The 72,089-nt window shown below is 38.8% G+C and overlaps 1 protein-coding gene across 3 annotated transcripts; it reads right to left on the reverse strand.

The window, feature by feature from the left end:
• Nucleotides 1–4,523: 4,523 nt before the first annotated feature.
• Nucleotides 4,524–38,167, reverse strand: LOC126161497 (H/ACA ribonucleoprotein complex non-core subunit NAF1). 3 transcript variants are annotated; one of them, XM_049917394.1, is made up of 6 exons: nt 38,012–38,167; nt 30,636–31,202; nt 30,380–30,531; nt 19,587–19,833; nt 12,582–12,702; nt 4,524–6,451 (listed from the first exon to the last, which is right to left on the reverse strand). In XM_049917394.1, the coding sequence occupies exons 2-6, from the start codon at nt 31,169–31,171 to the stop codon at nt 5,444–5,446; spliced, it is 2,064 nt and encodes a 687-aa protein (XP_049773351.1). In that variant the 5' UTR covers nt 31,172–31,202; nt 38,012–38,167; the 3' UTR covers nt 4,524–5,443. The 3 variants fall into 3 exon arrangements, with proteins under 3 accessions (XP_049773351.1, XP_049773353.1, XP_049773352.1); XM_049917396.1 differs by having other exon boundaries at nt 38,005–38,167; XM_049917395.1 differs by having other exon boundaries at nt 37,999–38,167.
• Nucleotides 38,168–72,089: the final 33,922 nt, after the last annotated feature.

The following is a 72,089-nucleotide window of genomic DNA, read 5'->3' on the forward strand; positions in this document are numbered from 1 at the left end:
TGTGGAATATACCAAGGGGACTCATTAAGTCCTTTCTGGTTCTGCCTTACTCTGAACCCACTATCCAACATGCTAAATAATACAAATTATGGATACAATATTACTGGAACATACCAACACAAAATTACACATTTGCTATACATGGAAGACCTAAAACTACTGGCAGCATCAAATCAACAACCCAACCAATTACTAAAGATAACAGAAGTATTCAGCAATGATATAAATATGGCTTTTGGAACAGACAAATGTAAGAAAAATAGCATAGTCAAGGGAAAACACACTAAACAGGAAGATTACATATTGGATAACCACAGCGACTGCATAGAAGCGATGGAAAAAAACAGATGCCTATAAATATCTAGGATACAGACAAAAAATAGGAATAGATAATACAAATATTATAGAAGAACTAAAAGAAGAATATAGACAAAGACTAACAAAAATACTGAAAACAGAATTGACAGCAAGAAACAAGACAATAGCTATAAATACTTATGCTATACCAATATTGACCTACTCATTTGGAATAGCGAAATGGAGTAACACAGACCTAGAAGCACTCAATACACTTACACGATCACAATGCCACAAATATAGAATACATCACATACATTCAGTAACAGAAAGATTCACATTAAGCAGAAAGGAAGGAGGAAGGGGATTTATCGACATAAAAAACCTACATTATGGACAGGTAGACAATTTAAGAAAATTCTTTTTAGAACGAGCAGAAACTAGCAAAATACACAAAGCAATCACTCATATAAATACATCGGCTACACCTCTGCAATTTCATAACCACTTCTACAACCCTTTAGATCACATAACATCAACAGATACGAAGAAAATAAATTGGAAGAAGAAAACACTACATGGCAAGCACCCGTATCATCTAACACAGCCACACATCGATCAAGACGCATCCAACACATGGCTAACAAAAGGCAATATATACAGTGAGACGGAAGGATTCATGATTGCAATACAGGATCAAACAATAAACACCAGATATTACAGCAAGCATATTATTAAATATCCCAATACCACAACAGATAAATGCAGACTTTGCAAACAACAAATAGAAATAGTAGATCACATAACAAGCGGATGTACAATACTAGCAAATACAGAATACCCCAGAAGACATGACAATGTAGCAAAAATAATACATCAACAACTTGCCATACAACATAAACTAATAAAACAACACGTTCCCACATACAAGTATGCACCACAAAATGTACTGGAGAATGATACAAATTATACTGGAAGAGAACCATTATAACAGATAAAACAACACCACATAACAAACCTGACATCATACTCACCAATAAAAAGAAGAAATCAACACAACTAATCGAAATACCCAACACAACAAATATACAGAAGAAAACAGGAGAAAAAATTGAAAAATACATCCAACTGGCTGAGGAAGTCAAGGACATGTGGCATCAGGATAAAGTTGACATTATACCAATTATACTATCAACTACAGGAGTCATACCACACAATATCCACCAGTACATCAACGCAATACAGCTCCATCCAAACGTATATATACATCTACGGAAATCTGTAATTATTGATACACGTTCAATTACCTGTAAGTTCCAAAATGCAATGTAACATATACCGCACAGTTAAAAGGAAGTCACGTTTGATCCAGGTCCGCGTCACTTTCCTTTTTTAACCGGACCTAAGGTCTGTGAAAGGAAAGAAGATAATAATAACACTCTTCCACCAAATTAGGATGGTAGCTACTTGCATGCAGGTATTTCAGTGAAATGTGCTGCAAAACATTCAGTGAAGATGATGGGATCAGAGCAATGTTACCCATTGAGGGAGACGCCAGGAGCTACTGTGTATAGTTGGTGGATGTATATGCAGCAGAGTCAAGTCCATACTTGAGACGATGGAGGTAAGCTCTCATAGACGATCCATATTATTTCCAACACTCCTGATTTCTCCTTTTTATTAAAAGCTGTGCCTTCCCTTACGTCTCTTGAATGCTATTAAATGTTCCATTGAAGGAGGGTATTGTGCCATTGAAGTGCCCTTCTATGCGCTCTGACAGCTGCAGATATTTTTTGAAATCACCATGGCACAGGTTTCTGGCACACGGGGGGAGGGGGGGAAGGAGTAGGGTAAAGCAACACCCTATTCTTTCTGTACCATTCATAATTGAGTCAATAACATCTTGAACCACTCCTTCAATATCCTTCTCTTGACTGGCTTCAAAAGAGGTTTTGGAAATGAAGGAAGCTTGTCAACTGTCTATACTGGACTGAAAACAGATGGGCAGGACAATGAAACAAGGCATGTCAATTACTATCAGAGAAACAACACATCTTTTTTATGTGCTAGGTCGAGTTTCGCTGGCTTGTATCACATTTGAAATATACATCGGTATGAAATGAAGTCACAAATAACATAGGTAATTTGAAGTGGATGACAATGAATCTTAAGACAACCGTATTTACTCGAATCTAAGCCGCACTTTTTTTCCGGTTTTTGTAATCCAAAAAACCGCCTGCGGCTTAGAATAGAGTGCAAAGCAAGCGGAAATTCTGAAAAATGTTGGTAGGTGCCACTACAACTAACTTCTGCCGTCTAATATATGTAGCGCTACACAGGCATGCATTGTAGGCACAAAGATAAATACTGGCGCCAAAACCTCTGCGTCAGTAAATAAATTTAAAAAAGAAGGTGGAAGACGAGCTTTTTTTTTCTCCGCCCCGAGTTTCGACCACAGCATTTTCGTACATTATGCAACGAAGTTAATACAAATTCCGTATTGTTCATCTTCGAATGTAGCGGAATTTCAATGTACTACGAAAATCCGACTGGCGAGACTGTTTGGGATGTTTGTCAATATGACCAACTCTACATTCTGAATTTTTTCCTACCTGTGAGAAGAGATGGTTGCTAATAGGAACCTGATGAAATGTGAATCACATGCAGTATTCTCTTCACCATAAGAATAATACGAATATAAACATTCTTTCATGTATTCTTTCGTGTTTGCTGCTATCTCATTTAAATCCTGTCAGCCTAATAAACTACGAAACTAGAGTGAGACAACAGCAAATGCAGAAGAATATACATATCGTGTCATGTTTATATTCGTATTATTCTTATGCCTAATAGTGATACAGTCAGAAACGAAGCACGGCAACTGACTAGATTTTTAAATCTAAGATTATGACTAATTTCTGTGCAGAATTTGATGTACTAAAGAAGCGGCCGCAAAGATTTTCAAACGGAGAAAAATTTTCGCCTAACTCTCGTTCAGACCATGTTCTATCATACGCAGTCAATTATTTGGTTCTTGTTGATCATTATCAAAGAAAGCAGCAGTGTAAGTAACAGCAAATAGCAGTCTCTTGTCATTGTTTTGCTAGTGAGAAGATTCCTCTTTTTTTTTTTTAATTGTAAGCGGCGGTAGTGCGCACAAAAGCAAGCCATGCCGCGAGCGGCAACAGGCTGTAAACACTCACTATTAGAATGCGACAAACAATGCATGACACAGTACAGTAATGCATTTTCAGCTTAGAGTGACGTAAACACCTATAACAAAGAAGACAGCACTTACCAGATCAAAGCAAAATAAGCAATCGATTCAAACCAGACGAAGCACGTGATAGAGGAAGGGTACCCATATAAATACGGACGGAGCACCTGACGCATAGCAATGGCTGCCTGGTAAAGCTTAACTGCTAAGCTTACGACTCGAACCAAACTACTGTAGCTGTATCGTCATTCATTCGACCTAAATTGTGTCTCATATTACAATAGACCACCTTTGTTTCGATTTGGAGGTGCGGCCTAAAACTTTTCTCTCCCCTTTAATTTCGAGTCTCAAATTTCAGGTGCGGCTTAGATTTGGGAATTTTTTTTCCTTTATTTCGAGTCTCATTTTTCAGGTGCGGCTTAGATTCGAGTGCGGTTTAGATTCGAGTAAATACGGAAATTTATCTCTCCAAGCCCTGTGCAACCTGTTTCGGAACAGAAGATAGTTTGTAAATTTCAAGCTATCAGTTCAATTTCTTCAAGCAGATAGATATCCACAATGCAGATGTTGATGAATAGTACTGAAAATCGTTCACTTCAACACCAATTTTTCTTGCTGCCACAACAACCTGATACAATATACAAGTTTTACTCTACGAAATGCAGTCAGAACTGTCTTCCATTAATAAATGTCTAATGTAATATCTATCAATTAAGACATTTTTATTACTGTAAATAATGGAAGCTAAAGACTGTGCTGCAGGAAAAACAGCCTCAACCGAGTAATTCCAGGGATCGACTTTACTTGGTAAAAGTGCCTGGAAAGTTCCTAGAAAGGTTATTATGCGAAATTAACTATTGTTTAAATTTAAACTTCTTTGAAATTTATCCTTTTTTTTTCATGGCCTAACTTATATATTTAACTAGTGTGAGAAACTATGGAAAATCCAGTGAGACAATGATACTCTAGTATGGACAGAGGAAAGGACTCAGTTTTTAAACACTGTAAATTGAGTTGCAAGTAATCTTCTTTAATAAAGCTTCTGCATATTACATACATATTTACAACCAAATATGTCCACAGTTACGTATTTTTGATACAATCCATGAACCTTATAATGATAACATGAAATGTAACTGCATGGGTAAGACCAGTGCCTTCAACATTTACAAGAAATCAACATGATTAATTTTTCAGTCTTTCATCAGCAGCCAGGAAGATAAAAGCTCATTTTACTGACACACAATAGTTAGTTTGTACTATCTGTACAATTAAAGTACATTTGTTTTAAATAGATCCTGAAAAATATATGACCGCAAAGTTACAATCTAAATTTTGATAATTTAATGTGATTTTTTTAATTAGGAACAAATGCATTTGGCTATCTTAACAGGTACTTAGAATTAACAGTGTACAATACATGAGAAAATAATGACTGTTTCAATCTCATGAAATGAATTCTGCTATTTATAATATTTCCCTTATTTTCTGTTACACAAAACAAAGACTGCAGAGCCAGTTAGAATGCCACAGTATATTATGAATGAGAGACAGCAAACTGACTACCAAATTGCAGATGTGGTTCTTCATTAAACTACTACTGGTTCGAACGAAACAGACGAATGACACTTCTGATATCTTGTATAAATTTATCTGTTAATATTAATGAACATGGTGCATAATATTTCATCAGATAAACAGTTAAATTGACATCTTCACAACAACAAAAAAACATGCAAGACTAACAGATAAAAAAGTCTGGAATAAAGACTCCAAATACTTCAGCTTACTGATAAGCTGAAAATTCACACAATTATGCAGATAACAGCACAACAAAAATCTCTACACAATATAAACTAAATTCAAAATAAAAATACCTTGTTACTTGGCACTTTGTGTGGAAATAAACCAATACTTAATAATAGGAAACTACATTCCATAACTGTAATTAGTTTGGTTTTGTTGTATCTGTTGAGGAGGGTACTGAGAAACAGCTTCTGCTGCTGCTGCTGGTGGTGGTGGGGGTGGTGGTGGCAGCAGCCAAGGGGAAAGTGCTGGAGGGGGTGTTTGGTACATAGGCCTTGTAGGGCAAGCTTGTGTATTTGAGAACGCAACTGGATTTCCGAATGTTGTACTGCCAAACCGGTATGACAGGGGGCTGTTCACAGGGGGTGGTGGTTTTGTTGTGTCTGGTCTTACAAAAGCATTTGGTGGTTGCAATGTAGGAAAAACCGAGGGCATTGATTCACTTCTGTTCAGAGGTGGAGGTGTAGGAGGTGTGTGAGTGCTACCCTGATGGACACCACTTGCAGCTGTTAAGTGCAAACCTTGTGGAACAGATCCACAACGACCGAGATTGGACTGAGCCATATGACTGGGCTCAGGAAATAAACGAATACCAGTATCGACATTACAAGGGGACTGTGGAACTGGTGGTGGTGGCATGCTACTATCAAAAATGGGCTGTTGGTTCTGGGAATTCTGGATAAGGGTTGTTGGGAATGGAACGAAAGGTGGTGGAGGACTTTGCATGTACTTTGGCATGCTAAAAGTTGGTGGCCTAACAAAACTAGATGGATGTGGTTGGATATTTGGTGACTGCAGATGCAGGTGAATATTTGGAGACTGCATAGGAGCATGATGATGTGCATTGCCCCAGGTCTTGCACTGGGGCTTCACCTGACCAGGACCTGGCCCCCATGGCCTAAAGTTATTTTGAAATCCTGGACGAACCCCATCCACTGATCCTTGGAACTTTCCAGGCCTCTGTATTTGATGATGTGCTGCTGAAGCTTGTGAAATGGAAGCTGTTGTAGGTTGTTGTGTCTTGAAGGGACGATTCCAATGCTTCTCAGACATCCTTAGATTACGAGCATTCATTCTTTGTTCGTATGTTTGATGTTTCCTATTAAGTCTCTCATCTGGTTCACCTTTCTCCTGTATAAAAAATGTATTATTAACACAGTATAAGTGTACCTGTATTAAGCCTGTAACTGAGAACACCTGAATTAATATAATTTGGAAAACAGAAACATACAGGTTCTTCTGCCAATCAATATGTTTATTTACAGCCATTAAAGCACATGTAGGAAACTAATGCTCTTCATTAATAGCAGATCAACATTTTTTGCTGAACTAACACTAACAACATACACAGGAAATCACTGTATCCATGTATACAACTTTACTTTTTTACTTGTTACAAATATCAATTTTTTCCTCTATAAGGGGACTTATGAAATGGTGATCTCCTTTCTGATTCTTAAATTATGAACTAAACTTATGTGACCCAGGAGCTGCTTCCTGAATTGTGATAATGTTACCCCTGACTGGAATGTGACAATATGGGTGTGATTTGGTGAAGTCAAGAATATGAATGCAAAATAAATGTTATCATAAAAGACTGACGTGTAGCACAGTCCAAGGTTTATGTTTGCCCCATACTTGAGGCACTCTGTTATGAATAATTAAAACTATAAGGTAAAGTCAGAAAGACTTTTCTAAATCACAGTGCACTAATGTACAGTAAATATTTGGGTGCAAATTATCTGTATAAAATGTGTATCAATTACAGAATTTGCAGCCTGCGGGATGGGCGATAGCTATTATATATAGCTCACTAGCTTCCTTTACAGCCGTTTAGAAGACATCACTTTAAACAGATTTAATTGCCAAACATCTCTCTAATTAGAAACCTCTGCTAACTTTCACTCACATACTCAAACTGATATTCCAACTCCCTTTTGTAGCAATCAGACCATTGCCATTTCAACATATTTCTCCACTGCTTTCTGTAGAAAATTTAAAACAAGTAGCTCAATGCTTTTCTATGCCTCACACTACATTTCCTTGTTTTCTTGTAACACTCTTTTAAGATGTTCTTAGTCATCACATATAATTAATTACAGCCATCACACAGGTGAAAAACACTTCTGCCAAAATAGTGGTTACAAAAAATGTTTCAAAAATATAAAGAAAGTTATCAAACACTAAAATTTGCTTTAAAAATATCAAGGAAGGAATGAAAAAAGAAAGATGAACTACTGCAAGTAATGTACTTTGAAAAATTAAGATTATTGCTGGTTTCAATTTCCCTTTTCATAAACACATTAAGAAAAAGGGATTAAAAAACACCTCTTAATTCTGGCAAACAGTGATCTTCACACAATAACAGAAAAATAACTAACTCAGTCCAAATACAACCATATCAAAACACAGCCTCGGGAAGTCAACCATGGATTCAAGAATCTCTTTAGGTCATCTTATTTGCATTATTCAGACAAAGTACACATTAGGCATTCAGTTTTCTTGCTGGCCATAACCTACAATCAGTCTATTCATTTATGCAGAGACTGATCTTCACACGTCCATACATGCTAAGCCTCTAAATGAGCACTGGCATCCACACAACTAACAATATGGGACCAAACTTCTGAGGCTATCAGTCCCTAAGCTTACATATTACTTAAGCTAACTTAAGTTAACTTACACTAAGGTCAACACACACACCCATGCCCGAGGGAGAATTCAAACCTCTGATAGGGGAAGCCGTGCGGACCGTGACAAGACGCCTCAGACCGCTCGGCTACCTCGCACGGACAAGTTTCATTTGTTCGCATCATTATACTACAGATCTTGAGTGCTTACACATATAGAAATTACTTTGCAAAAGCATTCAAAATTTAAGTATCTAAAGCTACCTTAATCATCCATGTTTGACAAACACACACACCTTTCAGTCTTTATGAAAAGTCTATGACAAGGTTGTTTCCTTAACGAACAGAAAACATTTCTTCGTCTGATACTCAGTTAACATTATCTATCACTCACTTCCTTACGTTTCATATTATATCCGATTATACTGCAGATTACACAGCTACATAAGAAATTACAGCAACTACCATCTTCATTCTTGGAAACTAATGACAGTTCTCAGAAAGTGAGTTCAAGAGGACTCCACCTTAACAACATTGCCATGCACTCACAGTGAGAAATCTTAGCAACTATTTCAGTATACTACACAGCCTCTTCACGCTACACAGCAGTCATGCAATTACACATCATAATGATGACAGATATCATCTTCAAATGGAAATAATTAGGTAGTAAACACATTAATTCAAAGGTGACTGGTTTAGATCATTACACGATCATCTTCAGACCTAGCCATTTTGATGGACAATAGTTGTGTATGGAACAGGAACCTCAGAATGACGGGGTAGCAGTTGACTAACATCATTATGAGGTTCCTGCTACATGCACAGTCATTGTCCATCAAAATGGCTAGGTCTGAAGATTATCATGTAACGAATGAAACTGGTCACTCTGAATAAGTGTGGTTGTGATCTAGACTGCTGTTATTTTTGAAGATAATGGGATTGCTGACAACTTCAATAAAGTTTTCAAAAACACATTAAATTGCCCAAAATCTTAAGAGATTCAGAGAAGTTTGTGTATGGGCACTGTCCTATTGAAAGAGCACTTTTCCATCTCTTAAGAAAAGCAACATAATGGGCCAGATGATTGCCCAGATTAATTCTGCACTGTTTGGTACACCCTAAACACAATAAATATAAAATCATGTTAGCCCCACAACATTATTCCCAGAGTCAGTCTTGCATACCACAGCTTGATGTGATCTTTTAGTTTGCATTCTCCTGTTCGAAATATCACTATCAAATGACCATCACCAAGCCCAACATGGCAACTGCACTCTGTTCTATACAAAACTTTATAGCACCAATTATTTCAGAAGCATCTTGTTACAGCATTGGAAGAGCACTGTAAGGTGATGGTCCTTTTGTAGTCAGTGTGTGTGGCAGCTTTGCGGAGGATTGGATTCCACTCCTGGTACTGTTTGGGATTTTTTCCTTTCCTGGAATGAGGTGCAATGTGCCCCCTAGAGCCAGTGCTCTGGCATTCAACATCATCATAATTACAATCAGCAGCAGAATCCTCTACACTCTCCAGTTTTGTTGCTGCTTATTCCACTCAATATCACCTTCATTTCAAGGTGGCAATAACACCAGTAACTTTTTTGACCACAACTTTTCTCGAATCTTTAAGCCTTCTGCAAAAGATGTGTACTGAGCACTGAAAAATATGAACTTTTATCACAGTGTCTTCCACTGAATTGACCTAATTCACCATGCTGGTGCAGAAGTGTGCGAGGTAGCAGTGCAAAATTCAATGCAATTAAACAATTGTTAAAGAGTATATAACAGCACAAGAACTAGATGGAGAAAGATATCACACTTGTCCTTTTCAAGGTAATCATCCAAGCATTTGCCTTTAAATTGTTAGGGAAACCACAGAAAACAATGTGGATAGCCATTGTCTAAATCCAGGTTTGGTGTCTTACCACTACGAAACCACACAAAAGGAAACTTAAAGGGTTAAACAGAGGCACTGTCCGGTTGAAAAAATATCTTTAACAGTAACTTTTTAATAATTTACTATAAAATTAATGGAATTAAAAAGAAACAATTCTGATCTACAATAATATTCCTGCACTTCTAGGTAGTCTAAATATCACACAAAATCAATCAAAAAATGACTCCAGCTGATGGAACAGTATCCCCTTTCTCAGGTAGATGTTCACAATGACAAATTGTCTGTTCTGACTGTTCTTGCTCTCAGGTTACAAGTAATACAACCAAATTTCGTTAAACACAGTTCATTGAAATTGCCTTCAATATGTCTAAATGATACCACAAATCTGATTGGTTGGTTGGTTGATTGATTCAGGGAAGGGGTCCAAACAGCAAGGTCATCAGTCTCATTGGATTAGGGAAGGATGAGGAAGGAAGTCTGCTGTGGCCTGGCAAAGGAACTATCCCCGACATTTGCCTGATGCGATTTAGGGAAATCGCGGGAAACCTAAATCAGGACGGCCAGACACAGGTTCGAATTTCACCACATAATTATAGTTTCAGTCACTATTGTGCACTATGGCACCCCTTTAATCAACATGTCCTCATACTAAGAGGTCCTCTGTTTCTGAGAGGAGAGAGTGAAAAATATATGCTGCACCCATGTCCTCCAACTAATGTGTTCTAAATATGACTGAACACTGACACCTGACTCGTACTAATCACTAGGTAACATTAACAACACCATTCTCCAATACCATTGATTGGATGGCCATAGAGAACAAACTGCGTTCAGACACATTCCTGGGCAAAGCAAAATGTCAAATTCCATCTGACATACCAAATAGTTCCTTGGAACACACTATGTCGAAACAGCAATGTCTTGAAATAATTCAAAAGTACAACTGAAATAATTCAAAAGTACAACTACCAAACATTCAAGTCAAATGTACAGTTCCACAGAAATTATAGTTTCAATAATAGCTAGCCCCATCTTTTTTCCAAATAATACATTCTGCGATTAGCTATTACATCATCAATGTTGTTACCAAACATGGCTGAACTATACTAAAACCAAACTCTCCTTCAAAAACCAGACTAGGCAATAGCATTTATCAGCCATTAAAGGGAACCTTAGCATGATTTCCTTCAGTTGACCCTTAGGTATCACAACTTCACCCAAAAAAATTACAACTGAAAAAAATCTTCATTCAATATTCTACAGGTCACAAATCAGTCATGCACACGCCACTTTTTTGTCATACACATCAAATATTGATAGCTGCAGCACTGCTTTGCATATCTTTGGCCATTGCCTAGGAACGGGACCACACTATCTACGAGGTGGCAGGCTGTTAATTGGTCATGCTGTGATTTAAGGCTGTGCGCTCACTGGTTTGGGAAGGCTTTTGAACTGTCTGACTAGAGGCACTCAGTACTGCTGGTGAGTCATGTTAGCTGCAGTGGTTTTTCCTTGGCTGTGCACAGCTGAGTGTGAAGGAAGTGATTGGCCTGCCTCGTGTTTGTTGCAGTCAGCACCTTACATTTTAGCGGCACTAATCACAGCATAGAATTATTTTCTCAAAGTAGTGCAAATGTTACCTAGGAGCATCAAGTTTGGCATTATCTGAAGATTTCTGTCAATTCCCCAAAGTGTCTTGCTTTCTAGCTTCTTTGTAATGTGTGTCTTGCACTATCAGGCCATATGTGGAGCTGCTTAAGCTGTTAAATATTTTTCTGCTATACCTGTTGGAACCACACACAGCAAGTCAGTGTGGCTGTGTAAGAAATTAAATGTCCGGTTAAGCACACCAAATGATCAGCTATCATGATTTATGCGACATCTGATGCTTATTTGTGTGATGTGTCCATCTAGTAGCCACTTGCATTTAATTTTTATGCTTAAATCTTCTGTAAAGTGCACCATGCCTACAATCATTATACCTTACAGTAGGTTTGTTGCTTGATGTGTAGCATATGTCTTTTTCTTAGTGTCTTGTTCTGTTATTTAATGTCTATCAGCAGTAACCTAGTGGGCAGCTGCCACTTTGTATTTCAGGAACACTGCCAAGCTGCTTTCAGCCTGATTCAAGAATTAATTTCCAACTGGGTCACGTATTACAACTCTCATTTTTAATTCTTTGCTTCTATCGTGTTTGTTCTTGGATTCTTCCTTTCCTTCTTTTAAGGTTTCTTATTATATTATTTACATAATTCTAAGTTCCTTGACTTACTTTGACTCATTCGTTTCTGTAAATCCAATCTCTTTCTTGTGCTTTTTTCCTGTAATAATAAGCTACTAAATTCCTGAACATGTATGACTCGTGCAGTACTATGTTTTACCTTACCTGATAACTATTTTTACAAACTTTTCCTTTATCACTTCTAGAAATTTTTATCTTTTACCTCTAACACATTTATTTTTCATAAGACAATATACACTGTTCAACAAACGGGAAATTCAGCACTTAATTATGGATACTGATAATGTAGCAAACACTCTTAGATTTAGTGTGTGGAACTTCATGAAGCAAAATCATAATTTGTACCTCTGATGCTTATTATGACTATCACTATTTCAATTTGCAATCAATTACCTTGTTATCCTAATATATAGAAAAAAGTATTTTCCACATCAGAGCAAAGTTTACCACACAAATATTTCCAACTATGCAACAATCAACTTTTTTACGTACCTGGTTCCTTTGCTCTTTTGCCATTCTTCTAGCCTTCCTTTCCTCTTCATCATCTGAATACTCCATAACATTTGGAGGTGGTTCATTGTTATGTTCCCATGAAGCGTCACAACCCTTTTGCCTGTAAATTTTATGTTCACTGTTACTTCACTACATGAACTATATAATTGTGACAATAGAAATTTGAATGTGTAAACAGTAACTGAAGGTAAGCAACCACTTACCTGTGTGTGCCACTCATCATTCACCTGCAGACAAGTGCTTGCCTGTCCTCAATTTTTACAAATTATGCAACTTATGGATAAAAATGCAAAGCTTTCATGTTGTCTAACAAACATTAACCAAAAAAATCCAAAGTTGTATAAATGATGGTGTCAATACAGAACTGCCTTGTAAATCTGTATGTCATTTTATTTCTTTTGATCTAATTACCATTTGAAGCGGTTGTAGATATGACAATGTACTTAGCAAAAGATACATACAAAAAACATCTAGAGTCTAAATTTGTGAAATGGTGTCACACTGTGCAACTTCAACTGTGCTACCTCAACAGCATGCAAGGGAAACTACACCAAAACGGTAAGTTTTAGGCTACAAATCAGATAGTAGGCCAGTGTTACTTTAACAGGTATGAAAGCGAAGTTCATAATTTGACAATTCTGATTACAGCACATGAAAAGTTAGGGAATATGTTCTTATGTGCATATTTCCTTAAATACTTGTTAATTCACTGATAACGAAATTAAGAAGTCTTTCCATTTGTTGTTTCAAGTAAAATAGCTTCTCAGCCAAACTTAGTAAGAAAACTTAGTGTTTTATGTCATTGAATTACATACCCACATTCTATGGTGTACCTTTTATTGCTGTGAAATATAATGAAGTAACTATTTTGTAAGTGTTTAAGTTGTTATAACTATTAGCACTGTAATAATAAAACCAGTAATTTTAAGATTTTCTGTGAAGGTACTCTTCAACAGAATAGGAGTAGTTAACCAAAAGGGAGTTCTTTCATTCTGGCAAACCATATTACCTACAGGACACTTAGTACATTTTAGCAGGCTACTGACATACAGGGTGTTCCTTTTATCAGATGACCCCTGCCTGGGCATTGCAGGCCAGCCATGGAAGCCGCACCTGCCGGTCGAATGGGTCCCATGGGACCACACTGTGACCTTTTTGTGGCTTTTAGCCTGAACGCCATATAGGCATATGCGCCTTGTCGGCCAGTATCATTCAACCGGTGAAACAGGCATCAAAAGTGTAACAGTGAAATTCGCGAACACAATAATGGCACGAGCAAATTATTCAACTCCACAACGAGTGCTCATTTATGATTCGTATGTGCATACTGAGTCCGCTCGTACTATACGGAGATTGTTTGAACAGAAGTTTCCAGGTGTTGAAGTTAAGAGTCATGAGGCAGTTCATAAACTAGTGAATAAATTGTGTGGAACTGGAAGTGTTCAAGACAAGAAGCATAAATGATGACATAGTGCTCACAGAATCTCATCTTGATGAAATTGCATACTGCCTGGAAAATTCCCCTATAAAGTCTCTAAGACATTTTTCGCAGCAAACAAATACTGTGCACCTCTATACAAAGAGATGCTAAGCTGCTTGGGCTAAGGCCCTATGAAGTATCATTAATACAATAACTTTGACCTGGTGATCCTGCACACACAGTTATGTGTCTTCCTGCACCATTTTTTGGAGGCTGCCAGCAGCTGTACAAGGGAATTACCGTCCCATGTGTAGGAAGCTCAGACTGCTGATGAATGGCACCCCTGTGTTCAGTGTCTAATTGCTGTTTCTCAGAACCCCAGATGACCACTGTCATCGGGTACAGCAGTGAACTGGGAGATGTCCCATTCTCCCGATGTTTTAGAGAGGCACAGCAGTGTTACTCCTGGGCGTCATGGTATGGGGAGCCATTGGGTAAAAGTTCAGGTCAGCTGTAATTGAGGAAAATAATGGCACAACTGTATACCACTAACATTCTGTGTCCTCATGTGTTACCTCTCATGTGGCAGTATTATGGTGCTGTTTTTCAACAGGACAATACTCATTCACACACAACACTTCTTTGTGAAGTGCCAGAGAGATGGATATTCCCATGGCCAGCAAGATCCCCAGATCTGTCCCCAAAAGAACAAGTGTGGGACCAGCTCGGATGTCAACTCTGTGTCAGTGCCAGTACACAGGATATCATGAACCAGTTACAAGAGTTGTGGGCCAGTTTTCAGCAGGAGGGGATACAATAACTATATGACGTCCTTCCCAATCGGACCAGTGCATGTGTACAGATCAGAGAGGGTGCAACATTATACTGACAAGTAGGCCGGTACTGCCAAGTTCGTTGTAAATTTCGCTATTCTATAATCACTGAAATACCATCACCTACCCTTTTAACCAGTGAAGTTTAATTTCATTTCTTCTTCCCCTTCTGGGTTGTCCACTTTTTTTGTCTGGGTGCTTTACTTTTTTGTCATACAGTGTTTATGCGGACTTGTGCATTAGATTACATTCTGTTTCAATGTTAAACCCACGAAGTCTTGGCAAACGTTTTGGTCCTCGTATTATATTCATAGTTTTCATTACTTTTTGAAGAAAGGGAAATACAGCTAATGACAAATGACATTAACAAATACAGCTATTATGCAACAGTTATCAAACTCTGAAATTTCTTGAAGTGGTTGTCCTAGAAGTAATGCCATGCGTAATTCTTGTAACATGTATTCTAAATATATTATCCCTGTAAGCCTTATCTCTTCATATGACTATAACTCATCAAGCACTGGATAAAGACAGAACAACTAATTTTATTTATTTATTTTTATATCATCTATTAACCTTAAACAAGCATACTGTTAATGTAACTGAACAAAGGTTAGCTAAAGCTGAAACTCGGCACCAACCGGCCGAAGCATTGTCCTCTGCCTGAAATCATTTAGATGTGGTATGAACACAGATACTTCATTACTTCTGGGCTAAAACGAATTAAGGGTTTTGGCTACCTATAATCCCAAAATCTAGCCACTGCTACTAGTAGTTCATAGTACAAGTAAACTGTTTGTACTACATTTGGAATTTGTATGAGGTACAGAATTGTATGTACTAATTCTTACCAAAATTTATTAATAATACATTAGTCTATAAATCATCTGTTGATATTTTCTAATTTTTCAATAGCCATCTATTCAGTAAAAAAGACCAGTATTATTTTGCATCCATAGGTATTGTTTTGTATCCACATACTCTTCTCTGCAATAACAACAAAACACATCTTCTGACAACACATGTGGAAGTTCATTTATACCTTTCAGAAATGAAAAAATGAAATATAACTATGCCCTATACCATACAAGACGGCTTTAAATTACGAGTGCATGTTGCTATGTGATTGACATGGAACAAATACACTGCTATCCACCATGCAAAAGAAATATTATGGAGTAGTAAATACAGCAGGTACGTAGTTTAATTTTATCTTCCTTACTGTGAAACGGCTCGCCAACAGCATACTGAAGTCAGCCAGGGACACTTTCACACTGACAATTTTCATTATATAACTGTCCTGTTGCTGTAATTACTACACTGTGCAAGTTGCCATTCTGTTAATGAAAAAACAGACACACACACACACACACACACACACACACACACACACACACACACACACACACACACACACACACACACAATTCATCAATATTAATTCTTGACTATATTCTGAGTTCAAATATCATAAATTTCTTTGAGATCCAAAAGCTTCTGACCCCCAATAAGCACTGTTGTAGAAAGCACTGCTTGTGCAAAACTTGGCTCTTGTCCTTTTCGCATGTGATACTCTGCCAACTATGGATGGAGGGCAACAGGCAGATTCTTTGTGCCTAGATTTTCAAAAACCATTTGATATGGAGCTCCACTGCAGACCATTAACATAGGTACAAGCATATGGAATATGTTCCCAGGTATGCGAGTAGTTCGAGGAATTCTTAAGTAATACAACACAGCATGTTGTCCTCAATGACAAGTGTTCACCAGAGACAAGGGTATCATCAAGTGTGCCCCAAGGAAGTTTGATGGAACAATTATTGTTTCCTATAAACACAGACGATCCGCTGGGTGGGGAGGGCAGCAATCTGCAGTTGTTTGCCAAGGATGCTGGGGCATCAGGGAGAACATTATCCAGTGACTGTGGGAGGAGACAAGATGACTTCCAAGGGAATGGTCAGACTTGCCATGCTGAAATCTGTGTTGCTTTTTTTTAACCACTGAGTTAATGTTGAAAAAAATAAGTACACAATATTTTAGCTGCAGACATAACCTGGAAGTAAAACACACACACACACACACACACACACACACACACACACACACACACACACACACACCTTTATGAAGTAAGACATTTGTTGCACGTTTTCCATGCTTTTAACTGCCTACTGTACAGCCATGACCTCCCTTGCTTTGTTATGCCAATGACGTCTAGGGTCAAGGTGGAGTTAACTATGTGCTGCTCTTTTGCCACAGCAATGTGATAGATGATTCGCCCGGTGAAAGCAATTACACAATAATTAAACATTCATTAACAAGTACAACTGATATGTTGTCTACAAAAATATTTCCAAATTGCTATGGAGTAAAAAAATACATGGTTCAGTACATGTCAACATTAATTTCATTCCTTGTAACTACTGCAAACATGTCAGATATTGATGCAATATTCCCAACAAACATTTTTTTATGCACGAAGAACGTGCAAAGATGACATATAATAGCCCTGTGAGTCATAGACATTATTAGATGTCATTGGACAAAACTGGGCCAGTGTTAGAAATGAATCAGGCCTAACATCAGTATATTTTGAGAAGTGTCACACTTATTTAATCAAATTTTGAAACCGTGGTGGGAAAAACTGCTAATTTACAACTAATTGCAACTTGAGAATATCATCACTGTGGTAGATTGGAAACCGTAGTGATCTGCACACAATTTTCTCTTTTAGTTTCCTGTAAAATGCCTTCCACTGACGGAGAAATCCTCTCTCTAATGGTTGAATTACATTTGTTGTCTAGGTTAGAATTTGAATTACCTCTACTTCTTTGTCAGGGTGAGAGCTCAAAATACAGCTTTTAAAGACTCAGAACTTGCATGACCTGATCACAACCCTAGAAGAGAGTTGTTCCCACAGAACAGAAGAAAGGATGATGCACGAAAACTGTAATATTTTGATTTCCCACTTTTCTCAACTTCAATGGGTCTAACACAAAATTGTTTGCATAGAACATTGTTCTTTTGACATGCGGTCCAAAATGTCCAGTTGATTCTTGAAGACATACATGTAATTTAGGCAGCAATGAACCATCCAGACTAATTATGGGCATTATAGTGTATGAATGTGTGAGTGTAGTTGTGGACTGTGCAGTTGCCTCTATGTTTTTTCCCCGTTGAATGATAGTGTTCTTTTAGCATGTATTTCTTCTTGAAAACTGGACTTGTTTGCACTGAAAATGTAAGATTCAGTGAAAGTAATTATCTTATGCTTTGTATTCGTAATAAAAGCTATCATTTCGGTTTGAATCATTTCATCCTCTGATCAGTTTCTCCTTACAAATGTTGTTATTTTTCTTGCCACAATTTTATGTGATCTTTGGAAGTGACTAATCCAACTATGAGAAGCTGTAAATTCTTTGACCCCTATTGTGTTGGCCATCTCTAACAATCGTGTGAAGTTGTATACATCCTACAGCACTTTTGGAATATGTATGAGGGTTGGAACTTGAATAGTGGCAACTATTTACTCACAACAGATACAAAAGAGTTACATGTTTGCACCTGTTACTGTCCTTCAAAGTAGTCATCACCACTGTGTAGAACCCATTGCCAGCGATGTGGAAGGCGTAGCATACCGTCAGCAGAGCCCGTTCTGTTGATGGTGGTCTACTGCCTATTGTATCTCTGGAACAATTCTGAAGCGAATGCCACAAAGTGGTGCCTTCATCTTCGGAATCAAATCGAAGTCACAAGGACTTAAGTCCGGGTAGTATGGTGGAGGTTCCAGTCCCATGGACCGAACAGAGCAGCCACAGCTTGCGCTGTATGCGGTCGCTCACTGCCGTGCAAAATGATGGGTGGGTTGCACAGAAAGTGTCGCTGCTTCTTTCGCAAAGCTGATCACAGGTTATGCTCCAAAAATGAACAGTAATACTGTGCACTGACAGTCTGCTGTGGAGGAACATAAGGATAACCCCATCACAGTCGTACAAGAGAATCACCATAACTTTAGACCGCTCTATTCGGACCATCAGCAGAACAGGCTCTGCTAACGGTATACTACACCTTCCACATCGCTGGCAATGGATTCTACACAATGCTGGTGACTACTTTAAACGACAGTAACAGGTGCAAACATGTGACTCTTTTGTATCAGCTCTGAATAAACAGTTGCCACTAAGTTCCAACCCTCTTATGTGGATGTAGAGGATGATTTGTTGCTACTCTTGATGAAATAATGATATGTTCTCGTAGAGATCTGTACCTTCTCCATTGCATCACACAGTTATGCTTCTGTGGGTGAACTGGATCAATGTTGCTTCCTTACAATTTTGTAAATTTTTGTTTTTGTTCACAACTGTGTTTGTACTTTCTCACCAGGCAGTGATTGCCCCATACACATCATCATTTTAATACTGGCAATGAATTACCTTCAGTGGATAACCACTCACCATTTTAATTTACACACACTTCCATTTTATCACTGTATTCTATACATACAATCATCACAGTGAAAATTCAATTGCACCACACATTCTGCAGACTACTTGCACGAGTACCATATACAAATTATGTTATCATGAAGATACCCGCTCTTATCGTACACCACAAGGATACATAAATCAAAGAACAAAATTATGATAGAATTCGAGATTACCAATCAAAGTTAATGAATTGAGCTACCAAGCTGTGATTGATTGATAGGTTCTCAATAAACATTCTACATACCGCAACAGTTCAGTGAGGAATACAAAGCGGGAGTGTTCTTGCCTACTTGGGGCACAATACACTTTCATGCCAACTTTCACACCATGATCTATAATGTGCTGTGGAGAATTGAATCTCACACAGTAACATGGTTCCTTCACTGGGCCAAAGACATCAAAAATGTGGCCCAACATCAGGTCTCCTTCCTTCAGAAATAGCACACTGTCCAGATCTAGGGCAGGGGTGTCCTTGTATGCCTGTATAACAACTATTAAAAAAGCAAAATCAATAAAATGCAGCAATATTTTTAAATAAATAAATTATGTATGTCATGTAAATCTCTAATGTCATACCCAATGTAGAAGGTAAAGCGATACAAGAACGGTGTGTGCCAACAGATATATGACAAAATAAACTAGTATATCAACTTATGAAAAACTACTTGACAATCAAAGCATAAAAATTAACATTAGATACTGTTAAAATTTTGTCATTTCTAGAGACGTGCAGAGTAGCAAGTGAGCCCATGTATCCTCAAGAAGAACTGAGAAGCAAAAAAGTTTTACATCATCAAGTTGCTCATGTAGTATTTTTAACAACATATTGATAGTAAGCAATGAAAGACCTCTTAACTCCCATCTGTCTGAAAACTCAATTACCGTAACCATTAACTCTATAATCAAAGAGAGATTTGTATGTGCATGCATTTCCCTTATCTATCTATAACTAGGCTTCTACTACTCAGTTACACATGTAGCAACTTTCTGTATCACTTTGCATTATTTTTTAAGAAACTGATTTTGATTCACCTGCACAATTTCACAAAATGGAGTTACAAGGTTTTCATTGCCAACCACTGATATGATGCTTCCATTGAGCTTCATTAGTCCTCGCCACAAAAGAATATTCCTAACTGCAGTACAATAAACAACACACAGCATAACAGCTGTACAGTTGCTGCTACTGTGCTACAGTACTGATGATAGCAGACCACAGTCTTCGTACTGCTACCAATACAATACTACCTAATGAAGGTATATAAAATAGGCAGATACCAGTAGGAAAAAGTTACAGCACACATCTCATCAATATTGAAACAGTCCTACCTGCATGATGAAAAATGAATATGTATTTGCAAATATGATAAAACAATGTTTCCACACAACAACATCAGATTCGAAATGTAAAAAAATGCACTACTGAAGAGCAGATGTTCTAGTTAATGCCAGTTTTCTCATTTTAATTTTTTTACATCCTGATTATTTTCAGTTATACTAAAATTATCGAAATCAAAAATCACGCAGTATGCCTAACACACTGTCTTTATGGTTAAAGAATATCTTTGTAGCAACCATGTTTACTGTGTCATCAGATCTGTTGAATATTTATTTGATAGGACTTTCGTCATAATGTATAGCATATTATTATTTCATGTCTTGATCGCGCATTCCTAATTACCCTTAATTTTATGACAGACAGCTTGGATGAGTTGTTTTTACACCAAGCTCTTATGTAATACATGAATCTTGTTGATCACCACCCACGGGCATATTGATATCACCCCATGCACATCATAACAATGAAATTGCAAGATTCCACCTGATGCTGGTAGTACTCGTGCAGGACCTGGTGGACCCAATTGTGCATGCCCACCGAGCCACGCCTCCATACTTAGAGGAGCCTCTGCTGCCACAATATAGGACAGCTGGCAGCAGTGACTTGTACCACTCATGCTCAGAACCACTTCTCTATGGAATGCCATGCAGACGCTGTTCTGTCACTTCACTGTTGCTGTTGGAATAGCTGGATTCTGTTTCTTGCTGCACTATTTGTATTGAGTCTTCATATGTTTGGAGAAATACAAATTAAGTTGATCTTCTGTTTGTTGTGTTAACTTGTTCACTCATTATTTCTTCTCCTATTGAGCTTCCCTACAACGACAGTTGCCACGAAGTCTTACGCAACACATGTGATGCAGAAAAAATTTGGCATTTGCAAGAAACCACATGAAAGCATCTGGAAAACCACACTTGCTTACAAGTAGCCCCCTTAGAGTCTTCTTACCCTGGGGTCAGAGTGACCTGCCTTCCCACTATTCCCCTCTTCTCCCCAAGGAAGGAACTAATAGTTCTGAAAGCTAGGATAATGTCATCACTTTTACCTTTGTGTGTGGATTGGCAGCACTAAACATTTTGCCATCTGAAGATAACAATTGGCTGAAATTCTGTCTCATATTTATCAGTTATTTTACACTATCTTTTCTATCATATGTAGATGAAATTTATGACAGCAAACTGTTGTTATTTACTGATGCAATTATTTGATGATAGCACTGTACACTACACCAGCCATAAAAAAAAATAGTTCTTTGGGTCTCTGTGGCAGGCATACAATGCATCAATATTTCTACACTACACACTTAGTTCTTAGAAGTTAATAGTTACATCAGAAAGCACAATTCTTCAACAAGTGTACTGTGAGTACATTACTGCCATGGCAACACTAATAAAACTTCACTAATTTTTGAAGCACCTAAACACTAACATAAAATGCACACAAATCTGAAGTCACAGAGCACAGCCTAGAATATAATCATGAAATATGACAAGAGACCAGAATTACGATGTAGACTCCAAATTCCTGCAAAATAAGTTTGTTGGTAAACAAAGTAAACAGAAAAGGAGAATTTAATTAAGTTAAGGTTTGGATACCTTAAGTAAGATCCTGGCATCAATATTACCAGTCAGAGATGGGAAACACCAGAGTGGATCTACATTTCACAGAACTAAGGACCAGTGGGATAAAATGATACACACATAAAAATGTAATGGCAGGTGCTAGACATTTAAATCTCCAATAAGTAGGTTCATGATACCGGCAATACCTCAGTCTGGTTGCACTCCACATGAAAGCACACACAATACTGCACACAGCACCTGAAAACTACATCAGTAATTAAGTATTTGAAGTAAAACTGGAACTGACTTGTCAGGAGACCCAAGAATATTATTTGTAGAAGATAAAAAGAAAACTTAAGATTCATATCAGTAATTATCTAATAAAGCAAATAATGTGCCTGATAGGAATTAGTCCCTCATTCACAGCTGGCAAATTCACAACCAGAATACAACAATACATTTAATTGTTAAAACGAATGCAGCAAATAAATATGCTAGTCTATTACAGTGGGGCAACATAATGGAAGCGGAAAATTTTGTAACTGAGGATAGGTGGGAAGCTCTAACTAAACATGCATATTTGTGTCACTTACAGAAGTTAAATACAGCTACCCTAACCATTCACAATATTTTTCCACTGTTAACGACGGTAGACTCTGGCAGGTTACTATGCTTACCTTCACTCCCCAATTTCATATGACATAATACTTTGCAACAAATTGCTCCATACACATATTTTTGTCAAACATTCAATTTGGATGATATGTGGTGTTACTCACAGAAAACTAGTTTGAAAAATGGGGATTCTTACAGTGATATTCTATATCTGCTCCCTAACGAGACTGTAAATGCAGGGAGAGAAAGAGTGGCACTGTGTGTGGGTTACTGGGAGCTACATAGCAAATACACCAAATGTACCTCACATACATTACTCTCCTGTGAATACTGTCTCCCTCTAGGAAATACAGGACCTATCACCACTCGACGATTCTAATGTGGGCAGCACGCCAATGTTAGGCCAAGAAACCATGTGCGTGGGAGGCAGGGGCCAGAGAAGACTCTGGGTACTACACCCCATCCCCTAGACCAAGTTTGAAGTATAGCCTCCCACTGAAACTGAGTTAGTGCACCCAACTTCATCTGTTACGAAACCTGATTTATACTGGGAAAGGGATAGTGGAACTTATTTGTCAGCAGTTCAGACATGGTGAATAGTACCCCTTAAGGAAATGGCATAAACAGATACAGAGTCCCTTGTGCACTTATTGTGTATGCAGGGAGGCCGCAATTAACTTTTTGAAGAAACTGTGCCAACCACCAGAGAGAATAGGTTGCAACCAACTGCTGATTGCGAATCATGTTGCAATCTGTGGTGCTTATCTGGGCTCTGCTGCCATACTTCGATCATTCCATGGAGGAAGTCTAGAAGATCCACCTTGCTCTCAATTTCAATGAAGTTCACAATTTGTAGTCTCCTCATTACTGATGGTAGCTTTTCTGGTTTTGAGCTCAGCTGAAATCTTGAACCCAAGACTCTGAAGAATCCATAATGTGGTAGACTGCAACTTCCCAGACTTGGAGCATAAGTTGTAAACTGCACTATTATGCTAAATGGTTTTGGGATGTACTAACATCAGAGGCTGCTACCCAGATAGCTGTTAAGTGTGTGGTGCACATGAGATTTCTTTTTAGGTTAGGTGACTCCATACAGTCCATACAATTACCATTGTATTAGTGTAAGACTGAGGCATCAAGGGATCACCAATTTAGCATTGGAGAGCAGTGTGGAGGGTAAAAACCATAGAGGGAGACCAACATATGAATAAACTAAGCAGATTCAGAAGGATGTATATTGCAATAGTTACTTGGAGATGATGAAGCTTGCACAGGATAGAGCAGCAGGGAAGGTTGCAACAAACCAGTCTCTGGACTGAAGACCAAAACAACAATACTGACAGAAACCATCATCAAAATCCTAGTGATCAACCGCCAAAGCATTCTCTTACTACACGTGGACCATGAAAGGTCACAATACCTTGTGGTTGTCAGCTGGTGTCAACACTACAATCTGAACTGCCAATGTTGGCCCCCTAGGCATAGTTGATGTTGCTGCTAGGACTTCACTACTTGAGCTGCACATGAGCACACGATACTTTCCTCTTATGTCACTCGCCACTGACAGCAGACACCTTGTGGTACGATTAGAGTAAAATGTAGTGGAAATAACATAATACTGGCTACAGATAGCTGGTTAAAACCAAATCCAAACAGCAGTGAGATTTTTGGGGTGAATTTAAGTGTATATAGAAACAACAAACTCATAGGAGAGGCAGCAGTACAACTGTTGCAGTGGACAAGAACTGCAAATCCAATGAAACAGAAATTTAAATGGCACATAAAATTGCTTGGGCAAGAATCCTACCAATCAGCAGAATAACACTAATGCAGTGAGGAGGAAGATAATTTGAAGTAGGAGACTATAAAATAATATTAAAAAAGAAAATAGGAAAAAGCACACAAAGTTTGATTGATATGCAAGAGAAATATGATAATAACAACATGAAAGTTACACCATTGTTAGCAATACAAATGCTGAGTGGCCCTGTGCATATTTTGATCATTGATGGGAGACTGGAATAGCACAGCAGAGAAAGGTAAACAGAAGAATGTCATTGGGGAATATGGACTTGGCAACATAAATGGTAAGGACAAAAAACTAGTAGCCTCCTGTGATTGCTTTAATCTAACGATCACAAATATGTCATGTGACCAAAAATAACCAGAAGGATTTTTGTTTTTCTTAAATAATCTTTATTTATTCATCAACATCAAATTTGTCCCCTTCAAAGTAGTCCCCCACAGATATAACACACTTGTGCCAGCACCTTTTCCTACCTTGACAGCACTTCTGGGACTCACCTTTTGTTATACTGTTCAGCTCTTTCAGTGAATCTGTTTTTATCTTATCAATGGTGACAAAACTACCTCCTTTCATGGTTCACTTCAACCTCAGGAATATAAAGAAGTCGCAGGAGACAATGCCCGGCGAATATGGTGGCTAAGGCAACATAACAGTTCTGTTTTTTGTCAAAAAGTCATGAATAAGCATTGAGATGTGATTGGGAGCATTATCGCGATGCAGTTTCCATGACTGGTTTTGCCACAACTTTGATCGTTTTCTTTCAATTGGTCACGCACACGGCACATAACTTCCAGGTACTATTTCTTACGGGCAGTATGACCATAAGGCAGGAAATCATGATGCACTATCCCACTATAATCAAAGGAAACAGAAGAACCATCACATGTGCTCAAACTTGTTTAATGTTTTTCGGGCTTGGTTCTTCAGGCAGTTCCCATTTGGGACGATTGGGCCTCTGTTTCCACATCTTATTTGTATACCCACATTCCATCACCTGTTATAATCTCCTTTAGGAGTTCTGGATCCTTGACGTCATTCAGCAATTCCTGAGCAGTGTCTATGTGGTGTTGTTTTTTGTCCAAATTCAGTAATATCTGAGAAAACTTTCCTGCGACACATGTTATGCCCAAAACATTTGAAAAAATTGCTTGGCACGAGGCAAAAGATATGCCGATAACACCAGCAACCTCTCTGATGGATGTTTGGCAATTTTCCAAAACCATTATCTTTGCTTCTTCCACACTGTTCTCAATCATCTCTGAAATGTTTATATCATTTGTTAAGTCTTGTCTTTCTAAATGTAAATTTGCTAGAAGACACGGTTAACATTTTGAATGCAGTGCTGTACTTTATGCTATTTTTAATGAAAAATTTAATGCAAATCCTTTGATCTATCTTTTTCAAATGTAAAAATTCATCGAGCATTGTAACACCCCCCCCTCCCTCCCCACCCACACACCCCATTAGACTTCCAACAATAAACTAAATACTCAAACCAACTGAAAATGCAAACAAACTTCAGGAACATGTGTATCAACAAGATAAAAGAATTATGAAAATCGGACGTACAAAGCCTGAGAAATTAAAAATTCCTGTTACTTTTTGATTACCCCTCTTACTTGCTTTAAGAGCAGTCATCAAAGTTTGTATACAGGGGAAGCACCTTGTGATAGTGCAAGATATTAACTTTATTGTAACTAACCAAAGATTCAAATCCATGACACTATGGAATAAAACCTCTACAGTAGATGCTGAAGCAGACTATGACTTGCTGGCAGCAATACAAACAATCTGAATCTTATGAAAAGTAGGCAACCAGTGACAATGTAGGATGTGAAGTTGAACCCTGGAAAATTAATGCCTCCTCTCAAACCACCCAAGAAGAACTGGCCAATTCAACAAAAAGTACCAAGGCGTTAGAAAACTGGTATAAGATTAAATATGCGATTCTGAAAGTCTTAGCAGAAATTGGAGAAGTAATAAATGGGGGGCGGGGGGAGACTGGGTTAAATCATATAACATAAAATGGATGAATGTAGCGTAGAAATGGAAGAATTGACAATCTACAGATAAAAAACCATATAAACAACTATGAACAATGAAGATAACTAATACTGCTAGAGAGAAACAAGCAAAAAATTGTGTGAGGAAATCTAACTGAAAATAAAACAATATAAATTAGAAAAAGTAAAGAAGATTTAGGAATTGAACAAAAGAGCATAGAAATGTTAGCAAACAGAGTGTTTTCAATAAAAATGGAAAGATAGGTGAACCAAAGATTGGTTTTATTGTTGGAACACACACAAGATGCAATATAACTACTATAGAGACTGCATAGACTATGCTCATCCATCTGTCCCCTTTTGGGTGTGGGATCCTTACTGAATAGGATTGACAGTACATAGAGAAAGTTCAAAGGAGGAGAGCTCATATTGTATTGCTGCAAAAAAAAAAAAAAAAAAAAAAAAAAAAAAAAAAAAAAAAAAAAAAAAAAAAAAAGGGGGACAAAGTCACAGATATGCGAGTTGGGTGGCAATCATTGAAGACATTTTTCGTTGCAACAAGATCTTTTAATGAAATTTCAGTCGAAAACTCTCCTCCAAATGTAAAAATATTTTGCTGACAACCTACATAGGGAGAAATGATCGAACAGAATAACAGAGATCAAATCTCGCATGGAAAGATGTACATGATCTTTTTCACACACACACACACACACACACACACACACACACACACACACACACACGAGAGAGAGAGAGAGAGAGAGAGAGAGAGAGAGAGAGAGAGAGAGTTGAGAAATAATAACGAAGGCAGTTCGATAATCCCTCTGTCAAGCATTTATCTGTTAATTGCAAAGTAGTCATGTCGATGTAAATAACAGCGTGTTCAGAAAAGAATCTAGAACATTGGAGCAAGACCTGGAATGTGAGGAAAACAACACTGAAACAAAGATTTGTGATGGGGTGGGAGCCAAAATTAACAGGGATATGTACATCTTTTACAGACTGGGAAAGTCATTTGACAGAATTGTCTACAGCCCCCTTATGAAGGAAGACCTTTAAAAATGCTGGTGTGGACTAGCAGTATAGAAGCCTAATAAAGGAACCCTAAATGAAACAAATAGTACTACAGAATGGCAATGAGGAAACAGATGAGACAGGTACCGCGAAAGGTGTTAAGACAAGGGTATTATTTCTCATCCACACTTTCCAATGATCATGCTCAATAAAAAGCAAGAAATATAACAGGAGGAGGAGGAGACGGCATAAACAAAATTAAGTATGCAGATGATAAAGTGGCATTAACAGAATTAGAAAAACTACAATTATTATGCACAGGATCAGAAAAAGATTATGGAGTGAGAGTAAATGAAGGAGGGACCAAAGTGGTAATAATCAGCAAACATGACAAAAAATCATTGGAATGAAAGATCTTGCAACAAATCTTAGGTACTCAGGAAGTTTGATGACAGAAAATGTGTAAGAAACAAGAATTAGAATCTCTATGTACAAAAGAACTTTAGAAAAGGTGAATGGTCTGTTTACAAAAAAAGAATTCCAATAAAATTAAAAGAAAGGCTCGCCAAGCACTTTGTCACAAGTGTAGTATTATATGACAGCAAATAACGGATGGCCAAAAAGAAAGAGAAGAATACTTCGACAGTTTTGAAGTGTGGCTATGATGGAAAAATGCTAAAAGTGAAACAGAATCACTGAATAACGAATAAAGTGCTAAGAATAGGACAGGGAAGAATATGCAAATTACAATAATTAGGAAAAACATCTTGCCTAAGGCATGTATTGCGAGAAAAAAAACCTCCTCTGCAAATCAAGAGGAATTGAAGGTAAGATCTAAAAATAGAGGAAGATGACTTAAAATGCTGAACAACATTAAAGTTCAAGAAATTGCCAGCAGACTGAGGACGAGGCACAGAATAGAGGAAAGTGGAAAGCATCTAGTTGATCCTATTGTCAGAAAGAGAATCTAAGAAGAAAAAGGTATCATTTGGACTGAATGCCATGTATAGTTTAGTTTTGCACCCAACAACCTTTTCATCGGGTTTTAAGAAACACTGAAAAATTTGTTTCTAAAGGCCCTTTCATATCTCTTGACGCATCCGAGAATTTTATTTTCCACATCCCTTTTATAGTCCACAGACCAAAAATAAACTGAAAACAGCCATGTACTGCTCATACATTTTGTCAGTCTACCTGCATCAAATCAACCATTCACATAGCATCCACACACCTTTGTCAAAACAACAACAAACAGGATCTTTCCAGTATTACTGTACTGTAGCAAGGCAATTAGAGCAACACTCACCACAACAACATGAACTACAGGTTTTACCTGAAAGCTACATTAAGTCCACATATTCTGTGGAACACATTACAGGCAGTCCTGAGAACAATGCCACGATGCACAAAGGTGCCTGGGACATTTTGTTGGCTATGATCCAGAATGGCCAACATTTTGTGATATCCCTAGAGCACACTCGCAATGTCACTCTGAAAACTTATTCTGCAGCACACAATTTCAACAGGTCGGTTACATGAGCTGAAAGCCATTACTGATAAGCACAATTTTCAAGCCTCCACTGAAGAATTTTTCACTTGGCAAATTACCAAGTGGTAAGTGCTGTCCTCTGACTAAAATAAATGGAATATAAAGTATAAATTGTTCGCTATAGGGACTCAGGAAAATTTTCTGGCCCAGACACTTATTTACATCTTATTCAGTTCTCAAACCAATCTAAGGAAATGCTGGCATGGCTCTAATAACACTGCCTGTCCTCGTTTCCTTCCATATTAGTATCCCGAAATTAAATAGCTTAAGCATTTTAATTATCATCATCATTATACTTCATGTGTCAAATTATTCATTTGTTGTAACATTTATATGACTTTAAGACAATATTAGTGTTTCTTTTATAGCAACTGGCATTAACTTACCTTTATAAATTCATAAAAGGCAACAATGTCCTCGACTTGAAGGTTAGTTTGAATCATGCTTTACTAGGCATGATCCTCTTACTTGAGGCAGTATGCCCTCATCTTTCTCTGACTGTCAATCAATCATCCAGTCAGATACAAGAGGAGATGGACTCTAAACCACTTAACTACATCTTTAACATTAACACTTTGTGGTCACAGCTCGGGCCACAACTTTGGGTTAAAAAAGACAGCACCTGAGTACAAGACGGACTGCAATTTTCTCTGCGTGCAAGCCATCTGCTGCTCAAAAACTGGACTCACTGCATATGAGAATAATATATGGACATCTTGCTATCTGTCTAATTCATCTCATACTTCTTGTTTTTAAAGAATAATTATACTTTCTGTCATTATTTTAAAATTTGTAATTTACTGAAGAACTAAAGTAAAAACGAAAAATAAATCTTGAAGCTTGGACTCTTTTTTTAGAGTGTATCACTCTTGAAGATACATCACTTACATATGTGGTAGTGACACTTTATATAATAGCATAAATGGCTGGTTTCCTTGGCATCATATTATTCTTAAGTGGCCGGTCCTCACTTTCAGAGTTGAAAGAAGTGATAAGTGACAAAATTTCTATGACTGAATAGGAATTGAACGCAAGCCAATTGGATTTGTAGACTGGCACTTTACTGCTGGCACACACAACACCCACATGTAAACCAGAAGGAAACCTCAATATAGTTGGATATAAGTATTCTATGGAGTGCTTACCTAGCTGTTCTACAATACTTGTTATTGTTCCAATTTCCAAGCATTCATTCTTTGGCACAGTAATGTGCAGATTCTGTATTGGTGGGAGATCATCTAATGTCAATTCTCCTCTAGTTCTTGGTGGCCCTTTACTGGTTGTCTCAGTATTGAAGCTAGTAACAAGATATATTTGTAGTTAAAGAAGTGTTACTATACAACATCTATGAACAGAAAATTCAGATATAGAAATTTATGCCACATGTGAAAATGCACTTACATGTCAAAATCTGAATCTTCTCCAGAGGCCAAAGAAGAGCTTGAAACTGAGCTGCTGCTGCTACTACTATCACTATCATCACTATTGCTTGTGCTGCTGTCTGAATCCTCATCTTCCCAACTACTCGAATCATCCTCAGAATCTTCTGATAAACTGCACTTGCTTCTGTAATCAGCCTTGGAATCAACAACAGGGAGGACATCAGCTTCTATATTACAGATGACATTAGATGAACATGAGCTTTCACTCTTAACAGGCTTTCCAGTGAGACTGTTCTCATTCTGGTCACCATTCAAATTATTTGTGCATGACTCTGTATTACTCTCATTTGTGGCATTTGCATTTTGTGCACATGCGTCAGTTTCACTCTTTTCAGTTGCCTGTTGACCTTCATTTAGATTATTTGTGTCATCAGTTGTTTCAGTTTCTTTCAGGGATGTGCTAGGCTCACTGCTCAGTGAGATTTCATCACTTTTGGGGACCACAGAAGTGCTTTCACTACTAGATGACTGTTCAAGTTTAATTGCACAATCCATATTTATTAAATGCTTCCAACACACATGTAACCTGTAACAAAGGAGTTTTAACTGCATTTTCTTTGAAGCTTTAACAAGATTTCATAGACAAACATGTTAATCCCTTAAAACCCCAAGTTTCAAAATGCTTTACCTTAATCACACATAAATTAGAATTAAAAGGAAAGTTGATGTAAGAAATGTGTATGAAATAACAGTATTTAGAAGGAGAACATACTTACAGTTTTCTCTGACTGGCTCAAATTCTGCTTCCCACAATTCATACCACAAGTAATTTACGAAGACCTATTTTCTAAAGCTTTCAATAAGTAATATAACTGTTCAGCTGTCTTACTTAAAACTTTCCAGTTTGTGAGGAATTTTCCAAGATTGCTTTTCTTCATATTTTATTTACAGCTAGTGGTTCTGAGTGTACTTTTTACTTACAGTAGCGGCAAATAAAATATAAAAAGAGGAGCCCTGGAAGATTACTATTACAATAATATGCATTTCACACATTTTTGAGGCTGCAGAAGAGCATACACAAGAAATATTTTGATTATCTTCTTTGCTTAGATTCATCTTGACTCAGACCCAGAAGACAAAATGCTTTTGAGAATTGTAATGATCTCCTGTATTGCAGTTCATTGCTCCAGAGCAACAACTGACATTATCAGCATATTTTTGTGAATTTGTTCTCCGTTAAGCTTTCTCCAACACCATAGCTACTTGTATGCATTACATTTTGGCACACATTTAATAAGAGATTAGCTCTACTACTAACTATCCACCTAAAATGATCCTGAGATAAACGAAAAAAAGTAAATAGTCATTGCAAAATTAAAACTATGGGACAAAAATGGGCTAGAGTAACGTTTTGAAGGATCAAATGAATCTAATGATACCACGTGACCTGTGAGATATAGATCTTGTAGAGTGTGATATCGTAAAAGCATGAACAGAACACTGACAATATCTATTCTGTGTCCATATTATTATTTTGGAAATGCAGATTGAGGCAACAGACTGCGCTACAACATTGTCCAAGGTTTAGTCACGATCGAAAAGTGACGGTGTGGTTTTAATGAGAAAGTCAACATATGTGTCATGATAAGAACTAATAACTCTTGTTATGGTGCAAATTTTATGCATACTGGATTTTGGGGAGTGATTTATGTCCATCATTTTGATGAGAACATGACTCAATGCAGATCTCCAATTAAAGACTAGTTTACTGACAGATCTAAAACTAGATTCCTTAACACAATATATTAAAAATACAATTTACCATATGTCAAACAATAAGAGAGAGGAAGGCACATTTCAACAAATTTCAGAATACAAATTGTTGCTAGGAATAAAGTACTGAACAAAATTAACAGTTCAGTTGAAACATACAATTGCTAAATTTTATCTCTATGATGACACTTTTCAACAGTAGTTGGGATATTTTTAAACTCTTTTGTATTCGTCAAAAGTATTTTATAAATATAATACCATAGATGGGATACCTTTAAACATTTTTCATCCCCCAAATGTATTTTATTGATTTAATACCCAATAATGCCATTATGGGTAGGTAAAAAATGCAGCACCTGATGATAAAAACTGCAAACAGAGTTGGCTAAGTTCATTTAGACCTCTCCAAAATAATCCTGATAGTCCTATACCCACAGCTGCAACTAGAGTGAAGACAGACTACATTATTAACAATCTACTATTTTCCCTTGGACACAGTATTGTATCAAGAGTGTAATGTTCCTCAGACAATTAACTTTGTTCTTTTCTTCAACACTTCCTGCGTGTACGTATTATTATTTTTGAAACAAGGTGCCGGTCATACATGTGTTTCTGGGATTATTAAATAAGACCAAACAACATTCAGGTGCCTTAAATAACACAGAACGTCACCCTGAGAAATACAAATACTGGTGAGGGGGACTCGTGTCACAAACCACTGACAATTATTCACACTTCAATGAACCATGTTCTATCTATACAACTTTAAGCAACTTAGCAAACACTGAGTGTTTTAAGTATGACTGAGACTACTGTCTCATCCAAGTTGGTGCTTTAAAAAATCAACTGAATGAATACCTCTCATTACTGTGGGGCGGGCAGGTGCAGGGAGAATCTACAATTTTGCTGCAGTAATAACTGCTACTCTAGATGAGCTGGTATTTCCAGGTTTTCAAAATGTGAGCTGTTTGTGCTGTCTAATTAAAGCCTTGACACATCAATTAAAGTTGCATTTTTTGCATCCCAACTACTTTGTGTGCTTTAGCCCCACTGTTCTGTAATTTATATGAAAGCTGGGATACTGGTTTGTTAGTCCACAGTTCATATTTGAACTTTTGATAATATAACCACAAAGCTTGTAGGCGTATTATTGGTCTACACTTTGAATGATTACATTTTTCGATGATGGTTTTGGATTATGAAAGCTCGGCCTAGGATGAACTGGAGGAGTCCATTTTTTTTAATCTGTAAAATAAAGAATTTTACAGACTCATTTAGATCCTCAGCACTTCTAAAGACACATATTTTCTGCTTTAAATTTTCACTCAATTCCAGTTTAGTATACTTCCTTCTGTAAGCTTACATCATGTTGTTCAAATCTAAAAGAAAACCACTTACTCATACCATGAAATTCTCGTTCAATACTGTTTTTCTTTAAATGAACTTTTTTACTGGGGTAAGTATCACCAGTGTTGGAATATACCCCAATGGGTTTTCTGAAAACTGCCTTATGTACAACCATTAAGGTTGAAGCAACGCTTTTAGAGACTGTTCCAAGTGGTTTATAGTATATTTATATGCAGAATCTTTTAATTGTATGATAATACTTGTTTGTCTCAATAAATGTTGAGGGTTAATTGATTTCAAACCAACAAATACTACTACGTGACCCTTTTGGATTTATTTGAAATTAAGTATGCATGTAATATTCGTAACTAGTAACACAAAACATTTTTTGACATTTCTCTGATGAAAAGTTACTGAGTAATGGGTGGGAAAAAAACCCACAAATTTTCAGCATGTGGAACAATGTTGATCTGTTCACAACTTGCATTCCAGTTAAGCTGAAACTGAGCTCATTTGAAAGCTTTATTAAAGGGATTTCATATGGTATGAAACATAATTAGCTGAAATTATATACTCATTTTTATAAAAATATCCTCATTGAATTTTCTGAATTTTAAAAAACTATTTTTAAAATTCTTAAAAAAATATATATATGTGAAAGATACTCTTTTCCCTTGCATATTCTGAAAGCTTCAGCTTGTGATGAGCATGGGATCACTATCAAACGTAATTTTATGTTTAAGCTGGTGCTGTAACATATCTTCAAAAATTAATTTATTTTAAATATGGGGCCTACTTCTCATCAGCTATATGTTATTGTCTAGCTAAATGTGGACATGAAAATAGAATCACTTTGAACAGATAGCCAGAAAAAAATATTTGCCTTATCAGTGTTGAATTAGAAGTAAAAGTTGCTAATCTTTTTTTAAAGTAACAGTGCAGCTGAATACTAGAGGTAAGCCTAAAGTCAGTCAGTTACTAGTTCTTGTTATGTATTTAGTTGAGTCATACCAGTCCTATTCAACGCGGTGTATATGTTCACTTGGTAGCAGTTTGAGAATTCAAGATTGTCTTCAGACCCGTTTTGTTTATGGAAAGAATGTCTCCATAACTGGGGAATGTGAAAGATGTGAATGGTGCATGTGGATGTAAAAAACTGACAGTGGTTTAATCATTTCCCTAAGTTTTTCCAACCACACAGACACAAGATTGATTCTTTTCTTTGACGAATTAAATCCTTGAAAGAGTGAAAATCAGCTTAAAGAAGATGGAGATAAACTTGAGCTCACAAGCCTTTGTTGTTTTATCATAATGCCTCACACATGCCACTGTTGATGTGCATCTGTTCCAGTTCTACCTGACTGACTTTCTGACCAAAAAATTTAATAAAATATCATATAAAATATATTACTTATCTGATGGATGGGCATCTTCGTACAAAAATAGAAAGAACTTCAACCTTTACCATCATGAAGATGATTTCCAAATTTAAGCTCAATGGCATTTTTCAACCACTTCTCATAGTAAAGGAGGTGGTGGTGTTGGGAACAGTCAAGGACTGGTTGCCCGAGAAAGTCTGCAACACCTGTACACTGATCAAATCATGACACATGAATAACTTTGTGTATTCGCCAAAGTATACTGAGAAATGTTGCACAATTGTGGGGACACAAAAGCTTCACAGCTTTATTTCTGGAAGCATGGAAAAATAATAACTAAAGTGTATTTGGAAGTGATCCAATATCGTCTGATGACATCAGAGGATATATTGCGACTAGTGAATTTAATGGACACTTGAGGTTAGGCTCTGTAGTTGGAAAAAATAAAGAACTGTTAGCCTCTTGCATACACATGGAACTTCGGATCTTTCACATTCCTTAGTCATGCAGACACTTTTTAAATAAGTAGCAGGGAACTAATGGCAATCCTAAACCCTCAGACTGTTACAAGGTGAACATATACATTATGCTATGCAACAAACTAATTGACTGGCGGTGGGATGAACTGGACAAATATGACTCATCAAAATAATCAACAAGAACTAATAAATAACTGAGTTTCGGTTTATCTCTGATTTCCAGCTGTACTGTTATTTTTCAATGCCTGCAACTTTTACTTCATAATTCAACACTGATTAGGCAATTTTTTTTACTACCTCTTCTATTTTATTTTGATGTCCTCAATTAGTTTTACAACAACACATAGCTGATACAAAGTGGCCTAATATTTTATATAAGTTAATCTCTGAAGGTGTTTTACAGCACCAGCTTAAACATAAAATCACTTTTGATAGTGATCCCATGCTCATCCCATAGTGATCCCATGCTCATCCCAAGTTCAAACTTTCAGAATATGTACAGGAAAACAGAATTTGATAATTTTAAAAATACAGTTTTTTCTAACTTCAGAAAATTGAATAATAATGTTCTTATTTATTGAATGAATATACAATTTCATCTAATTATGTTTTATATCATATGAAAGCTGTTTAAAAACACTTCAAATGAACTCAATTTCCTTGTTATAATTTACATGAAAAGGAAAGTTGTTACTCAACATAGAGCAGAGATGCCGAGTCATAGATAGGCACAACAAAAAGACTGTCACGAATAAAGCTTTTGGCCATTAACGCCTTTGCCAACAAACAAACAAACACACACACACACACACACAGAGTGTTGTTTCAGTTGCCTGAGACTGTGTGTGTGTGTGTGTGTGTGTGTGTGTGTGTGTGTGCGCGCGCGCAGGAACACGTAATGACCCTTAATTACTGCAACAAAAATACAGTGCTCAAATCAAAAATCAGCTTTAGCTTTGCACAGCATGAACCAAATAATTTGGATAGCAATGCTCCTAATAAATCAGCAATGGAGATCAAGTCATTCTCACCTATTATACTGTGAACATTGCCACTATACCTAACTTAAGATTCCTGTGATACACTGGAAAGGTTGAAAGGTGACCCACCTCCTTTCCCAAGCCTCTGAAAACAAAGGCATTAGACGAAAATCAATCCTCGTTATTGCCCTATAACTGGGAACATCAGCTCGCTTTCTGGCTTTCAGTGTAAGCTGCCCACAAAAATCTCATTACATAAAATATAACTGATACCTGAACAGAATGACAATATTTCAGATGATGAAAATATGAATGTTAAATGCGAATCTACAGTTTTATGACAATACTCTGATGGGATATTAAACGTCAATTTCCTCCCTTCACACTTTCCATTTAATCAAACTACATGTCAGAGCTGAATTTGGATACAGCAAGAAAAATGTTTGGAATGGCTCTGAATATGTTGTTTGAGAACAGACCAAAAGACATCACCTTATCAGCATAAGTACATACATTGAGAGAATAACCTGATGACATACTGTATAATATATATAAATTATGAAGTGACATTCCACTGACATTTTTATGTTGCTATGGCATACATAAGTCTAACAAACATCAAAACGCACCCACAAGCATGACAGTTACTTATTTACTAAGTCCGTCTTTGGGGGCATAACTACTAAGGCCTACTTCAAGTTATGTAGGAAAGTACTGGAAAAACTGTACTGTCACAACATTAAAATTTTAATTAGCTCAGAATGTTGTCTGAAAAATTTCAACTTTAATAAACAGACATCGCGTAACTTTCCTAAGTCTTTATACCACCACATCTCTCACTATCCAGTTATCGCAGGGACTAAACCACAACAGGTATTAGACAAAGGCTCTTTCCTTATAAGCAATGATGTATGAGTTACGCACATAAAGCGTAAGATAACACGGCCAACGTTGAAAATGAGTGTTTCTTAAAAACAATCTTTGAGTTGCGGGGAAGTTCTGCTTAGGCGTTTTTAGTCCATACGGAGATTACACAGACACTGCTATTCAGGAATGATCTTCAGTGATATGTTTGTCGGGTTATGTAGGCCTTAAATAAGAAAAATAAAAAATATGGCATACAGCAAGACCCGAAAACGAATTATATATAAAGAAAAACAAAGACGAGGAAAGAATCTTGGACATGCGCTCAATACATTAATTCAGTATTAACCGGTAATGGCGACATATGCGAAACCCTGAAAAACAACATAAGCCCTCCGAATTGGACTGTACTGAAACAGCAAGAACACTATGACATTGTATGAATTTTTTCTTCAAGATTCATAATCCTCTGTCAAAAACAAACACTAGAGAGCATCGGTTCTTTTCAGTCCTCACTACGATGCAAATCGATGTGTATTTGAATAAACAAACGTACATACACGTACTACTTGCCTTCCATCCAAATTATGATAATGCTCGTCTCAGTCCTCCAACTTAGTAAGAAATGCAGCACAATGCTACACTATTACACATAAAGCACGCATAACCAAATCACATCATAAAATACGCATACAGTAGCGCCTACCACTTCCCCAATACCTATCAAAGATGAAAATCGACTCCGCAACGCCAAAGATTTTCCAATCCGCGAATAGAGTTCGTTGGATAAAAGCTGGGTTTCCATAGGCAACGAAAACTTGCACATACATCCACCGCACTAAACGCTTCGGAGGCCAGTAAGAGTTCCATACGCGGAACTGGAAATTCTCTTAGCACAGTGAGACCACTGATAGCTGGAGAGCCTGCTCAATAGACGAATTTTTAGATGTGAAGTAGTAACTGTGAAAAAAAAGAGAAAAATAATTGTGTAATGAAAACTTATGTTAAACTGACAGGTTCCACATCATTACGAAATGTTGTGTTCAGGATATGTGGAACAAGTATTAATGTAATGTACGTTAAAGTCAATGAAGACAAGACAGAACTTCTCTTTCCCCTCTCCCACAAAAAATACTCGACACGGAAATAGATTCCTGATAGAAATCATTAGTGGGGATTAAACACAACGTTAAAAGAGCTATCGGAAGAGAACGAAAACACCTTCGAAAATCACTTTCGAATCAGGAAACCAATTTTGAATTCCTATTGAGCTATGTTTCTGCCTCTTTACAAATGTCAGATACACTTAAAGTAAACTTACAAGGATCAGCTAGAGCATTATGACCATCTATCTAACAGCCAGTTTGTCCATATTTGGCATGAATAACAGCAATAGGAGCAATGGGGCCTTGGTAGGTCGCTGGGTGGTCTTGGCACCACATCTGCACACACAAGTAAGCTAATTCCCATAAATTCTAGGGAGGGGGACGTTAAGCTCTGATGACATCCCAGATGTGATCCATTGAGTACAGATCTGGCGAGTTGGGGGACCAGTGCATCAAGTAGAACTCACAACTGTGTTCTTTGAACAACTCCATCACACTCCTGGCCTTGTGATGCTGAGGATTATCTTGTTGAAAAATGCCACTGCCATTGGGAAGTATGATGGTTACAAAGGGGTGTACATGGTCTGCAACCAGTGTACAATACGTCTTGACCATCATAGTACCTTGCACAGGCTCCAGAGGACCCATGGATGCCCACGTGAATATTCCCCAGAGCATAATGGAGCCGCTGCCAACCTGTCTCTGCCCAACAGTACAGGTGCTAAGGAGGTTTTACCCTGGGAGATGACTGATTCGCGCCCTCCAATCTGCATGATGAAGAAGGTAGGCACATATTAGAAGCTTTGGGTGCTCCATGTGTTCAGACACACTTGTTCTCTGTCCAGCATTAAAGTCTGATGTTAGTTCCACCACAGTTCTCTGCCTGTCTTGCTTTACGAGTCTGCCCAGCCTATGGTGTCTGGCACTTGTAACAAGGGGTGACTATCCTACCCCACAACGTCTGGATGCAGTTTCGCCTTGGATTCGCCTCGTGTTGAAGACACTCACCACAGCACTCCTCGAACAGCCGACAAGTCATGCAGCTTCTGAAATGCTCATGCCGAGCCTCCAGGCCATCACAATCTGCCCTCGGCCAAACTTAGATAGACTGCGCGCCTCCCCATCATACGTATGGCCAACACACTTACTTATACTATGTGCACACTGTGTGTGTCTCACTAGCAGTCATTATTTACCAGGTGATGCCTCTGAGGGCTGGACTGGTTTATATCGATAACAGGTGGGTGGTCATAATGTTCTGCCTAATCAGTGTGTGACACCCTGTAGGTAAAACTGAATGTCAAGTTTTTGTCTCAAAGATTATTTTTTGTTCCTGTAAATATAACTATTCCTGTATTTAATTCTGTAACCAAACATTATACCATTTTACTGAAGCAGATTGTACCAATAAGAATACAATAAGAATATTATTAAAGACAAGACTAGTTTTAAATTTCTGAAGTCACAATAAATTTTCACTTCTAACTTTATTGTAATACACTCAGTGTAATAAATACAAAAATATGTTACAATTATTCTGAAATCCAAATACCTTTTGCTATTCCACTCCCTCATCAATATCCAAAACTTGCAGCCAGGAAAGTCGAGAGGTTGCCTAGCACAATCTGCTACCGAAGCTGGAAGACGGTGAACTGTCATGATGGTAGCTTCCATTCTGACACAGGAGCGAGCTCAGTTACCACACACTGGGCCCTGCCACCTATTACCAGAGCTGGAACGTTGTAGATGCAGTGTGCTGTAGGAACAGACCCACCACTGTGCTGATGTGGATTACTTCAAGCTGGGTCTGGCACTGCGTCACTTCCACGTTCTATGTGAGCAAAAGTGACGTCCTGTCGTAACAAAGCTGGGCTGAGCGATCACAAATACTGAATGCACCCCGAAGCAGTACCTGCCACTGACGGCAGCCTACACCAAGAAGTGCTCCGTGGCAGCCAACAACCCAAAGTGAATCATCTCATTTCAGCTCGATTATAGGCATTGCCCGTGTTAGCCACAGCTCTATGGATTGTGTCTGGTGCTGATGCTTCCAGGAGTTTCATTGGCGCCTCCCAGCTGGGGACCTATTGTCGGCTGACGTCAGCCAACTTTGGGCCCCTTGCAGGGTTCCTTGGTTCACAGTCTCCACCACGTCCACTGCAAATTGTTGGTTGGTGCTGCACTTGCGCCTAATGGCATGACAAGGTTATTCTGAAGTTTTCTGCCACTCTGTGTTTGTTACTAGCAGGTCTAAACAGCTCTGCACCACCAAGGCACTGACTTCACTTCTTCCCTGGTTGCCTGCCCAGCCTGTTGACTTCATGTGGTGGCCATCTCGTGTTGCTGCATGCTGAGCCAAGCAAGCACCACCACTTTTGTGGGTGTGCTTTATTCAAGCAACCCTTGATTGTAAGTCAAGCTCATTTGAAAGTGAAGTTTGTAAAGACTGATGAGGGCATAAACGAGGCTGAATGTCAATGAAACACAGGGAAAAATTATGGTGGTATGCGTCCTGATAGATGTACATGGTGTGATTTGTAGAGAGTAATCCCCAGTGATATTCTTCACATGCAGAAAATGTGGGCAACAGGCCAGGCAGTGCAAGAGTGGGCACAGCTAGGGATTATTCGGAAAAATTGAATTGTGTAACAGCAGAGTGAGAACTGAGTGTTCTTGCGTTGATCCCATTGTGTTTTTCTTTTTGTTTTTCTTTGTGTGTTAGACAAATGGCTTACAATGACTGAGTGAAAAAACACAGATGGTTACCACTCAGGAAGCGGTTCGGTCAGATAGCTTAGCTCAGAGACTCATCTAGTGTAGCTGCTTCTGTCCTATATTCAACCACTGGTAGCCATGTTGCTGCTTTTTTAGACAAGGCAGGAAAAGATTTATTAGCGTTTGTAGATAACTTTTTGAAGACTGCAAAGCTGGATTGCTGACAGACGAACAATTGTTGCAAATGATCAAATTATATCTGGCAGAGGAGGTGAAAACTTATGTAATTTACCATGAGAATCTAATACATGTATAGTTATTTGATGAAGTGAAGAGAGGTCTAGTACACTGGTGTAGATACTACTGGGGGAAGTTTAATATTACAAAGGCAGAGCGAATCTGTCAAGAGTTTCATCTATAGCGTTTGGAAACTTGATGTTAATTCCTGTGAGTTAAAAGACAATGACAATAGGAAGCAGAGCGAAGGGTGTTAAACGCATTTTCATGGGGATTGCTACTTGACGTGTCACACAAGATAAGCGCGAGAATTCCACGAGATTTAGCTGGAACCATAAGTGTAGCAACAACTTGGAAGAGATAGATACGGTGACTCAAGTTCATAAAAGGAGAAACGTCCTTTCTATTGATGGTAATCATTACCGTTGTGGTCGCTCAGGCCATATATGGAGAGACTCTCACTAACCAGAATGTAACAGACGTGGCAAAATCGTACAATGAGAATGAGAGTTTATCCAACGTAAGGTGCATAATGGGAAGGTTAGAAAGTGAATAATCAGCTGTTAAATGACAATGGAAGTTTCAGGTCCGCCAGGCGGCACTTCAATAAATTTTAATGCTGCAGAAACGTTTGCATATGTAGTATGTTGCGTGATTGGCGTGGTGAATGGTCGGGAACATAAGTTTTTGCTGGACACAGCTGCACACATCTCCTTAGTAAGTTTGGACCTCATGCAGAAGAAGTGGTAAATCCTCCAAGGTATAGGTAATCTGCAGTTGGGCATAATGATGTATATTCACAAGGTATGGTGATATTAATTTTCCAGGTAAGAGTGAAGCTATTCCAGGAAAATATGGAAGTTTTGCGGTCCATAGCTGATGGGTCCAGCACAATCCTAGGGCTAGGGTCTCTGTATAAGCATCACACTAAAATTGACTTTGGATGACATATGGTAGGACTCAGTGGAACGTTGTTCAACCTGGGGAAAACTGTTGTCAGTGACTTACTGCTGCAAGGCTCATCTCTCATAAAACCTGAATCAGTTAAACTGCATGCAATATAACTAAGGATCAATTTACATGACAAAATACTGCAAGGTACTGCGAAACTACTGTGGGTGAGTGTGGGCACAGACCTATCTGTAAATGTATTATGTGTGGCTTGGTCTTTAGGAGAAAACAACTACCTAGATAAAGCTTGGAATTTTGTGTGGAGGAGTACTGTCCTACACATCAGAGGCTGTTACTCAGGTAGCTGAGTGTGTGTAGTATGCACACAAGGTTTTTTTTATTTAGATTAAGTGACAAGTGACTCTCCATCCACTGCAGATAACAACAGCTATTGGAAACCCAGAAGTATTGGCGTAAGATCGAAAGAAATGCCTCCAACAGGTGAGGATATTAAAATCCTAACAGTACACAGCTGAAGCGTTTCCAACATAGTGCCAGAATTTGAAGTGCCCATGAAAAGCAGTGAAGCTGTCATAACACTAGGTACAGAAAACTGTTGAAACCTGAAATTGATAGCGGTGAGTTTATTGGGGAAAATTTAAGTGTACATCGAAAGGATAGGCAAATGGGAAATGGAGGGGGTGTATTTGTCACAATAGAAAAGAAATTCAAATCCACCGAGGAAGAAATTGAAGCTACATGTGAGATTGTTTGGGCAATACTCAGTATCAAGAGGGGGCACAAAATGATAATTGAATCACCCAACAGACTCATCTCCTAACGTAATCAGAAAATTTAAGAGAAACTCTCAGTTTACTTGTATGTAAGTTACCCAATCATACTGTAATCATCGCCAGAGACTTTAATCATACAATAATTAATTGGGAAATTACAGAATTGTTAGTGGTGGGCGTGATAAGACATCCTGTGAAAATATATTGGATCAAATGGCAACAAATAGACCTGACCTCTTTGATGAGGTCCACATAGAATCTATATTGGCTCAAATGGCAACAAATAGACCTGACCTCTTTGATGAGGTCCACATCGAATCTGGTATTAGTGACCATGATGTGGTTGTGGAAACAATGATTACCAAAGTACAAACGACAATAAACCAAGCAGAAAGGTATATATGTTCAGTAAACTAGGTAAAAAGTCAGTAGTGTTGTATGTCAATGAAGAACTTGAAACTTTCATCACAGGGCAGGAGCATGTAGAGGAACTTGGCTCAAGCTTAAAAGAATAGCTGACCACGCACTGATCAGATATGTATCCAGTAGAACGGTTCATAATGGGAGGGAACCTGTTTCACAGAACCCAAATAAATTCTGGCAATATGTAAAGTCTGCTAGTGGCACCAAAGTTAGTGTCCAATCCCTAGATAATAAGACAGGAACTGAAATTGAGGGTAGCAAAGCAAAAGGTGAAATGCATTAACTCCATATTCAAATGTTCCTTGGAAAGGAAAACCCTGGAAAATTACTCCATTTAATCCTAAAACCACTGAAAAGACGAATGAAATAAGTACCGGTATTAGTATAAGTAGTGTTGAGAAACAGCTGCATTCATTGAAACTGAAAAAAGCTCCTGGCCTCGATGGAATCCCTATCAGATTCTGTATTTAATTTGTGGCTGAGTTATCCCTTCCTCTAACTATAATCTATTGTAGATCCCTCGAACAAAAAACTCTGTCCAGTTCTTGTAAAAGGCACAGGTCGCACCCATATACAAGAAGGGTAGTAGAAGTGTTGCAGAAAAACTACCATCCAGTGTCCTTTACAGGGATTCGTTGCAGAACCTTAGACTATATTCTGAGCTCAGACATAATGAGGTATCTTAAACATAATGACCACCTTAGTGCCAATCAGCATGGATTTTGTAAACATCGATAATGTGAAAGCAGATTCGCCCTTTTTTCACATAACATACTGAAAACTTTGGATCAAAGCAATTAGGTAGATGCTGTATTTCTTGATTTCCGAAAAGCATGTGAGTCAGTACCACATCGAATCTTACTGCCAAAAGTACAAGCATATGGGGTATCAAGCGAAATCTGTGACTGTTTTGAGGACTTTTTGTTAGGGCAGATGCAGCATCTTATTTTGGATGGAGAGTCATTGTCTGATGTAGAAGTAACTTCAGGTGTGCTCCAGGGAAGTGTGTTGGAATCCTTGCTGTTCATGTTGTGTATTAATGACCTTGCAGGCAATATAAATAGTAAAATCAGGCTTTTTGCAAATGATGCAGTTATCTATAATGATGTACAATCTGAAAGAAACTGCATAAATATCAAGTCAGATCTTGATAAGATTTCAAAATGGTGCAGAGATTGGCAACTTGCTTTAAATGTTCTGAAATGTATAACTGTGTGCTTCACAAAACGAAATAACGTAGTATCTTATAACTGTAATATCGAGGAGTCGGTGTTGGAATCAGCCAGCTCATACAATTACTTGGGTGTAACATTTTATAGGGACATGAAATGGAGTGATCACATAGGTCCAGTTGTAGTTAAAGCAGGTGGCAGACTTCGGTTTGTTGGTAGGATACTGGGGAAGTGCAAGCAATCTACAAAGAAGATTGTTTACAGATCACTCATGTGACCAGTTCTAGAATATTGCTCATGTGTGTGGAGCTCATACCAGATAGGCCTATCAGGGGATATTTAACAGAAACACAGAAGGGCAGCATGAATGGTCACAGGTTTGTTTAATCCATGGGAGAGGGTCACAGAGATACTGAAGGAACTGAAATGGAAGACTGTTGAAGACAGACGTATCCTACACTGGGAAAGCCTATTAACAAAGTTTCAAGAACAGGCTTTGAATGATTACTTTAGGGATGTACTACAAACCCCTGCATATTGCTTACATATGAGGCGTGAAGACATGATTCTAATAATAACTGCATGCACAAAGCCATTCAGACAATTATTCTTCCCAAGCTCCATACATGAATAGAACACGAAGAAACCCTAATAACTGGTAGGATGGGACACACCCTCTGCCATGCACCTCACGATGGTTTGCAGAATACAGATGTAGATGTAGATGCAGATATGTGAAATAGGCTGTGAGCAGGTGGTGCCCATCTGTATTAATAATTCTGGGACTAAAGGCATAGATTCGACATAAAAATATTGTTAGTCGCTAATTTAGATTTATAGGCAAAGATGATCTAGGCTATACAAATATAAACCCCAGCCATAAGTAAACCACCAGTGAAACTGCATTATGCAGGAAGGTGAAGCATTTAAAAGAAACAGAAAGAGTAGTGATGGAGGAATTACTGTTAAAATTTAAGATCCCATTTAATCTTCAACTGTTGTTATCAAGTACCGCAATGACACAGCACAGAATCTCAACTGTGAATTAACCACCTGTGTACCATAAGCCAGATCAGGTGCCCTGTCACCTACAGCAAGTGAAGGAGGAATTCATTAATGAACAATTGCGCGATAGTACTATTGAGGAGATTACCAGACTATTTCGTGCACCTGAAGTGATAGTAACGAAAAAAAGCTGAGACAGAAGGAAGATATATCGACTCTGCTGTAACTACAGTTACCTCAACAGCTACATGATGCGTGTCCATATCGAATATAATGTAAACTTTGGACAACTTGGGCCACTACAGGTATTTTTCCATATAGATATACAGAGTGGCGATCATCAACTGTAAGTAGTACAGGGGAACTGACCAAAAACTCCATTTGCTGTTACTTTGAGTCACTACCAGTGTTGGTGTATGTCGTTTCATTTGACAAATACACCAGTAACATTTTAGCGTTTGTTCAAAGGAGTTTTGAGGTTTTTGAATCAGAAACAGTGTATGCTTTATGTGTGCATTATTCTTGTGTTTATGAAACATATGAAAGAACATGTACTATTGTTGATGGAGCTTTTTTAGAGATTAACTGCAGCACACCTAACTCTTAGCATAGAGAAGTGTTATTTTGCACTACAAGAAGTAAATTGATTGAGGCATATAATTAACCAAGATGGAGTATAAACAGATCTAAGATTGGTTAACACTGCACGGAGTTTTCCATCGCCTCAGACATACAAGTAATTACAATCGTTTTTGGAGTAAGCAAATTGTAGGAAATTTTCCCAGGATGTGTGCATGTAGCGTGAGTTCCAAGAACATATTAAAGAAAGGTATAAATTTATATTGGGCATCAGAGTGCGAAAGAGCATTTGAAAAATTAAAGGAGTTGCTGATAAATGGTTCAGTATTGGCATTTCTGGATTATGAAAAAGAGTTTGTGTTACCATGTGAAACTACTAGTAATCATTTGTGTAGAGCTGTGTTTTCAGTCATGAAGTAGAGAGTAAAGAACATCTGGTCACTTAAGCACCAAGACAATTAAAGAAAGTAGAGAGTGAGCCATGGTAAAAATTGCTGTTTTGAAGAGCATGCTGCAGCGTGTAGTGTGAAGCAGTCGCCCTCCGCTTCTGGCGGTGGCGTCGCTGTGGCAATCGCAGCTTTGGTGTCTCACTCTGGTTGGAAAGGGGAAAGCTTGCCTGTTCACGTGCATTTAAGGGGTACTATGAGCTCGCCAGTTGGTCAGTCTGAGTCAGTCTGAGGCAGTCTGGATCTGTCTCTCGTCCGCATTTGTGAGGCAGTTAGTGTCTGTCTGTCGTCCGGAGTGCTAGTATGTCTTTCGTTCAGATCAACCTTTAAAGCCAGCAAAATGAGAGTCTTTCCACTCCGCCAGTAAGAGAACTCAGTGAGTGCTCGCCCGTTCGGTGTTTAGTTGCTGCATCTGAGTCTGCACGTTAGGCCGCCATTCTGCTCGAGTTGCTCAGGCAATGGGCATTGGCGGTTGGATCGATCGGTTGGTCGGTCTCGCTGTGAGACACAAGATGACTTGTCCGCCTTGAGCGTCGGCGCATGTGAGGTCACCACGTGAGTCCAGTGGGCCGCGCCGTATAGCGAGGGGTAGTGGCTTCGCGGTCGACACGAGAGCAACAGGAGTCAACCCACGACGTCAATCTTGCCTGTGCGAGCTACAACGCCATGGTGTAACTGGTTCTCTGAGCGCTTCTGGGCCCCTACAGTTACCATCTTGTGGAGCTTGGCCTGGTCCTTTCCTGGTGCAGGGATGTCGTTTTGCCAGTGGGCATGTTTCCTCTGCATGGTTGGGTCCGAGCCAGTATTTCCGCTGTCGTGTGTCTGGAAGTGAGTAGGAGACACACCAGCAGTGCAGTCGCGACGGAGCAGCAGTCGCAGATGGAGCACCAGGCAGTCGGTCGGTTGGTGCAGACCAGGAAAGATGGGAGATCGGCGCGCCTCCCTGCGTCCGTTGAAGCAGCTGGCAGCGGACGGTTCAGGAGAGCGATTTGGGTGTGCTGCGCCAGGTCTTCTCAAGAAATCGCAGTTTATTAGAAGTTAAGTGATTGGTGATTTACTCTTGTTAAAGTTTACTTGTTTTCTTGGTCAGTCTCTCGTCCCCAACTTGCTTGTCTGTCTCTCGTTCGCATTTGTTAGGCAGTTAGTGTCTGTCTGTCGTTCGGAGCTGACTCTGTCATGTTGGTCGGCTTTGGTGTGTTAACAAATTTATTGCTTGGAGTGTAACTGCCTAATTCCTGAAACATGTTTTGATCTTGCCTATCATCTTGAGAGGCGCTATCTGTGTACTATAGAGCATTTTAACTTCTTTGGCCAACTTTCTATAATTTTATATACGATTGCATTTCATGGGCTTTTATTTAAATGGTCATTTTAGTATATAAAGTTGCCACCCTTCCACCACAAGGCTTTTCTTAGAAGTTAAAATTAAGTTGCACCTTCGGTGGCAAGGTTAATTTTTTAAATTTAATGTTATGGACCATTTCCATCCCTCCTATGAGGTGCATAGTTTGTGTGCTTGTGTGAATTATTAAAACTTTTAGTTTAAAGTAATCTGGTGTGTTGCAGATTTGCACCAGTGTAGTCTTTCAGAGGTTGTTGTGAGCGGTCATAACTACGGCCGTGTCAAAAGGGAGTGGCGAGGTTCCCAGCCCAAAAGCTCATACAGTCAAAAATTTGTTTCTTCCTGCCTCTGAATAAATTGTAACTTGATATTTAGAAGGTGCTTTCTGCTTATAATTTTAAATCTTTTCTTAAAAAAAAGGCTTTTAGGAATAAAATCCCCATTTGTTAAAAGCAATTTGATTTTGATTTCATCAGCTACTCCCTGGCAACTACTTCCACACTCACATAGTATGATTAAATGTGTTAATGTTCTTGATGAATCCCTAGTAAATAAAGTAAATTTTTAAGAATATTCTTAAAAATTAAATACATAGTTCAGAGAGGAACTATTCTATCACAGAAAAGGAAAAGCTGATGCTCCTATATGGCATGACATATAGGTCATTTCACACTGGCCATTATGGCACTGTCACATCTTGACAACATCACATCAAGGTGTACGCAGACTGTCCATCAAGTCGTTGTACATCAAGTCAGTTCAAGTTACGTGAACTCTGCTCGCATTGCTGTCCTCAACTGTTTTTTTTCGCGGGAATTGTGATCTTCGCAAGATGATTTTCAACTGGCTTACGCGTGAAGTGCACATGTTACTCACACAAACTAAGTTAACATCTGGCGTGGTGGCCAATGGGAGCAGGTATATATGGGAAATGCATTTACGATCGCTTCCATCAGTCACTGCGCCAAGAGTCAACTTAGTTTACGCAATTAGTACGCAATACCGTATCTTACACGTGTGAATGCTGAAGTGCATGTTTGTACGAAAATGATATTTATTAGAATCAAATGGTTTGCCGCTTGCAAGGATATCCTGTATATTAAAGAAGGAAGAGATAAGTGCAAAATAACACAAAAAAGAGTGTAGATCTGATGAATAACAAATCTGCAACTTATACTTTAGAAAACTGAAGTGCCAGCTTGTGTCATTGTTTACATCAAATTACAGCCAGAATTACTAAAAGGAACACAGTGTTATAGCTGCCATCACATCCTGCAAAACCTTGGTTTGTTTAAAGTTAAGTTTAGTTGCTAGGCCCGTGAAAATTTTTGTACAGTGGTCTGATCTACCTCAATATCATTCTCTTCAAGATTTATAAGTTTTCCTGACATCTTGTATTTGACTTTTAATAGTTAAAGTGCCTTATTTGTGCTGGGGTTAGCTAGTGAATCCACACAGATATTTACCATGGATGCTTGCAAAACTGTTCACACACAGTTCACAAAGCTACTTAACAATAAATAAGCCTGCCACAAACACATATTTAAAGAAACAACTAGGAGTGTCTGAAGATTTCAGTCCATGCCTGACAAAATTAAAATAAATTCATGTACTAATCAGTCTGATTCTGCCCACAGTCCTTTTTTCACTTGATATTGCAAACACATTCTAATTAATTTCATTGTAAAATATTAAATGCGCTACTGGTTTGTATAAAAATTCACTTTATAAAGAGGGCAAGTGGTTTAATACGCTCATCTTGCACAATTCAGACTACTACCCCACTACTTCAATTAATCTTTCATCATTTATTATAAATTTTAATAAAAGAAACAATGAAACAAAATGATTTATAACAAATAGTGAACAACAAATAACTAATATCAATCACGAAAACTACGACTAAATGAAATACGAAGATCTGCACATGGTGTGTATTGTATGAGCTCAGTGGGTCATGTGATCAACAATAAATTGATTATGACAACCATCAAAACTTTCTTACCAAGAAACCTTGATGGAGCAGTGATGTGACGTGATGGAAAGGGATGGCTTATGTGGATGCCACCATTTGACATGCATTGCAGAATATTTTGATGGGATGTGATGTGACATGACATGACAGACAGTGTGAAGTGGCCTTTCTGCCGCTATTTGTAGGGTAAAATGTTTAAACTGGTGACATATCATACAGCATTTAACTGGTTATTGAGCTTAAAGTATCTGTCTAATAGACTTGCATGCTGGGTGTTGAAATCTGAAACGTACCAATATATGATTGTTTGGATAAGTATGACATAATGTGGAGATCTCAGATGTCAGGCTGCCACATTTACAAACTTATATGAAATTTGTAAAATGCTTATTTCATTTATCATGTCATTTTAAAATTCAACTTATTACACTGCCTCATACTTAGTTACTAATTTCATTTCAATTTTATTGAATGTAAGAACATCTCCGCTCTGGTTCGACTGGTACTAATCGATACTTAAACATAAACTATAAGCAATTCTCATTTTGTAATTTTAGAATACTTTCCACGAGACATGAAACTAGCTTCTCGTTTGTATTTATGTAAAGATCTTATGTACATATTCCAACAAATAACTTTTATGATATAAGTGATTTTGTAAAACTCATCCTTTCTGAACTTATTTTGTAAATTTCAGTATTAAAAAACTAAGAGTCAAGCTAAATTATTGCTGCAGCTTGTTAGAAACTAATTGATGCTTGATATTCTGATATCAGTTTCTGAATACCAACATGATTTTCATCGAAATCCTCCAGTTTTCTGTCTGTAACAATGGATGATGTCACCTATAATTATTGGAACAATATACAAGCAGAGGCGAATTAACCACAAGAGAGTCGGTTTTGTAACAGTTTTGTGTGTCAGATTTGTGCTACTCAAAGCAATAAATATTTAATTGTAAAAGTGAAACTTCGTATCACCCTGATTACTAGACATATTTCTTGGCATAGCAAATCATTAGTTACCCTGCGAAGAACTCAGGAAGTTGATACAATTTCAGTAGAGCAGACACCATTCCTTTTACAGCCACTGCAGTGTCAGAATTTATCGAAAACGAAGATGAGTATTTTCAACTTTATTTATTTTCGAGTTCCATCGAACCTTGATGCGAGTGTATTGCTAGAATGTAGAATGTGTCAGAGTAATACAGTAAATGATCATGAGGCTTACAATGTAAACAGATACATGAGGTTCAAGTTTTCAGATATCAACACAGGTTATAGTACAGAGTCTATCAAAAAGAATCATCCGATTTGCCACACCTATATTTCTGAAACTAATACACATATAAAATGTTTTTTGTTTTTTGATGATGGGGAAACTTAAAAATTTTTTTCATACCTTTCATAAGTATATGCCAATTTGATGTTCAAATTGTTCCCACAGTGCAGCGAGCATGTCTTGTGTTACAGCTTCCACAGCTGCTGTTATGCGATATCTTCGTTCATTCATTGTTGCTGGTAACGGAGGTACATAAACAGCGTCTTTTTTATAAAAACCCACAAGAAATAATCACATACAATCAGGTCCAGTGGCCTTGGCTGAATCATTTGGTTCAGTGCGAACACTCCATGGTTCAGTAATTCTTTGATTTAAAAATTGCCACCCTTGGAGATGCTGGTGTGGTGGTGCCCAATTCTGTTGGTAAATGAAGTCAATCGAATCAGTCTCCAACTGTGGGAAAGTAAAGTTCTCAAGCTTATCGAGGTATGTGCTTCCTGTAACAGAGTTCACGACAAAGAAAAATGGAGGATATACCCTTTCCCATGAAACTGCAAAAAACTCATTAAATTTTGGAGAGTCCCTCTCATGTTGTTCAATTTCGCATGGTTTTTCCGTACCCCATATTGTCACCTCATGATGGTCCACCTTTCCGTTTAAATGGATGGTTGCCTAGTCACTAAATACACTCCTGGAAATGGAAAAAAGAACACATTGACACCGGTGTGTCAGACCCACCATACTTGCTCTGGACACTGCGAGAGGGCTGTACAAGCAATGATCACACGCACGACACAGCGGACACACCAGGAACCGCGGTGTTGGCCGTCGAATGGCGCTAGCTGCGCAGCATTTGTGCACCGCCGCCGTCAGTGTCAGCCAGTTTGCCGTGGCATACGGAGCTCCATCGCAGTCTTTAACACTGGTAGCATGCCGCGACAGCGTGGACGTGAACCGTATGTGCAGTTGACGGACTTTGAGCGAGGGCGTATAGTGGGCATGCGGGAGGCCGGGTGGACGTACTGCCGAATTGCTCAACACGTGGGGCGTGAGGTCTCCACAGTACATCGATGTTGTCGCCAGTGGTCGGCGGAAGGTGCACGTGCCCGTCGACCTGGGACCGGACTGCAGCGACGCACGGATGCACGCCAAGACCATAGGATCCTACGCTGTGCCGTAGGGGACCGCACCGCCACTTCCCAGCAAATTAGGGACACTGTTGCTCCTGGGGTATCGGCGAGGACCATTCGCAACCGTCTCCATGAAGCTGGGCTACGGTCCCGCACACCGTTAGGCCGTCTTCCGCTCACGCCCCAACATCGTGCAGCCCGCCTCCAGTGGTGTCGCGACAGGCGTGAATGGAGGGACGAATGGAGACGTGTCGTCTTCAGCGATGAGAGTCGCTTCTGCCCTTGGTGCCAATGATGGTCGTATGCATGTTTGGCGCCGTGCAGGTGAGCGCCACAATCAGGACTGCATACGACCGAGGCACACAGGGCCAACACCCGGCATCATGGTGTGGGGAGCGATCTCCTACACTGGCCGTACACCACTGGTGATCGTCGAGGGAACACTGAATAGTGCACGGTACATCCAAACCGTCATCGAACCCATCGTTCTACCATTCTTAGACCGGCAAGGGAACTTGCTGTTCCAACAGGACAATGCACGTCCGCATGTATCCCGTGCCACCCAACGTGCTCTAGAAGGTGTAAGTCAACTACCCTGGCCAGCAAGATCTCCGGATCTGTCCCCCATTGAGCATGTTTGGGACTGGATGAAGCGTCGTCTCACGCGGTCTGCACGTCCAGCACGAACGCTGGTCCAACTGAGGCGCCAGGTGGAAATGGCATGGCAAGCCGTTCCACAGGACTACATCCAGCATCTCTACGATCGTCTCCATGGGAGAATAGCAGCCTGCATTGCTGCGAAAGGTGGATATACACTGTACTAATGCCGACATTGTGCATGCTCTGTTGCCTGTGTCTATGTGCCTGTGGTTCTGTCAGTGTGATCATGTGATGTATCTGACCCCAGGAATGTGTCAATAAAGTTTCCCCTTCCTGGGACAATGAATTCACGGTGTTCTTATTTCAATTTCCAGGAGTGTACTAAGCGTGGAAGAAAACTGTCATCCTCCATCTTACCAAGAACGAAATTCCACAATTCCACATGTCGTCGTTTGTCACCTTCATGTAGAGCTTGCAGTAGGTGAATTTTATATGGTTTCATGTGTAAACGTCTACGCAACACACGCCAGACGGACATTGGGGGCATGTTGAGCTGTCGAGCTGCACGGTGAACGGAAACGCTTTCTGTTGTCTTGACACCAGTTTTACTAGAACTGAAATGGGAATACACTGCTGCTACCTTGTGGGAACCATGCAAAACTCGATAGTATGCTCTTTCCAATGTACATGGTTCACACACATACCTCAAACAACATAATAGTGTAGTTATATATTTTTTTAAATCGGATGATTCTTTTTGATACACCCTGTATTATACAGACACTATACCATGGCAGTTTTAGGTGAGGAGTATTTTGAATAATGATTGCGTAAGATACCGGTGGAGGTCGAGTGTGAAGTACCACAGCCAACCGTAGCATACCGTTACACTATAGCCACTGCCAAATGTTTTGTGCACTCCGGTTCGGTTTGTCTTCTGGATTGCTTGTTTTTGTTATTTTGAAATGAGTAAGAGACCAGTCCTGGTGCATAAAGGGATTTGAATGTGAGTGTCACCACGATGGAATCAGTGATCCCTATGACCATTATGTCAGTGCTGCTTTCGTGAATGCACAGGACGGAATGTAGGATTGCAGCTCTGCGAGAGGAAGGCAGGGCTTATTCCCCCACACTGCTACTCTCCCCTTGGGCAGCCTAAGTTATCGTTTGTTTATGGTCGTGGCCGACTGCCACAATATGCTGTTCGCATAGTAGTAATAACGATTACACAAACAAATTATAAGGCTTACATTCTAATTCATGGTCAATGGAAGTGTGCGATTCCACCTGTCTGCTTTGACTCTTGGTGTAAACGTGTTCTGGTGTGTGACGTCATTACGGCATTTTACTTGCTTGACAAATCTTTATGTATACTACCTGTCCAAGCCCTGACCTTTCTGACTAACATCTTAGATCCCAATCTACTTAGCTCTTTAAAAGCGTTGATAGCAGCACAGAACTGCCATATTAGCATGGAGCAATTGCTTCAGTATATGCAACAATATCAGCGTTATTACCAACACCAATTCAACGTGATTGGCATCTCAACTTCGAGTATCACATTGATTTTGGATCTTGTTTGTGGACTCTATGGCTATGTAAACACCTCTTCCCCCTACCTCCATCCTCCTGAACTCCTTGTACACCGTATACTGACAGAACTGGTCACCCTCACAAAATACACTGTCATGAAGTACATTTGTCATCAGACATTGTAAACTGGACTGGGTTAGCATAAGGGCAGTTGGAATGAGAAGTGTAAAAATTTAAAATGTAATGCTAAGTAATACCAGTCTGCAATCACATAGGCTTTCCAAATCAATATCCAAAACGTGCAGATAGGCAAGCTGAAAAGCTGCCTAACATGTTCCACTTTAGAAACTAGAAGGTGCTTCGCTGTCATGATGGAAGCCTCTGTTATAGAATGAGAATGAGCTTTGTTACCACACACAGACGCAGCAACAGGGAAGTAACCGCTTTTGCGACATTTACGAGTTCCTAACCAGGAGTGAATTTTATTATATCATCTGTGTGCTTTCATTGATTAGCGTCTTGAGTTTCTGCATGTAAATTTGATATATAATAGCCACAGTTGTCGCGTTTTCGTTTGCGTTGGAAAGTAAACCATTTTTGTGACATATTACAAGTTCCTAGTGAGGGGCGAATTATTTAGTTTCACCTGAGTGCTTCGGTAGTTAGGTTTTTGAATATCTGCGTATTATTAGACACAGTTCCTGCGTTTTCGTCAGGGTCTACAGCAGAGCTGCACAGAACGTGCCGATAGTCCATTTATCTGCATTCTTTAGTTTTCCACGATCGTTAGTATGGACAGGGAATGCGATTGTTGTGTGTGGAGTTAGTGACACTTCGCTCTCAGCTTCAAGCTGTGATGGCTTCAATTACACAGCTTGAGGCTCCAGTGGATGGGCACCACTGTTGTGGGCCAGCCATGGGGATCCAACGGACATCCAGCACGTCCGAGTCCTCCGATCGGTCCTCACCGACGGCCAACCCAGTTACTGCTCACACTGAGGTTGACCCCTCACTTGTGGTCGAGTGGGAGGCCGCACTTAAGGCCTCCCCAGTTTGTCTGACAAACAGGTTCCAGTTGCTATCTGTGGCTGACACTGTCGCTGAGCCAGATGCTGTCGCCTGTCCTGTTTCAAAGGAAACCACTCAGCTTGCAAGATATGGGCAATCACAGAGGGTGAGATTATTGGTAGTTTGGACCTCCAACGTTAGGCGCGTTATGGGGCCCCTTAGGGACTTGGCTGACAAGAAGGGAAAGAAAGCCAATGTGCACTCCATGTGCATACCAGGTGGAGTCATTCCAGATGTGGAAAGGGTCCTCCCGGATGCCAGGAAGAGCACAGGGTTCAGTCAACTGCAGGTGGCTGCTCACGTCGGTACCAATGATGTGTGTCACTTTGGATCGGAAGAGATTCTCTCTGGTTTCGAGCGGCTACCAGAAGTGGTAAAGGCTGCCAGTCTTGCTTGCATGATGAAAGCAGACCTGACCATTTGCAGCATAGTCGACAGGACCGATTGCGGACCTCTGGTACAGTTCTGCGACCATGTAGGCTGCAGATTCCTCGACTTGCGCCAAAGAGTGGTTGGGCTTTGGGTTCCACTGAATAGGTCAGATTCCCACTATACGCTGGAGATGGCCACATGGGTAGCAGGGGCTGTGTGGTGTGCACTGGGCAGTTTTTTAGGTTAGAGGGTCTCTGGAAAACACAATAAGATCTTCAGTCACAAAGGGTGCAGGCCAAACACAGGAAGAACGTAGAGACAATAACCATTGGGATAACAGTTGTCAATTGTTATAGCTGTGTTGGGAAAGTACCAGATCTCCAAGTGCTAACAGAAAGCACTGATGCTCAAATCGTTGTAGGCACTGAAAGCTGGCTAAAGCTGAATATAAGGTCAGCCGTAATTTTTGCAAAGAACCCAATGGTGTTTCGAAAGGATAGGCTAAACACAGTTGGCAGTGGGGTGTTTGTTGCTGTTAGAAGTAGTTTAACTGTCGGTAAATTGATATAGATACTTCCTGTGGGTTAGTATAGGCAGAGGTCATTGTTGCCAACCGGAATATAATAATAATAGGATCCTTTTACTGACTACCCAATTCAGATGATACTGTTGCTGAAAGGTTCAAAGAAAACTTGAGTTAGATTTCAAACATGTACCCAACTCATACGATAATAGTTGGTGGTGACTTTAACTTACCCTCGATATGTTGGTGAAAATACATATTTAATTCTGGAGGTATACATAAAATATCATTTGAAATTGTGCTAAACGCAAATTATTTCGAGCAGTTAGTTCATGAGTCCACGCGAATAGTAAACGGTTGTGAAAACACACTTGACCTCTTAGCAACAAATAATCCTGAGTTAACGATGAGCATCAAAACCGATACAGGGATTAGTGAACACAGGGTTGTCGTAGCGAGATTAAATATTGTAATCCCCAAATCCTCCAACAATAAGCGAAAAATATACCTATTCAAAAAAGCAGATAAAAATTCACTTGACGCCTTCCCGAGAGTCAATCTCCACTCATTCCAAATTAATAATCTAAGTGTAGACCAGATGTGGCTTGAATTCAAAGAAATAGTATCGGCAGCAATTGAGAGATAATAAATTAACAAACGACGGAGCTGATTCTCCTTAGTACACAGAACGGGTTAGGACACTGTTGCAGAAACAACGAAAATGCCAAATTTAAACAGACGGAAAATACCAAAGATTGGCGATATTTTACAGAAGCTCGAAATTTTGCGCGGATTTCAATGCGAGATGTTTATAATAGTTTCCACAACGAAACTTTGTCTCGAAACCTGGCAGAAAATCAAAAGAGATTCTGGTCGTGTGTGAAGTATGTTAGCGGCAAGAAAAAAATCAATGCTTTCTCTGCGCAATAGCAATGGGGATACTATCGAAGGAACAGTGCTGCCAAAGCAGAATTACTGAACATAGCCTTCCGAAATGCTTTCACAAAAGAAGACGAAGTAAATATTTCAGAATTCGAATCGAGAACAGCTGCCAACATGAGTAATGCATAAGTAAATATCCTCAGAGTAGCTAAGCAACTTAAATCACTTAATAAAAGCAAGTCTTTTGGTCCAGACTGTATACCAATTAGGTTCCTTTCGGAGTATGTTAATGCATTAGCTCCATACTTAACAATCATTTACAACTCTTCGCTCGACGAAAGATCCGTACCAAAAGACTGGAAAGCTGCACAGGTCGCACCTATATTCAAGAAAGGTAGTAGGAGTAATCCACTAAATTACAGGCCCATATCGTTAACGTTGATATGCAGCAGGATTTTGGAACATATATTATGTTCAAACATTATGAATTACCTCGAAGAAAACTGTCTGTTGACACACTGTCAACATGAGTTTAGAAAACACCATTCCTGTGAAACACAACCAGCTCTTTTCATATGAAATGTTGAGTTCTATTGACAAGATATTTCAGATCGATTCCGTATTTATGGATTTCCAGAAGGTTTTTGACACTGTACCACACAAGCGACTTGTAGTGAAATTGCTTGCTTATGGAATATCGTCTCGGTTAAGTGACTGGATTTGTGATATCCTGTCACAGAGGTCACAGTTCGTAGTAATTGACGGAAAGCCATCGAGTAAAACAGAAGTGATTTCTGGCGTTCCCAAAGGTAGTGTTATAGGCCCTTTGCTGTTCCTTATCTATATAAACTAGTGATGGGTTAAATTGCGATTTTCCGATATCAGTGATTTGTGTGAATGCTACTTTTGAGTATCTGTGATTCTTAACTGTGATTTGTCGCAGTTAAGAGTCGCAGTTAAGGAACATAGGTCGTGTATCCCTCCGCCACTGCTATTTCTGCGATTTCTGCTACTTCCGCGATTTCTGCTACTTCTGCGATTTCTGTGACTTCTGCTACTTCTGCGATTTCTGCTACTTCTGCGATTTCTGTGACTTCTGCTACTTCTGCGATTTCTGTGATTCCTGCGATTTCTGCGACTTACCACCGTATGAGAAAGTTACATCCGCCAACACAGAAAATTGCATCTCAACAAACCTGTCTTTGGCAAGTATGTTTTACGTTTTTTCTTCCGTTGGCTTTAATTTTGTATTAAAGAAACAACTGTGAAAATATTAATAGTGTAATTAATATGTAAGTAGCCGTACAGTACCGTAATAGTTCGTATTTAGAAAATGAATTGTAACATATTGTTATGTTCACAGGTACCTGAACTACATTTCAGTCACTCAGTAAAGTGATAACTCAAAATATCATTGTCAACAGATCTGAAGAAATTGCCACTGCGTCTTTAGACTGTTTTCGTCAAACGAGAGGTTAGTTTCTAAGCGTTTCGATGGACTTAATTACTTCAGTGTGATCGTTCTTGCAAATGTGATATTCATTATAGCAAATATTAGCAATCTACTCTGTCAATTATATTGCTAGTAATTAATGACAGTAAAAATTGTTTAATAATCCTTGTGTTTTTGCAGACACAGTTCTGACTCTGATTACTGGTTGCTGTACGTATCTATCCACATCAAGGCTGTTTTTGAGAGAGACTCGTGAAGATTCAAGACAGTTCTTAGAGGATTTGCAGTTTAAAAGTGAAATAATTGTGAAATAAGTGTGTGAATGATTAAACTGTGTTTTATTGAAGTTGTTGTGCGATTTTAAAGGAATAATAAATGTCAAATACAGTGAGTGAATAATAAAAAGCTCATTTTCCACTTGTTTAAGCCACCCTATACCCATAATTTTCCGCCACTTACTTATTGGTAAACACTTGTTGGAGAGTGACATGCCGCCCCCCACCCCCCTTTCTCCACAATCTTGGTGTGACACTGACCTGTAACTTATCCCGAAGTCTACAATATGCATTTTGAGGCTGTTGATATGAAAGTGGGAAGTACAGATCTTCCAGTTAAATCAGAAATAGCTTAAGTGCATTACTTGAAAGTAACACAGGAAAAGCTTACTTATGTAGGTGGTAGTAGTGTCGGCAAAAAGTTCTTGTGTGTGAAGTTGCCATGTAGAACACCAGGTGTAAAACTTTTCTCCCGAGTCTTGAACTGTGTCGGAACAAAAGTGAGGCATTCATATGACTGTTTTCATTTCTCTACACTTATACAGATGTCTGAGTTCTGCTGTGTTAACACTACAAAGTCCTGTAGGCATGTGGAGTATTAACCAAAACTGTCATATTGGAAGCAGAATCAAACACATTTGTTACGTTACTTGATATTTTCAGGAGAAAAAGGCAATGTTGTTTCTTATTAATATAATACATTCAGAGTCACAGCAGTATTTGACCAACCATAACTGATGCAGAATGTGCATGTCGTCATATAATATGAAGGGCTTATTTCAATAGTGGTACAAGTCCATTACCTTCACTTTTCTGTCTATAATGCGTCTGAAATTAGTGATCCAAACAAACATAAATAAAGGTTCATCTCTAGCAAGAAGCCATATGCTTGAATATTTCTGGTATCTCAAATGCAGATTTGTCAGCGCTCATTTAACTTTACGACTCTGTATCTCAAAATGAACAAAAATGGACTTGTACCACTATTGAAATAAGCCCTTCATATGCACACACAGCACATCGAACTCGTGAGGCACAAGGCTCTCATAACGAAGTACGTACGTCGGTCAACAGATGACACTAGGAAAAGGATGTTAACTGCGCTTTTTAGTTGCTACTCGCGACTCTTACTTGCGATTTGTCACAGAAATCGCAGTTTGACTCGGTAGCGAATAGCGTAGTATGAACTTTGCTCAACAGATGGCAGTGCTAACTGCGCTTTTTAGTTGCTACTTGCGACTCTTAGTTGCGACTTGTCACGGAAATCGCAGTTAGACTTGATACCGCATAGCAGAGATGGACGTAGTACGAACTTTGGCCAAAAGATGGCACTGTTAACCGCGCTTTCTAGTTGCTACTTGCGACTCTTAGTTGCGACTTGTGACGGAAATCGCAGTTAGACCCGATACCGTATCGCAGAGATGGACGTAGTACGAACTTTGGCCAACAGATGGCACTGTTAACCGCGCTTTCTAGTTGCTACTTGCGACTCTTAGTTGCGATTTGTCACGGAAATCGCAGTTAGACCCGATACCGTATCGCAGAGATGGACGTAGTACGAATTTTGGCCAACAGATGCCACTGTTAACCGAGCTTTTTAGTTGCTACTTGCGACTCTTAGTTGCGACTTGTCAAGATTCAAGATTCAAGATTCTTTATTAGCCATTGATCATGCAAGATGAAATAGGCTTCGTCAGTACATAAAATAATATTAATATTCCAGACACTATATATAAGGCATAGATATAATTAGCATATGAGTAACTTACAAATAACATAAACCTTAAGCAGGTGACTACAATGCTTAATACATATTCTTGTTTCAGATACATACAAAGGTACCAAAAATGAGTTACATTGTAGTAGCAAACACAGTAGTTACGTAACACATCATAACACTGGCAAATAAAGTAGTTACCTAACACAGTTGAAATACAAAGGTATTAAATATGAAATATTTTGTAACAGTATATATAGTAGTTAATTAAGTTAATTATGCAATTACAGGTTTATCTCTGTGCTACTCAGATCATAATATTCTTGCATAGAATAAAATGGATTGTCAGATAACCAATTGTACAAATTTTGTTTAAGAATTTTTGTGGGCATGTCCCAAGCAGATTGCGGTAGTTTGTTGAATATTTTTAAGGTATTCACTTTGTGTGAGTTACTACTTTTTGTTAGTCTGTGTCTTGGTATATCATAATCTGCCTTCCTTCTAGTGTTGTAGTTATGAATTTCTTCCCTGACAACACCTTCCATACCATTGTTTTTAATGTGTAACACACAGATATAAATATACAAGTTTACAATGGTCAACAGTCTTAGCCTTATAAAGAGAGGACGACAGTGCTCCGTGGGACCGACTTTACACATTATGCGCAGCATTCTTTTCTGCATCAACAAAATTTTGTTACTGTGAGAGCTGTGCCCCCATATGAGAAGGCCATATGTAATATGTGACTGGAAGAGTCCACAGTACATTGTTCTCAGAAAGTTCATGCTAATCATGTCCCTAAGTTTCCAAAGGAGATAGGAGACTCTTGAAAGCTTTTTGCAAACCTGATTTACGTGTTCTTCCCAGTTAAGTTTGGAATCAATATGCATTCCTAATAGTTTTACAGTTTTGTTTTCTATGGTTTTGGGTAACCCTAAGAGAAGCTGCTGTGTTTTCTCTGAGTTACACAGTAATTTATTGGATGTGAACCAGTGGATGGCTGATTTGAGTGATTCCTGTGTGTTATTGTCCAAAGCTGAGATGTTCTGATGTGAGGTGAGGAGGGTTGTGTCATCTGCATAGCATATGGTAGTACTATTTATGTGATGAGGTAGGTCATTGATGGCTATGATGAAGAAGAAGGGTCCCAGAACCGAGCCCTGTGGTACACCAGTACTAACTGCTGCTACAGGGGAGTAATTATTTTTAACTGAGACAAACTGTCTTCTATTATGAAGATATGACTCTATTACTGCTAATGCTGGGTTACATACACCATAAAATTCTAGTTTTGCAACCAGGGTGCCAAAGGGAATGCAGTCAAAAGCTTTGCTCAGATCACACAAGACAAGTGACACCATATTCCGGTCTTCAAAGGCTGTTAATGTCTGGTCAACAATTTCCAGGATGGCCGCAGTGGTATTTCTGCCCTGTCGGAATCCGAACTGACTATTGCTCAAAAGGTTGTGTGTCTCAAAATAGCTACTTAATTGAGTGTACATAAGTGACTCAAATACTTTAGAAAATATTGGCACAATTGAGATTGGGCGATAACTTTTAGGAAGATGTTTGTCACCCTTTTTAAACACTGGAATAACTTTGAAATTTTGAGGGAGTCGGGAAACACTCCTGACTGTAAACATTTATTAAATATGAATGCCAATGGTTTAGCGATCGAGTCTACAGTTTTTTTTTACTATGTAATTGGAGAGCCAGTAGCAGTCCATACTTTTAGAATTTGAAAATTTTGTGACTGTTCTTTTAATCTGAGCAGGTGTGATACTATACCAGTTAAAGACATGATCTACTGGTGGAAGGGCATTAAGTAAATCGCTTGCAGATGTATCTGTTTTTTCTATCTTACTTTCAATTTCTTTAATTGAGCTAATGAAGTAGTCATTTAGTTCCCTTGGAGTGAGCTGAGTTTCATGTGTGTGACGTGTGGGATTTTCTTGTGCTACAATCTGCCATGCTGCCTTGCACTTGTTTGTTGCACCTTCTATGTACCCTTCATAAGCAGCCTTTTTTGTCTGTATCAGCTTAAGTTTGTAGAATTTTTTACATTTTTGGTATGCTGCATAAAAGGTGCCCTCCTGCTCTGATCTTTGTTTACATGCATTTTTATATGCTGTGTATAGTACGAGCATGTTTTTTCTTATCTGGACCAGTTCGTCTGTGTACCATTCCAGCTTTTTATTTTTATATGTTCCAGAAGAGTTGGTTTTATTTAGTGGTGAGCATGAATACCATAATTCTGTATAATTTTTAAGGAAGTTTTCAAAGGTAGTTTCAACATCAGACTTCTCAGATGAACACTTATAGACAAAGTCCCAACTTGCATCCTCTAGTATACGAATAAATGACATAATGTATTCTTCTTTTTGTCTTCTTACCCATGTCATATTGTGCACACTAGTGGAATTTGGTTGCTTACTAAAGAGATTGAGAAGCAATGGGTCGTGGTCTGCAAAGCACCCATTTGCAAGGCTAACAGTGTAGCTGCCACGGGGAAAATTCACAATAATATTGTCTATGCATGAATTTTTACGTGTTGGACACTGGATGGTACAGTACAGATTAAGGGACCTTAATAAATTAAGAAAAGTTCTTGAGGGCTCATTACTTGTGTTTACCATTTCTATATTAAGATCACCACATATGGCAATCTTTGTTTTATGCATTAGTATTTTTCTAACCAGTAGTTCAAATCTTTCAAAAAATGTATCAATGTTGCCATTGGGAGATCTGTATAGGCTTACAATTATTAGATTTTCATCAGTCATTTTTATACAACTAAATTCTGCATCTAACTCTGTACAGTAAGATGATACATCTATTTTTGTAAAGTTGAAATTATCTCTGATAAAGATCCCAGCCCCACCATTTCGCCTCTGCTTTCTGCACATTATGTCTGCAGTGACGTATCCTTGAGGTACAAACATATCTACCTCATTTGCAACTAACCAATGCTCACATACACATATTACATCAACATTCTTAATCTTACAGAAATGTTCCAATTCTAACATCTTATTTCTAATACAACAAATATTAACTTGAAGTAATGTCAGCATATTATCTCCCTTTTTGTTTATCTGGATACAGTTTGACTTTGAATCACAGTTTATATTTTTTACATTACCTACGAGTGGTGTGCTTGTCAGATTGTTGATCCCCATGTCTGTTATGGTGTGCTGTTGCTGATCTGGGGCCAACAAAAATCCTGACTTCTCGCAGGTGGTTGCCTCTTGTGAATTGGTCGGCTGCTGCTGGCTTCATTGTATACAAAATCCTGGTCCTTTAGCTGTTTCTTTCTTCTCTCTCCTCTCCCATATCTTGGCTGCAGGATCTCTGAAGGTGGTGCTTCTTCTTCAGCTGGTGGTGTCACAACTTCTTCTTCTGGAGGTGACAACACTGGTTCTTCTGCTGGTAATAACACTGATTTTTCCTTTATAGGGCAAAGTGGTGACTCTTCCTTTTCTTCCTTCACTGGCAGTGTTATGGGTGGATGTATCTGTTCTTGTGGTTTGTCAATTTTTTCTAATATTTCTTTGCACAGAATTGTTTTACCAAAATTGTTTCTGTGCAACCCATGCTTTGTAAAATGATCTCTCTGAGAGCTTGTTGCATCAATAAATGTTACATTGGCGAAACTGCTACAGATCTTTCTAAATTTTCTATTTGTTCGAATAATTTCTTTATTTACGCATGAAGCTTCCATCAAGTCGTGTCTTTGTGGAATGCTTACAACATATACATCTGAATGTGTAATTTTCCCTAAGGTTTCACGTAGAGCCCTTGTTGCATTGACACTTTCGTTTCTATAAACGTCGTTACCTCCTCCAATAATGACACATTTCGAACCTTTTGTTACTGATGTTTCACAGTTTTTTAGCACTTCTCGTAGAGGAGCCCCAGGCTTGGTGGTTCCACTTACTTTTCGTTTATTTTGCATAGTGGCCATTTTACCTGCTAAGCCTCTTCCGTGGCTAGCTGAAAAAATGTAAACATCGCCCTTACTCTCACTTCGTGAACCATTTTGCGAAAATTTAGTGTTTTCTTCACTCTTCAAAGTATGCCCTAGAGACGTGTATTCATTTCTCTTATGTCCCTGGTTGTTCGTCTCTTCATACGTGTCTAGCAGCTTATATTTATTCCTTGTTTTTAGTTCGAAACGATTTCCACTTTGTTTCACACGCCTGTTTATTTTAGGCCTAAGAAAAGGCTCGTTTTCCACTTTTTGTTTTTGTTTGAGATCACTAATCACTGTTTCCAAATTATGTATATACTCTTTAGCGTACAATAAATCCTGTTCTAATGTGGAAACAACGTTTTCTTCTCGCACAGTATCTTGTTTTGATAAGCACATCGATCGCAAACAACAGCCAATTACACCACAGTCACATTTTGCGCTTACCGCGGCAGAACTCGAGATGCATTTTGAATGAATCCATTTTTGACTCGCTGAACATAGTCTGAAACCATTAAAAAGTCTTTCACTGCATAAGATGCACTTTATATCGGCAGTATACATGTTTTTCACGGAGCCACTTACTAAAACTTCTATACGAGCCGCCATCTCACTGAAATCGCAGAAAGCAGTGCTAAATTCGAGCAATAGATGGCTCACGTCTTTGAATATGAAATACTATTTGCGACTGCTAACTGTGACTGAAATCGCAGTTAGATTCTGTAAAGTTGCTACTGTGATATCTGTGACTTCTCAGTCACTGTGATTTCTAACAGATACGCGATTTCCTGCCCACCACTAATATAAATGATTTGGGAGACAATCTGAGTAGCCATCTTAGTTTGTTTGTAGACGACGCAGTCGTTTATTGACTAATAAAGTCATCAGAATCAGAATCATCATCATCATCATCATCATCATAAAAAAAATTGCAAAATATTTTAGAAAAGATGTCTGAATGGTGCGAATATTGGCGGTTGACCCTAATTAACGAAAACTGTGAGGTCATCCACATGAGTGCTGAAAGGAATTCGTTAAACTTCGGTTACACGATAAATGAGTCTAATTGAAAAGCCGTAAATTCAACTACATACCTAGGAATTACAGGGACGAACAACTTAAATTGGAAGGAATACATAGAAAATGTTGTGGGGAAGACTAACCAAAGACTGCGTTTAATTGGCAGGACACTTAGAAAATGTAACACATCTAGTAAGGAGACTGCCCACACTACGCTTGTCCCCCCTATTTTAGAATACTGCTGCGCGGTTGGGTTCCTTACCAGGTAGGACTGACGGAGTATGTCGAAAATGTTCAAAGAAGGTCAGCAAGTTTTGCATTATCGCGAAATATGGGAGAGACTGTCACAGAAATGATACAGTATTTGGGCTGGACATCATTAAAAGAATTGTGTTTTTCGTTGTGCACCAACTTCCTCTTCCGAATGCGAAAATATTTTGTTGACACTGACCTACATAGGGAGAAACGATCACCACGATGAAATAAGGGAAATTAGAGCTAGTATGGAAAGATATAGATGTTCGTTCTTTCCGCATGCTATACAAGATTGGAATAATAGAGAATTGGGAAGGTGGTTCGATGACCCTCAGCCAGGCACTTAAATGTGATTTGCAGAGTATCCATGTAGATGTAGATGTAGACATAGCCCAACTGCCCCACTGCCAGAGCTGGAGCACAATTGATGAAGCATGCTACGAGGACCAGGCTGGTGTACTGGTGATTTGGTTTACACAGTGCCAGGGCTGGCACTATGCTGCTTCCAAGGTTTACATTACCAAAAACGATGTGCTATCATAACAGAGCTGGATGGAGGTGTCATAAATACCACCTGTCCAGCCATGCAGTATCTGTTTCTGACTGCAGCCTACACTGAGAAGTACTCCATGCCAATTGTTAACCTAAATTGGATCACCTTGTCTCAACTAGAATTTAAACACTGCCTCCACTAGTCATGGGTCTGTGGATCATATCTAGTGCTGATGCTGCTGGGAGCTGAACTTGTGCCTCCTAGTTAGGTGTGTATTGCTGAATGACATCAGCTGTCTCTGAGGCACCTTCTGGAATCCTCAGTTTGAATTCTGCACTCGGGTGCCTCCTGAACTTCGTCCAATGTGAGCTGCTGGCTACTAACTGCATTTGAGCCTAACAGCATGACAATTCCACTCTGGAATTTGCTGCCGCTACATACTTGGCATTGGCAGGTCTGACACAGCTCTGCATTGCTGAGGCTCTGACTTCACTTATTCAATGGCTGCCTGCCTGGCCTGGCATCTTCATACCAGAAGCTGTCTTGTGCTGCTGCATGCTGAGACAACCAGGTAAGAGACACCAGGGACAATGTGTGCCATTGGGGTGCTCTCTACTATGGATTTATGAATTCTGCTAAATAAATAATGATTTATTTTCACTGCCTTTATGATTCTATGATGGCTGAGGAATTCATTCTTCATACCTGCTGCCCTGTCTACCATCCTGCAGCATCTCTGTGATCTGTTGCCAGATCACTAATGCCCTGACCTTTCTAACCCTGTGGTACTTTAAAATGTTAACATTTATGCAGTAAAATGTATGTCTAAAACATCACCAAGTTTGTACTCAAAGTTGTAATAGTTTTTGAATACGTTATGTTAATGTAAATGATACTGTGTTACTTTATACTGTTCAGTACTTAAAGGGAATTGCAGAAGGCTAAAATAAGATTTGTGTTACAAAATTTTAAGAACATTTTACCACTTTACAAAGTTGACCATGACAAAAACTATTCATGCACACAAACAAATAACACAAGACAAGAAATGAAAGCAGAATGAAAACAGATCTATCTAGCTGCAAGGTTGGGTTGCAACAGGTACAGGCAGACGTGGAAGGAAACCAGCAAACTCTTGAAATAACACCATGCAATTGACCACCTTCGAGCAAAAAAGTATCTGGCAGTTACGAACCATGGCCACCACCCTCAATACACACATACAAGAGTCAACAGACACAGTAAAACTTGACTCATGGGTTCTCAAGGACCACTTGGAAACTGTCAACACATCTCAAGGCTTTTTTTTCACTCCTGTCGAAAGTATCAATGTCACTTGCATTGAAGTCGTAGAACCGCAAGAAGCACTCCTCCATGTGATCTGTGGTGATCTGACCCTGACACATTTGCTGCTGGGACAGTTTTTAGAAGGGCTACACAGAATCTGAGCTGTGTTAGCAGCCCCATTAGAATTATTAGTAGCAGTGGAGGGGGACGCTTTACCACTCTACTACTGTATGGCCAACATAATCAGTTCATAAGCAGGAATGAGGTTGAGAGTAAGATATCACTGACCTGTATAGATGGAAGATTTGAGTGTTTCTCTATCCGTTCCTGTCCAATAGCTTGGGAAATCTTCCAGAAATTTGTGCACCTACGAGTATTTGAAATACTACTGGTATCACGCAATAGAAAGTACCATGTTCTGTTCACCACCATAGACCTGTTACATCGCAGAAGCAGCAAAATCACAGTTTGCCCCACAAAGGGAATACATACTGCACCTGAGTCAAGCAAATCGTGCTGTTTCACTCCACAAAGCCTGCAACTAACTGCCCCAGAGGGAGGTCTTTAGAACTGAAACCAAATTTTTCTAGAAGATAAGGTCACACTGACTGTACTCAATACTAAAACCAATAGTAACTGCCATCTGCCGTGATCAAGGGCATTTTGGCAGCACCCAGTCCATAGAGCTACAAGGTCAGGGATTGCTAATCAATATACATTAAAAAGGAAGAAATTCCATCCATCTGTATTTAAGGTGTTCATTTTATTTTGGCAACTAGTTTCAACATTGTAACAGTGTTATCTTCAGGCCCATACACTTGTTGATGTCAACTGCATGCGGCTGATACTAGAAGTCAGTGGTGAGATACGGACGTGTTCCATGTGGAAGGTGGTTAGTAACTACACCTTCCACACGGAGCTCATCCATACCTCACCACTGACTTCTAGTATCAGCCGCATGCAGCTGATGTCAACAAGTGTATGGGCCTGAAGGTAACACTGTTACAATGTTGAAACTAGTTGCCAAAATAAAATGAACACCTTAAATACAGATGGATGGAATTTCTTCATTTTTAATGTAAATCTATACCAGCCGATGCCCCACTGTCCTCCATTTCAACTATGTATGTACAAAGATGCTAATGAATAGTACACAATGCAACATTGCACGTCCTACTTTCCAGTTACCTGCCATCATTGTTTTCTTGGGGATTGACATTCAGGATCATCACCATGCAGCCATTTCCTTTTTATTAAAAAAAAAAGTGCACTATTCCAAAAAGAAAATATCTTTAATTTTCCAGTGATTGTTTACAAAGCTCATTGTACACTTTAGGTCCATTGAGTTGTTTTATGTCTGGAAACTTGTAATGACAACTGCAGGTGACCTAACAAGTGATAAAAATTAAAGTTTTCTTCAGCAGGATAGCCACAAAGAGAAGGTTACTCTAGATAATGACAATGCTTAATTACCAGTTTGAAAGGATTCATTTTTACTGAACTTTTGCACTCTTGACCAAATGGTTAAATCACTTCAAAAACATTGTTGAATATGTGACAGTAGCAAAAAATATGGGGGTTACCCATGGCCAGAATGTTGTACTGTGACACTGACTTACTGCCTTCTGTGTGCCAAGTTCCTCATACATGCTACAAATGCCATCTTTGGAGAACTGCAGGTACAAAATTATTCCATATAGTGACTTACTGATGTTGTCATGTCACTAGCATGGATCCTTACTACATTATTAACCAAGAAACTGATTTTTGGATTTTTGTAACTTACATGATTTCCCATGTAAATGTCTCATTTGCTTATCTAATAGAAATATGTGGCATAGAAAATCAAATATCATAGAAAATACCAAAAGGAACTTTGTGTCACTTACAGCATACTTTATTTTGGGCAACAGACTATGATGCAGATATCAAGTTGTTCTCAGAAAAGTTGGGTGGTACTCTGCTATAGGATATTTTTACTGGGACTGGAAGAACTGAATGGGTGTGTAATTAGAGATTTTCCTGTATGTTATCATTTTTATTGCAGTTATTCTCCCAGAGCTAAATCTTATTTGTGTGAGAGTTTTTGTAGTCCACTTAATCTCTAATGTTTTTGATTTTGCTGAGATGTCAAACTCTAATTTACCTTCTTTTTTATTATTACTCCAGAGAACTTTCATTTTATTGTATAACAATTTCACTTTCTTGTGCTTTTGATCACAGAGTGGAAAAATTTAAATTACTATTGATTACACTGATAGTTATGGAAAGTTAGGCCTTGAAGCACCAGTCTAATATTTATCAAACTTTCTAGTGATGTTCATCAAATAATGAGTATTAATTGATTAAACTTTCATTCCATTCATCATCATCAGTATGAGGAGTGACTGCCACAAGGATGAATACACTCTCATATTTGTCGTCAGCAAATAGCTTCCTAATGTCATCATGAGGAATTTCTTGCTTGGCCTTAAACACCTGCTGTGTTAGTTCGTGAATACTGCTAGTTGAAGACTGGTTTGAAATTGCATGTTTTCCCATCACATCCTGTATAAGCTCTGTGGGTGACAAATCATTGGACTGGGCATGTCAGTTAAGGTTCCATATACTGCCCAAGGCATTTGTGGTGTGAAATGCATAGAGGTATCTCACATTATCCTTCTGGAATATGCCATTTAGTAACCTGATCTTGAAAGGTATCACATATGGGTTTATCATTCTTGTCACATACAGGCAAGCATGTAGCCTCTCTTTAACAACTACCAAACCAGACAATTATTGTATCTTAACAGCTCCCAACATCGTCATGCTGCATCTCACAAAGTCTCTATGTCTTAGACAATGCTTGGGAACTTGATTTCTTGTCCCACCTTCCAGTATTATGTTCATCACAGTTCATGGTGATGCTCTACCTGGATTTCTTTTGCCATTTTTCACAGTCAGTTGAACAATCTTACGATCTCATAGTGTCATCCTCCTGAACAGATCTGTGCCTACTCTTCTTGCCATGAATCCAATTTATAGCCACCAGTTCCACACTCAGTGCACTACAACAATCTTTTTGTGTGATCTATTGGTATGATGTTCCCAAGTCCATCATTGTAATGATTTTACCATTCTCAAAGACAAAAAAATGGCAATAGGCTGCATGTGCACATCCTCTGAGCACACTGTGATGTGACTGCCACTTTAAAATTTCCATGGAAGTCAAATGTTCTGTGTTTGAGTCCCAGTCTCTCTCACAGTTTTAATTTGCCAGAGTTTTAAATACTGACTCCAGTACAGTAGCATCTGTAAAGGTGTTTATAGTGTAACATTTTCCATTTTTGTCAGCGTATGTAGTTTCAATCGTTGATTACTTCTGAATTACGCTCTAAGAAAAAAATTAAGAAAATGATGACACACCACAAAGGAATTGTCTGAATGTGATGTAAACTGGTAGATGTGATGTGCACAAACTCACAGGCAAATGACTGCAATTTTAGAAAAATTTGATGATTCATTCAAGAGAAAGAGCTTAGAAAATTCAACGAGTCATTGTCATGTTGGTCCACCTCAGGTCCTTATGCATGCAGCTATTCAGCTTGATATTGATTGAAAGAATAATTGGATGTCCTCCTGAGGGATACCATACCAAATTTTGTCCAGTTGGTGTGTTACATCATAAACTCCTGAGATGATTGGAACGCTCTGGCCATAATACTCCAAACATTCTCAATTGGGGAGAGATTTGGGCAAAATTTCTGGCCAAGATAGTGTTTGGCAACCAAGAAGACAAGCAGTAGAAACTCTTACTGTGTGAGGGCAGGCATTATCTTGCTGAAATGTAAGTCCAGGATGGCTTGTCATGAAGGGCAAAAACTGACAGAATATTGTTGACTTACCACTCTGCTGTAAGGATGCCACAGATGTTGACCAAAGGTGTCCTGCTATGGAAAGAAATGGCACCCCAGACCATCACTCTGGGTTATCAGGCCATATGGTGGGTGACAGTCCCACCACTATCTGGGGCATCTCCAGGCATGTCCTCAGCCTGAAGTAGAATTGTCTTCAAAGATGAGTCCCGCATCAAACTGGGCCCTGATGACTAGCAAAGACATATCTGGA

The sequence above is a fragment of the Schistocerca cancellata genome, chromosome 2, assembly GCF_023864275.1.
Source record: "Schistocerca cancellata isolate TAMUIC-IGC-003103 chromosome 2, iqSchCanc2.1, whole genome shotgun sequence".
Classification (NCBI taxonomy): domain Eukaryota; kingdom Metazoa; phylum Arthropoda; class Insecta; order Orthoptera; family Acrididae; genus Schistocerca; species Schistocerca cancellata.

Excerpts from the sequence above, each read along its gene's own strand:
- LOC126161497 (XM_049917394.1), bottom strand. The coding sequence starts at position 31,171 with ATGGATTGTGCAATTAAACTTGAACAGTCATCTAGTAGTGAAAGCACT. Across the intron at positions 30,532-30,635 it reads GAAGATTCAGATTTTGACAT|CTTCAATACTGAGACAACCA; the intron begins GTAAGTGCATTT and ends TCTTGTTACTAG. Across the intron at positions 19,834-30,379 it reads AAGTATTGTAGAACAGCTAG|TTGTTATACAGGCATACAAG; the intron begins GTAAGCACTCCA and ends CTTTTTTAATAG.